The sequence below is a fragment of the Hyla sarda genome, chromosome 2 (genome assembly GCF_029499605.1).
Source record: "Hyla sarda isolate aHylSar1 chromosome 2, aHylSar1.hap1, whole genome shotgun sequence".
In the NCBI taxonomy this organism is placed as follows: Eukaryota; Metazoa; Chordata; class Amphibia; order Anura; family Hylidae; genus Hyla; species Hyla sarda.
Genome location: NC_079190.1, coordinates 1,472,605 through 1,544,693, shown reverse-complemented (window position 1 = coordinate 1,544,693; position 72,089 = coordinate 1,472,605). Strand labels below are relative to the sequence as shown.

General features: G+C 45.9%; 2 protein-coding genes across 6 annotated transcripts in view; one reads left to right on the top strand and one right to left on the bottom strand.

Annotated features, from left to right (window-relative positions):
• The window catches only part of LOC130358247 (oocyte zinc finger protein XlCOF7.1-like), a 44,627-nt gene extending 33,294 nt beyond the window's left edge, over positions 1-11,333 (top strand). The window contains exons 10-12 of the mRNA XM_056561197.1: positions 550-836; positions 966-1,074; positions 2,861-11,333. Coding sequence (XP_056417172.1) covers positions 550-836; positions 966-1,074; positions 2,861-4,626 — 2,162 coding nt within the window. The 3' untranslated portion in view covers positions 4,627-11,333. The remainder of the gene's footprint in view (positions 1-549; positions 837-965; positions 1,075-2,860) is intronic.
• Positions 11,334-37,893: 26,560 nt separating this feature from the next.
• LOC130358156 (zinc finger protein OZF-like) lies at positions 37,894-69,528 on the bottom strand. 5 transcript variants are annotated; one of them, XM_056561008.1, is made up of 7 exons: positions 69,480-69,528; positions 50,080-50,174; positions 49,803-49,973; positions 49,608-49,725; positions 49,364-49,455; positions 49,112-49,238; positions 37,894-39,147 (listed from the first exon to the last, which is right to left on the bottom strand). In XM_056561008.1, the coding sequence occupies exons 2-7, from the start codon at positions 50,155-50,157 to the stop codon at positions 38,069-38,071; spliced, it is 1,665 nt and encodes a 554-aa protein (XP_056416983.1). In that variant the 5' UTR covers positions 50,158-50,174; positions 69,480-69,528; the 3' UTR covers positions 37,894-38,068. The 5 variants fall into 5 exon arrangements, with proteins under 5 accessions (XP_056416983.1, XP_056416981.1, XP_056416980.1 ...); XM_056561006.1 differs by having other exon boundaries at positions 69,473-69,520; XM_056561005.1 differs by having other exon boundaries at positions 69,461-69,509.
• Positions 69,529-72,089: the final 2,561 nt, after the last annotated feature.

Below are 72,089 nucleotides of genomic sequence, written 5' to 3'. Positions count from 1 at the left end.
ATGTATTCATTCCCTGTGTGTTCCCTACATATGGATATACAGCAGGTGATGTATTCATTCCCTGTGTGTTCACTAGAGATGGATATACAGGAGGTGATGTATTCATTCCCTGTGTGTTCCCTAGAGATGGATATACAGGAGGTGATGTATCATTCCCTGTGTGTTCTCTAGAGATGGATATACAGCATGTGATGTATTCATTCTCTGTGTGTTCTCTAGAGATGGACATACAGGAGGTGATGCATTCAGTTCCTGTGTGTTCCCCCCTACAGATAGATATACAGGAGGTGATTTATTCATTCCCTGTGTGTTCCCTACAGATGTGTGATGCATTCATTCCATGTGTGTTGCCTACATATGGATATACAGGAGGTGATGTATTCATTCCCTGTGTGTTCTCTACAGATGGATATACAGCAGGTGATGTATTCATTCCCTGTGTGTTCCATACAGATGGATATATAGGAGGCGATGTATTCATTCTTTGTGTGTTCCCTACAGATGGATATACAGGAGGTGATGTATTTATTCCCTGTGTTTTCCCTACAGATGGATATACAGGAGGTGATGTATTCAGTCCCTGTGTGTTCCCCCCTACAAATGGATATACAGCAGGTGATGTATTCAGTTCCTGTGTGTTCCCTTCAGATGGATATACAGGAGGTGATGTATTCATTCCCTGTGTGTTCCCTACAGATGGATATACAGGAGGTGAAGTATTTATTCCCAGTGTGTTCCCTACGGATGGAGTCCTTGATAGAAAAACACCCGAAAGGTGTCCCCGCCCACTGTATTCCCAGGACTGTCCAGAGGGAAATGTCCCAGAGAAGCATCAGGTAGATGAGGCTGATCCTATATCTCTATAGGGGGGTCCTGCAGTCGTAGATGTGAAGGTAGATTTTGGGGGTCTCTGTTGCTCCTCCTGTCTGCTGTATTGTAGTGAATTGTTCTATATGTCACATCAGGGGGGAGATCTGACTAATAATAAAGTGGAGGATGAAGAAGAGAGGATGAGCGGCCATCACCCGTGTATGAGAGAAGTGAAGGAGGAAATTCCAGGAGGTGTTACCCCAGGTATGTAATAATTCCAGGAGGTGTTACCCCAGGTATGTAATAATTCCAGGAGGTGTTACCCCAGGTATGTAATAATCCCAGGAGGTGTTACCCCAGGTATGTAATAATGCCAGGAGGTGTTACCCCAGGTATGTAATAATGCCAGGAGGTGTTACCCCAGTTATGTAATAATGCCGGGAGGTGTTGTCCCAGGTATGTAATAATTCCGGGAGGTGTTGTCCCAGGTATGTAATAATGCCAGGAGGTGTTACCCCAGTTATGTAATAATGCCGGGAGGTGTTGTCCCAGTTATGTAATAATGCCGGGAGGTGTTGTCCCAGGTATGTAATAATTCCGGGAGGTGTTGTCCCAGGTATGTAATAATTCCGGGAGGTGTTGTCCCAGGTATGTAATAATGCCAGGAGGTGTTACCCCAGTTATGTAATAATGCCGGGAGGTGTTGTCCCAGTTATGTAATAATGCCGGGAGGTGTTGTCCCAGGTATGTAATAATTCCGGGAGGTGTTGTCCCAGGTATGTAATAATTCCAGGAGGTGTTGTCCCAGGTATGTAATAATTGATACCGTTATGGTTGTGGAGTGTAAGATCAGGAATAATAGAGGATTGTAAAGATGTTGTAGGTGAAGTTATAAGGAGGGATGGACCCTGGTGGGGTGGAGGTGATGTATTCGGGGCCGGTCCCTCCAGTTTGTGTTGACGGAGCCAAGTTTGATCAGGCTGGAATCACACACAATTGGGTTTTCTCTGGGGCTACACAGCGAATTGTGGACATGTGAAAATCACCGTGTGATGGTATATCTCAAAATATACAGAGAAAGTGGGGATGTAGGGACTCACTGTGGATGTAGGGACTCAGTGGTGATGTAGGGACTTAGTGGGGATGTAGGGACTTAGTGGGGATGTAGGGACTTAGTGGGGATGTAGGGACTTAGTGGGGATGTAGGGACTTAGTGGGGATGTAGGGACTTAGTGGGGATGTAGGGACTCAGTGGGGATGTAGGGACTCAGTGGGGATGTAGGGACTTAGTGGGGATGTAGGGACTTAGTGGGGATGTAGGGACTCAGGGACTCAGTGGGGATGTAGGGACTCAGTGGTGTTGTAGGGACTTAGTGGGGATGTAGGGACTTAGTGGGGATGTAGGGACTTAGTGGGGATGTAGGGACTCACTGTGGATGTAGGGACTCAGTGGTGATGTAGGGACTTAGTGGGGATGTAGGGACTTAGTGGGGATGTAGGGACTTAGTGGGGATGTAGGGACTCACTGTGGATGTAGGGACTCAGTGGTGATGTAGGGACTTAGTGGGGATGTAGGGACTCAGTGGGGATGTAGGGACTCAGTGGGGATGTAGGGACTTAGTGGGGATGTAGGGACTTAGTGGGGATGTAGGGACTCAGGGACTCAGTGGGGATGTAGGGACTCAGTGGTGTTGTAGGGACTCAGTGGTGTTGTAGGGACTCAGTGGGGATGTAGGGACTCAGTGGGGATGTAGGGACTCACAATGGCTGCCATTACCGCCCCACAGTTGCTAGAAATCCATGTACTATGTATCCTGCAACTTTATTTATTTTTTTGAGGCATATGCAGGAGTGGATTGAAAATTATTGGGACGTATAAAAGAGGCCCCCACCCCGCCCTCCTTCTCTGTCCTGCAGAATCTTTTTCTGACTTTGTCTCAAAAAACTGCATCAGAAACTGTGTGATTCCAGTGTATTAGGAATGTAACAAAATGTGTCTGCACTGTGGATAAAAAATGTAATTATGAAATAAATTTTTTTATCTAAACAGAAAATTCCAGTGATGGAAACTTCATGTCATCACTAGATCCTAAAGTAGAAGATGAAGACATCATGCAGCACTCCCCAGGAGAGGACCTTCTTTCCCTTACTGTACATCCAGGACCTCACAGTACAGATCTATCCTATAATGCCCCTAATCATGGGGAACCTTCTCCTGACCCATCACAGGTTGTTACCACAAGGACAGATCAGAGAGAAGGGAAAAGGTTTCATTGTGATGAATGTAAGAAAGAGTTTACAAAAAATTCAGATCTTATAACACACAGAAGAAGTCACACAGAGGAGAAGACATATTCATGTTCACTGTGTGGGAAATGTTTTACAGATACATCAGAACTTGTGTCACATGAGAGACTGCACACAGCAGAGAATCCATATTCATGCTCAAAATGTGGGAAACATTTTGCCCAGAAAACAGATCTTGTTATACATCAGGAAACGCACACAGATAAGGGGCTATATCCATGTTCAGAATGTGGGAAAAGTTTTACAAGAAAATATAATCTTATTGCACATATGAAAATTCACACAGGAGAAAAGCTGTATTCATGTTCAAAATGTGGGAAATATTTTATAGAAGAATCAAAGCTTGTTACACATGAGAAAAGTCACACAGGAGCGAAACCTTATTCATGTTCAGAATGTGGGAAATCTTTCGCAAAAAAATCAAGTCTTGTAATACATGAGAGAAATCACACAGGAGAGAAGCCGTATGCATGTTCAGAATGTGGGAAACGCTTTACAGATAAAAGATATTTTGTTAAACATCAAAGAATTCACACAGGAGAGAAGACACATTCATGTTCTGAATGTGGTAAATGTTTTGCAAATAAATCATGTCTTGTTATACACCAGAGAAATCACACAGGAAAGAAACCATATTCATGTTCCGAATGTGGGAAATGTTTTAGAGACAAAGAATATTTTGTAACACATACAAGAATTCACACAGGAGATGAACTTATTTCATGTTCAGAATGTGGGAAATGTTTTGCAGATAAAAGATATTTCACTGTCCATATGAGAATTCACACGGGGGAAAAGCCATTTTCATGTTCAGAATGTGGGAAAGGTTTTAGAACTCAATCAAATCTTCGTTTACATGAGAGACGGAAACACACAGGAGAGAAGCCACATTCATGTTCAGAATGTGGAAAATGTTTTACAAATAAATCATGCCTTGTTATTCATCAGAGAATTCATACAGGAGAGAAGCCATATTTCTGTTCAGAATGTGGGAAGTGTTTTGCAAATAAATCATATCTTGTTTTACATAAGAGAATTCACACAGGAGAGAAGCTATATACATGTTCAGAATGTGGGAAATGTTTTGCAGATAAAAATTATTTTGTTGTACATAAGAATAATCACACAGAGAAGCCCTTTTCATGCTCAGAATGTGGGAAATGTTTTGCAGATAAAAAATATTTAGCTGTTCATAAGAAAAATCACACACGAGAGAAGCCATTTTCATGCTCAGAATGTGAGAAAACTTTTACAAAAAAATCGAGCCTCATTATACACAAGAGAATTCACACAGGAGAGAAGCCATATTCATGTTCAGAATGTGGGAAATCTTTTGCAAAAAAATCTAATCTTGTCAAACATGAAAGAAGTCACTCAGAAGAGAAACCGTATTCATGTTTAGAATGTGGCAAAAGTTTTAAAAATAAATCAAGTTTGGTTACACATGAGAGAAGAAGCCACACAGGACAGAAGCCTATTGATGGTTTATATGTGGGAAATAATTTATAAGAATGTTTTGAATTTCAGAATTTCGTATAGAGAAAAAAATGATACTCCTGTTTGGATTTTCGTGTTTATGAAAAAAAAAAAAAGGCTATATATCAGTCGAGATCCGATGGTGTCCATTGTGCATGGGAGACCCCGGACTAAGCTTCAAAACTAGGGAAATAGTAGAGGCGGGGGCAAGGCACCGAAGCAGATGGCCACACGTTGAAGTGGGTCCCATTCCATGAGGCCGCTACATAAGCTTTCCACCGGGTGACCTTGCACCTCCCGCCGCCGTCCTAAGCATTCACCTACCCTGCACCCTAATCCGAACCCCCTTGGAGGCATCCCAAGGTTCCTGAGGCCGGCCCCGCCATCTCCAGCAGGCTGCAGCGCTGCCATTATGGGCCCCGCTCAAGGCCTCCGATCCCTGGGACCTGTCTGTATCGGTGATCCTGATCCTGCTCACACCGCTGCTTAAGCCGGAGGACCGGCGGACTGCCCTGTCACCTCTGCCGCTCACCTCCACGATCCCAGTGGCTCCTCGGTGTGTTCCGATGCTGCCATCTTCTGCTCCCTGTACTCCTGGAGACTGCTGCGTTGACCCCGGCTCCTGCTGACATCCGGACCTCCTCTCCAGCCGTGCTGAGTGTAGCGCTGGGAATAGCAGTGAGTGGATCCTCAGCCCTGCTGCTGGAGGGGCCCCCTCTTCGGCTGCCTACCAGCAACCCTCCTCTGGAAGCCCCTTAGTCTCCTCTTCTCTACTGGGAGGGGGGATGCCATCTTGGGCCTCAGTTATGAGTGGGTCCTCATCCCCCCCCCCTCCATTGCTCCTCCTGCGCCCTCTTCTGACTACACTGAACACAGCCCATCTCCACCTGCAACATCTAGTGTGGAGCCTGCTGCTTCTTCCATAGCTGAGACCTGGGCTGTATTGCCTATCCCTCCCTCTTCACTGATACCTGGACTCTCCTCAGCCAACTACACCTCGCTCTCCCAAGCCTCAGAGAGTCATGTCTGCCCAAAAGCTGTGTGCTGGGGCCCCCCACCCGGGTAGCTCCCTCCGCCACGCCAGTGCCTTCAGTACCATTCTTACTGGTGGCAGACAATACCTCTTGGGATGCCCTCTCTGAGTCGGACTTGGCATGCTCAGGTGTGCCTGCTCATTCCCCTGTCCCGCTGGACTGGAGCCAACTTCTTTCCCAGATCCTGACAAAGGAGGTTTTAGCTCGCTCATTGCTGAAGTCAAGGACACTTGCAGGGCAGAGATTTCAACCATACGTCACGATTTGCAGCAAGCTTCGGGCAGGGTTGAAAACTTGGAGGACGTCCGTGACTCTACCAGGGCCTATATTGCTCAACTCCATTCTACAATTGCCTCTCAAACAGACTTTCTAAGTGATCTCCACTCTCATGTTAAGGACTTGGACAATCGGGGGGCTGCCTGAGGCGACAAGAGAGGAAGATCTCCATGTGAACCTGGAGGCTCTTTTTAATCTCATTCTGGGCGAGCCTTCCTTCCATAAAATCAAACTGGATAGGGCCCACAGAGCCCTCCGCCCCAAATCCACTTCTGGCGCTCCTAGGGATGTTATCTGCTGTGTGCACGATTGAAGAGGCTACCATGGCTAAGGTCCGATCCCTGAGGAACTTTGATTTTGATGGGGCCCCTATCCAACTCTATCAAGACCTCTCCTGGCTTATGTTGAGGAAACGGCGGATACTCCAGCCTCTCCTAGCAGTCCTGCAATCTCATCAAGTGCCTTACCAGTGGAGTTTCCCGCTTGCCTAAACGCTCGTAGGGATGGACGCTCTGCGGTTTTGCGTTCCATTGCCGATCTCCCAGCCTTTTGCTCTACACTGGATTTACCTTACCTTCAGCTGGTGGACTGGGACTTGATGTCTCCTCCTCCTCTCCCTCCAGTTTGTCAGCCTTTCCGGCCCCATAGGTCTGGGAATCAGGAGTCTATGCCTCCTGCTCCTGGAGGCTCTCCTCGGGCCCCTCCTTGACCTGTGGTGCTATTTGTTTTTTGATATTTTCTTCTAAGTGGTGGTGTCGGGTCTGTTCTTGGACTCTTGTTCTCTCCTGACTTCAGCTACATGTTTATGTTTCATTGTATTTTTGAATGCTTTGTATGCTCACTATGTTTTTGCATATTTGGTCACCTGTGTTTTCTAAGCCTATGTCCGTTTGGCACGGCCTCGGGATGGGATGCTTACTCATTTGGTGGCTGTTTTCTGGTGATGTTCTCCCACTTCTCCCCCTGAGGCTGTGACAGTGGACTGGATCTTTTTGGGATCCGTATGTTTCCTGTTTTTTTCTCAGATCTTAGCCACTGCGTTGGCCCCTTGGCCAATGGTTTATTTTTTGTTTGTTGTTTTGTTTTCTGTCCTTTTGTCTTGTTTTCTGTTTGTTTCTATGTCTCCCTTTTTGTTTTCTTTCCTTCTGTTTCTCTTCCCCTTTTCTAGGTTTCTCTGTGTCCCCTTTCTCATGTTGGGGCCTGGATGGTGGTCCCCTGTTTGGTTGGTCCTGGTTTAAGCTTCTGGTCTCATGGGTCAGTCTTCATTTGCATTTTTCCTCTCCCCTCTTTCAGGATGGTTAAGTGTGTCTCACTGAAAGTTAAGGGCCTTAACTCCCCCCTAAAGGGCGTCTTTTCTAGCGTAAGTTGCTTACGCTGCATGCCGATATTGTTTTCCTTCAGGAAACACATTTTAGCCGCTCTGGCTCTTTTCAATTTCTCCATCACATCTACCCTCAGGTTTTTTCAGCTCCCTCTGATAGGAAAGTAGCCAGGTTGCTGTACTCATTTCTAGACCTTGCCCACTTCAAGTCTCTTCCTCCTATATTGATCCCCTGGGGCGCTATGTAATAGTGGAGGGAATGTTGGGTGGTGCCTCGATTTTGCTTTGTAATCCCTATGCCCCCAGATCTCATTTTTGTGTAGGGTCCTAGTTAAGCTCCATGAATATCCTCCTTCTGCAAGGTTTGTCGGCGGCGATTTCAATCATGTTTTTTTTCACCTTCTTTGGATCGCCATTCGCTTTCTGCTGCCCCTCCCCCACCTGCCCAATTGCGCTCTGCCTAGCTTTTTCGCCGCCTTATTCGAGCTTTGCCGTTGTACATCCTTTGGCGAATTAACCACCCGACGGATCGCTCTTTTAGTTTCTATTCCCATCCCCATAGGTTGCCCTCGTGTATAGACTATTTTTTCGGTAACCTCCCGATGGTTCGTATGCTCTCGACTGCCTCTTTGGAACCTATTTCCCGGTCTGATTACTGTCCTGTTCTTCTTTCTTTTTCTCCCTTCTCCTTGGCGCTGTCATTGGCATCTCAATGACTCTCTGCTTAAGTCTCTGCCCTCCTGTGAGTCAATACAGGCATGCCTGACTGAATATTTGCCACCAATAGGGGTTCAGTTTCCTCTCAGGCTGTCCTCTGGGAAGCCCATGAATCAGTTGTCCGGGGACATTGTATTGCCCTTTGTTCCCATTTGAAAAAGGATGCCCTGGCTTGCTCCCGAGAGCTTAGAGCTCGCATTGCAAAATTGGAGGCTCTTTTAATGTCTTCCTCTTCTCTCTCGATCCTTAGGCGATTGGTAGCTGCCCGGGCCCAATTGGCTGAAGGATTCTTCACGTGTTCCTCATTATCATCCTGCTGATATTTCCCATCTCTTTGTTCGCAATTATACTGACCTCTACTCCCTCCCATCTCAGCTTCCGTCTGACTCGGTGGAGCGTGCTGCGGAACTTGACTCCTATTTCTCTCGATGCGGCCTGCCGACTCTGTCGGAGGCGGATTGTGCTGTCTCGAACACTTCTATGACCCATGAAGAGCTTCAGGACGTCCTCAAGTCTCTTCCTGCGGGTCGCTTCCCCGGTCCGGACACTTTTCACTTATTTATACTATAAGACCTACTCTTCTGTCCTTCTGCCTAGGCTGGTTTCTCTTTTTAACTCTTTTATAGGGGGGGGGGGGGGGGATCCCGCAATCCATTCTGCTCTCTTTGATCACCTTGATACCTAAGCCCAGTAAGGACCCCCATGATTGCTCCAGTTATATTTGAAGCTATTCCCTTAAGTGCTAGCTATACGACTTTGCTCTTTTCTCCCCTACCTCGTTCACAAGGACCAGGTCGGCTTTATACTTTGCCGTCAGGGGGGTGATAATATTAGAAGGGTAGTGGATCTTGTTGACCTGATCAAAGTTCTGAACAGGCTTTGATTCTAAGCCTTGATGCGGAAAAGTCCTTTGATCGGCTGGGGTGGCCTTTTCTTTTCGCTACTTTGCAGAAGTTTGGTATCACTGTTAATGGTCTCTACCCATCCCCTTCTGCTTCTCTTAAACTTCCTCATTCTCCTTCCCTGACCTTTCCTTTGTTTAATGGTACTCGCCAGGGGTGTATGTTGTCCCCACTTATTTTTATGTTATGTATCGAACCCCTTGCTCCTATGATTCGGGGGGACCCAGACATCACTGGCATTGCCCTTCACGATAGGGAATTTAAGATTTGTTTGTTTGCTGATGATCTTTTGCACACTCTCTCCCGTCCTTTACTTTCTCTTCCTTGTTTATATCGGGTTCTGCATGCCTATGGGGTGGTTTTGGGCTACAAGGTCAATCTGTCTAAATCTGAAGCTCCACTCTTCCCCTTCCTTTCACCCTCTCTACTCTCCTATGTGCAAACTTTTCTTTCAAGTGGTCCCTGACTGCTATTAAGTACCTGGGTGTCTATCTTACCCCTTCCTATTCTTCCCTTTACTCTACTATTTTCCTCCCTCTTTTTTATGAGCTCAGAGCCCTCATGGAGAGCAATATATTTAGTTTTTTGGGTGTGTAGGAGCCGTTAAAATGACGATCCTCCCTAAATTGCTTTATTATTTTGAAACATTAGCCGGTACTTGTCCCACTCTATGCTCTTTGCAATTGGCTATTTTCCACTTTATATGGGATGGAAAGCGCCATCATCTTTCAATGTTGGTCATGATTGCCAGGCGGTCCATGGGGGGGGTCTTGCGGTCCCTGATGTAACTAAATATTACTTGGCAGCCCATTTACGAGACCTGGTGGCTTGGTCTACATATCATGCATATAGCTGATGGATGGAGCTAGAGAAGTTATGGTTGGCCCCTGTACATCCTAATACCCTTCTGTGGTGTGTTCCTCCTCCTGATCTACCCTTGCCTTCTTTGCTAGGTCCTATGTCCTTTTCCAAGTATGTGTGGGGCTATTGCTGTAGGATATTTAGATTGTTCTCCTCGTCACCTATGAGATCCTTTGTGTACCACCCTGATTTCCCCTCTGGTTTAACCTAGGGAATGGTAAGGGAGTGGGGTTCTCAGGGGCCGGTTTTGCTGGTTTGATGTGGTGGATCCTCTATCTCGATCTCTCCTGTCTTTTGATTTGTTGGATGCTTGCAGTGAGCTCCCCCTCTCTGAACAGTTCCATTATTTGCAACTACAGCACTATATGTCTTCTGAACTCTGTGGTTGTGTCCCAACCCACCGACTTTGAACGGTTATACCTTAATGGACCTCAGGCACAGGGACTTCTCTCCGATATCTACTTCCTTCTCCTTCATCCCATAGATAGGGACCCTCCCTCACATCGCTTCATGCACCAGTGGGAGGAGGCTTTGAATACTACCAGTGACGGATTATATGGAAATGGGCTTCCAAGGCTTCTATCTGTATGGCCTATAAGGAGAGTCAATAGAAAATGCTTATGGGGTGGTACCATACCCCGGAACTCCTGAATAAATTGAACCCTACTATACCCCCCTCAGTGCTGGTGCGGTGGGATTGAGGACGGTTTTGGTTTTTCATATCTTCTGGTCCTGCCCCCTTATAATGGACTATTGGCGTATGGTGCATTGCTTGATCACTGGTGTTTTCGGTGTCTTGGTCCCCCTTGATCCTCTTTATTATCTTTTACACCTGTCTTATAGGGCCATGTCTAAGAAGCCATTCAAGCTTTTCATGCAAATAGTGTTAGCTGCTAAGACCCTTATAGCCAAGTGCTGGAAGATGACCCTGCCTCCTTCGGAATTAGACTTAGTGGCCCGTATCCGTGTGATCCGCTCTTTAGAATCTCTTACAGCTTCTTTAAAAAAAACTCTACGCCTGTATTTCTCTCTGTGTGGGCCCCTTGGGATCGCTTTTCTGATCGTCAACCTCCGTGAGTGTAGCAGTATTATTCTTTGCTTTCACTCTTGTCTTCTTTTTCTCTTCTTCTATTCTCCCCCTCCAATTCCTCCTTTTGGGTCTTGTGTTTGGTCTTCTGTATTGTTCTTGTAGTTGTTTGTAGTTGTGTCTCCCTCTACCCATGTTTGTTTTGTTTGTGATTTGTCCTCCTAGTTCGTGTCACTTGAAGAGGTGACTTGGTTACTTATATCTACTTCATATATACTCTTGGGCTGTTCTAGCCGGCTAAGACCTACATGTGTTGATATGCTATTGCTTCATTTTGTGCCCATTCTCTATGTTTTGTGACCCGTTAATTTGGGTCTGACGACCTTCTGTGCTACTTCTTATGGAGTATTTTTTGTTTGATTTGTTTCTTATGTGAAAAATTTAATAAAAATTACAGTAAAAAAAAAAAAGAAATAGTAGAGGCAGGAGGAGGTAGGGTAGAACTGGATAAAAAAAACACTTCAAAAACATAAATAGTATTGTCTATAACAGATTACTCTAATGGTAGGCGTGTATATATATATATATATATATATATATATATATATATATATATATCTTTATTTATTCATTCACTTTATTGCATATGTTGTTACAATTGTAGTGATACCTTGTATGTGTATTTTTTAGCACTTCCAAAAAATAAAAACAATTGTTGTTGAAATAAATTATTTTTATTTCATTTTAATTTATTTAATTTTTATTTTATGACTATTTGAGCACTTACAGGGCCCTTTATACTGTGCTAAAATAAATAAAATCATGTTTCCTCCATCATTCTGCTCTCAGTAAAAACCCATAATGAGAATGTGAAAACAGAATTGTAGATATTTTTGCAAATATATAAAATTTACAAGGACATAAATATTCATACTCTTTTATTATGGCACTGGGGATTTAGCTCTGGGCTCTTCTATTTCTTTCAATCATCCTGGAGATGTTTCTACTGAATATTCCCAAGAGCTTAGTGGCCTCCATAATTCTTACATGGAAGAAGAAGGAACAACCAGGACTCTTCCTAGAGCTGCCGCCCACCAAATTAAGTAATTGGGGGAGAAGGGTCTAGGTAATAGAGGAGACCAAGAACCCAATGGGCACTGACCTCCAAAAGATCCTGTGTGCAGATGGAAGAAACTTCCAGGAGGTCCAGAACATCACTGCAGCCTCCACCACAATCTGGGCCAGAAAGAAGCCTCCTCAGGAATAACACATGGAAGATGCCTGGAGGAAACTGGGCATTGCCTATTACCTGCCAATACCATCTCTACAGTGATCATGGTGGGGGCAGCATCATGTCTGGGGGGAAACCAGGCACAGCCCATCACCTGCCCAATACCATCCCTACAGTGATCATGGTTAGGTCAGCATCATGTCTGGAGGAAACCAGGCCCTGCCCAATACCATCCCTACAGTGATCATGGTGGGGGCAGCATCATGTCTGGAGGAAACCAGGCACTGCCCATCACCTGTCCAATACCATCCCTACAGTGATCATGGTGGGGGCAGCATCATGTCTGGAGGAAACCAGGTACTGCCCCTCACCTGCCCAATACCATCCCTACAGTGATCATGGTGTGGGCAGCATCATGTCTGGAGGAAACCAGGCACTGCCCAATACCATCCCTACAGTGATCATGGGGGGGGGGGGGGGCAGCATCATGTCTGGAGGAAACCAGGTACTGCCCATGACCTGCCCAATACCATCGCTACAGTGATCATGGTGGGGGCAGCATCATGTCTGGGGGGAAACCAGGCACAGCCCATCACCTGCCCAATACCACCCCTACAGTGATCATGGTGGGGGCAGCATCATGTCTGAGGGAAACCAGGCACTGCCCAAAACCACCCCTACAGTGATCATGGTGGGGGCAGCATCATGTCTGGAGGAAAACAGGTACTGCCCATCCCCTGCCCAATACCATCCCTACAGTGAAGTATGGTGGGGGCAGCATCATGTCAGGAGGAAACCAGGCACTGCCCATAACCAGCCCAATACCATCCCTACAGTGATCATGGTGGGGTCAGCATCATTTCTGGAGGAAACCAGGCACTGCCCAATACCATCCCTACAGTGATCATGGTGGGAGCAGCATCATGTCTGGGGGAAACCAGGTACAGCCCATCACCTGCCCAATACCACCCCTACAGTGATCATGGTGGGGGCAGCATCATGTCTGGGGGAAACCAGGCACTGCCCAATACCATCCCTACAGTGATCATGGTGGAGGCAGCATCATGTCTAAAGGAAACCAGACACTGCCCAATACCATCCCTACAGTGATCATGGGGGGGGGGGGGCAGCATCATGTCTGGAGGAAACCAGGCACTGCCCATCAACTGCCCAATACCATCACTACAGTGATCATGGTGGGGGCAGCATCATGTCTGGAGGAAACCAGGTACTGCCCAATACCATCCCTACAGTGATCATGGTGTGGGCAGCATCATGTCTGGAGGAAACCAGGCACTGCCCATCACCTGCCCAATACCATCCCTACAGTGATCATGGTGGAGGCAGCATCATGTCTAAAGGAAACCAGACACTGCCCAATACCATCCCTACAGTGATCATGGGGGGGGGGGGGGGGCAGCATCATGTCTGGAGGAAACCAGGCACTGCCCATCAACTGCCCAATACCATCACTACAGTGATCATGGTGGGGGCAGCATCATGTCAGGAGGAAACCAGGCACTGCCCATAACCAGCCCAATACCATCCCTACAGTGATCATGGTGGAGGCAGCATCATGTCTGGAGGAAACCAGGCACTGCCCATCACCTGCCCAATACCATCCCTACAGTGGTCATGGTGGGGGCAGTATCATGTCTGGAGGAAACCAGGCACTGCCCATCACCTGTCCAATACCATCCCTACAGTGATCATGAAAAAGACAAAAAAGGAGCGCTCCATAGTGTAATAACGTCAGATCATACAAAACACTCAATGTAAAGTAGCGCTTACCAAAACAAGTTGTGCATAAGCCAGCACAACATGGAAAAGGGTGTATAAGGTGATCCTCTGCTGCCGCTCCACAATTTAAGCACAAGAAAAGAACGATCACCTCCAAGGAAGGGTGGAGCTCAGGCGCTGAAGGACCAGGCAAGTCTCAGGTTACAGGACAACAATAAGTTTATTCCCAGTATGCAACGCATTTTGCGCATATGCGCTTCATCAGGCATGCCTGATGAAGCGCATATGCGCGAAACGCGTTGCATACTGGGAATAAACGTATTGTTGTCCTGTGTCCTGAGACTTGCCTGATCCTTCAGTGCCTGAGCTCCACCCTTCCTTGAAGGTGATTGTTCTTTTCTTGTACAGTGATCATGGTGGGGGCAGCATCATGTCTGGAGGAAACCAGGTACTGCCCATCACCTGCCCAGTACCATCCCTAAAGTGATCATTGTGGGTGCAGCATCATGTCTAAAGGAAACCAGGCACTGCCCATCATCTGCCCAATACCATCCCTACAGTGATCATGGTGGGGGCAGCATCATGTCTGGAGGAAACCAGGTACTGCCCATCACCTGCCCAATACCATCCCTACAGTGATCATGGTGGGGGCAGCATCATGTCTGCTGGTTGGGTAAGAGGGTAAGCCAAGATGGGTAAGAGGGTAAGCCAAGATGGGTCTTCCTTGAGGAGTCCTTGGTCTCCCCATACTCTCTGTCAGCTTTCATGTGGTCCTCGACCCCTATCTCCGCCATCCTCCCCTCCTCTGCTAGGGTTGTTTTGTATTCTCTCTCTCTCTCTGGCGTCAGGTTCGCTTTAAGTTCGCTCTGCAGTCTGTTCCCCTTTCTACTTAACCCTTCTTTTTCTCCTGGGCTCACTCCTAGCACATTTCATTGGTGGCAGACACACAATCTTACATGCTTCCATGATATACTGATTGGATGCTCTCTCCCTACTCTCACTGCACTATGCACTACTCATGCAATCCCTGACCGAGAGCACTTCAGGGCGCGACAGATTTTATCCTTTTACAATACTCAGCTTTCCCAGAGGTTGATACTTTTATCTACTCCCTTTGAACGCCACATGCTATACATGCCAGGTATGTCCGGTTTACTTTCCCTGTTATATGCTCATTTTAATGCTCCTCCACTGGATGCCAAGCTTAAATTTATGTTGGACTGGGAGGCTGATCTGCATTCGACCCTCACGACTACACAGTGGAGAGATTACTTGTCATCAGGAAGGGTAGTTGGCAGGTATCCTTAATGGAAACTTCTTTACGTATCCTGCACCGTTCTTATAGAGAACCGACACTTCTCCATACAATATATCCCCAGGTTTCACCACTCTGCTTTCGCGGCTGTGGTCAGAGAGGCACTTTATACCACACCTGGTGGAGTTGTTCAATTGTGGCACGGTTGTGGACATGAATTTTAACTTTGTTATCCTCTATCCTTCCATGCAGTGTGCCACGAACCCCCTCTTTCTGTCTGTTAAGCCACAAACCATCTAGAATGCAATTCCGCCCGTTTAACCCCTTAAGGACCAGGCCATTTTATACCTTAAGGACCGGAGCGTTTTTTGCAATTCTGACCACTGTCACTTTAAACATTAATAACTCTGGAATGCTTTTAGTTATCATTCTGATTCCGAGATTGTTTTTTCGTGACATATTCTACTTTAACTTAGTGGTAAAATTTTATGGTAACTTGCATCCTTTCTTGGTGAAAAATCCCAAAATTTGATGGAAAAAATGAAAATTTTGCATTTTTCTAACTTTGAAGCTCTCTGCTTGTAAGGAAAATGGATATTCAAAATATATTTTTTTTGGGTTCACATATACAATATGTCTACTTTATATTTGCATCATAAAATTTATGAGTTTTTACTTTTGGAAGACACCAGAGGGCTTCAAAGTTCAGCAGCAATTTTGAAATTTTTCACAAAATTTTCAAACTCACTATTTTTCAGGGACCAGTTCAGTTTTGAAGTGGATTTGAAGGGTCTTCATATTAGAAATACCCCACAAATGACCCCATTATAAAAACTACACCCCCCAAAGTATTCAAAATGACATTCAGTAAGTGTATTAACCCTTCAAGTGTTTCACAGGAAAAGCAGCAAAGTGAAGGAGAAAATTCAAAATCTTCATTTTTTACACTCCCATGTTCTCGTAGACCCAATTTTTGAATTTTTGCAAGGGGTAAAAGGAGAAAATTTTTACTTGTATTTGAAACCCAATTTCTCTTGAGTAAGCACATACCTCATATGTCTATGTTAATTGTTCGGCGGGCGCAGTAGAGGGCTCAGAAGGGAAGGAGCGACAAATGGTTTTTGGGGGGCATGCCGCATTTAGGAAGCCCCTATGGTGCCAGGACAGCAAAAAAAACCATTTTGGAAACTAGACCCCTCAGGGAACGTAACAAGGGGTAAAGTGAACCTTAATACCCCACAGGTGATTCACGACTTTTGCATATGTAAAAAAAATATATATATTTTTTACCTAAAATGCTTGGTTTCCCAAAAATTTTACATTTTTAAAAAGGGTAATAGCAGAAAATACCCCCCAAAATTTGAAGCCCAATTTCTCCCGATACAGAAAACACCTCGCATGGGGGTGAAAAGTGCTTGCGCAGGCTGCATCTTCTGTGTTTCAGCACTGGAAGTGGCTACAAGCTCTGAAATACTTCTGAACCTCGCTGGCTGGCCACATAAAATGCTGTGGGGGGGGCGGATTGGGCAAGTGGGGCTGTGAGTTTGACACATATGATTTATAAGGTTACTAGGGGGCAGTTTAAAGGGGAAAATCTAGTTGACGGGTTCCCTTTAACTAAGCAGCAACATAAACATTGTATAAAGTTTCTTTAGCACCTTACACTACCAGCATGAGGCACCACGGAAATAACATACAGGAGCAAGGACTCCTGTTAAGGACAGGAGTCCCAACTTCTGTAGGTACTGAGCGATGAGGCGTGCACTGTATGCCTCTCTGCTCAGTTAATATTTGTTGGGTCTGGTGCTGGGAATGGTGGCCTAGAGCATGTGAACCGAGGTGTAAGGTATACTCCCGCCTTTGACAAAAATCTCTGCTCCTGGATCAATTTGCCCAAAATAAAGTACCAGGCTATGCTCCCATCAACTTTTGCCTTTATGTTCACGGCATACACTGGCAACCTGCCAAAATAGGTTAGTAATGTTTAAAGGGGTACTCCGCCCCTAGACATCTTTTCCCCTATCCAAAGCCGTCACGCCCTCTCCCATAGACTTGCATTGAGGGGTCTGGCCGTGACGTCATGAGCCTTCGGCGTTGCACACGACACTGTAAATGAATGCGGGGTACAGCAGCCAAGATCGCAGGGGTCCCCAGCGGTGGGACCCCTGCGATCAGACAGTACCCCTCCCAAAGGGCCCATTGAGTTTAATGGACCAAAGTAGTCAACTAGTGACTAAGTTCAGTCCATTTTCCAAACATATATGTTAATTTTACAAGACTCAATAGAGGGATCTGCTATTCCCACAAAAATAGGTAAATGTTCAGGAAATGAATGAAACGTGGTCACGAGTTGACTTTGTCGGTACAATAAACTTGTGATTTTCTTGAGTGATTACTGGAGGGTTGTCTGCTCGGGGCAACTGAGTACGGGCAGCCATTACTTACCTCCCAAGGTGGCTGCTTATAGAGAGTCAACCCAGTGGATTGTGGCCCTTGAAGCCTTCTCCACCCTCAAGAAAATGTTTTTGTCTGGTCATGCATTGCGACATCCACATGTGGAACTGCAGTTGACGTGGGCGCCTCTGAGGTGGGGACAGGGGCCGTTCTTTCTCTGGAGAATCATCAGGAACTTAGGTTACATTATTGGGCTTTATGTAGATGCTGAGTTTAAAGGGGTATTCCAGCTTTAAAGATCCAAATAATAAGGGATATGATGTCTGATCGCAGGGGGCCCGCCTCTGGGACCCTACGCGATCTCCGTGCAGCACCCGCATTCTGTGCAAGCTGCTGCTCCAGTCTCGAAAACCTCTGTGTTTCCGTGATTGGAGACATGACCTCATGCCACACCCCCTCGTGACTTCACACCGCACCCGCTCCATTCATGTCATCATGCCCCCTCCTATAGACATGAATGGAGGGGACGTGGCGTCATGTCTCCAGTCCTGGAGACTGGAGCAGCAGCCGGCACAGAATGTGTTTACTGCATGGATATCGCGGGGGTCCTGGCGGCGGGATGCTAAGATGTCTAAAGCTGGAATATCACTAGGAAGAGAAGGCAGCCTAGTGGAGGGCTAGTGGAGGAAGAGAAGGCAGCCTCTGACGGTGTGCTGACAGAGGATTCCTCCGTTGGCATCTCAGCCCACGAACCCCATGTCCGATGGTGAGGGGACAGTCTCACCGGTGAAGGAGCTCCAGGTGTCCCTGCGGTGTCTCCTGGAGGAGTTTCCAGCCAGCCGTCGTCATCATCGGGCAGTGGGGGAAGACAGCCGCAACTTTCCGTTGTTCCGTTGCCATCTGGGGGCACACGCCACGTGGAACGCTGCTCTCCGCCATGTCTGTACCTTCCGGCTCTCTTTTGTACAGACTGAAGAGGTCACTCTTCAGGGTTCCCTTTATACTGGTGACGTGGATTTTTTATCAGTGCTCTTGTAGCTATCATACTCCCGGCCAAATCCGTATACAGAATATATATAGCGAAGTAAATGAAACAGAGCCATTTATCGGTTTCAGATGCTTATGCATTCTCTGTGCTTTCCACACTCTGACCTTTATTTAAAATCGTTCAAGCTTATATAACCTCTGTCATTTACATAAGTTCCCACCCCCTGCTAGGGGGAAAGGCATGCCACTCCTGAGTCTTTCTCGGGCTCTCTTTGTTCAAAGTCTTCAGATGATGGGAGGGGGGATATGAGAGAGAGCAGATAGAGGAGGAGAGAACAAGTAACAGGAATGTGGTGTCTTCATCCTAAATGGGCATTTTACATCTACAGTATATAAAATTTTCATATACACACATAAAAATCTATCACAGTCCCCCCTAAAATTACCAATTTTCCAGCATCCTAACTCATCTGCCCCAATGTGTTTTCTCGAACGTTTCACTGTACTTGGCTTATCCATGGACCCCCTTAGCCTCAGACTTTACACATATGGAGTCAGATGCTGTCCCTATGGGTCACTGGTGTTATAGATGGCATTGAAGCTCTGTAATGGGGTATAGGCTTCATCTGTAATCTCAAAGTCCACATTTGTCATCACTGGCGTGGAATTCTTGTCGGTCGTCTCACACTTCTTCTTCTTTAGGCCAGGCAAAACACAACACAGCAAGATTATTAGAATTATGAGTATGGTTATTTTACCGGTCCTATACTGGCTGAGATATATGCGCAACAAATCTCCCAAACATCTTGTATACCCCCTTTTTCCTTTTACACCATACATCATATATAATGCCGTACCATTTTGGAATATTTTAGCGGATGTGGCTCTTAGTTGTTCGGCCTGACCTTAAAGAGCATTTACAAAGAAATGTATTAATCTTTGCACTCTTGGGAAACAGAATTAAAAATCCAACTCACAGATGAACAGAGGAGGTTTGTCCTTCGCAATTCTCATGGATTCTCTCGGTGTGTCAAACTACAAGAGAACCATTTTAAATTACTCTCTCGATGGTACAAAACACCCGAAGTGCTGTGCAGACTTGGTCTCCTGAACTCTAGCTCCTGTTGGAGGTGTGTGTGTGGGGGGGGGGGGGGGGGCGAGGGCAATCTAACACACATTTGGTGGAGTTGCCCGATAATCCAACCTTATTGGTAGGCGGTGGAGGATAAAATTTATACGGTGCGTAAAAGTTCGATCACGCTCTAAATGGCTGTCATAGCCCTGGCCCTACCCATGCCTTCCTTAAAACCCTCGAACAAGTCCCTGCCTACCCACATGATAGCAGCAGCTAAGGCTCTTATTCCCCAATTACGGCGACAAACCGTACCTCCCACAAAAACACAATGGATGGAGAAGTTGAATCAAATATGCAGAATGGAGGAACTATCCAGCTGGTCATCTCTCACCCATGGCAAGTTTGAAATGTTATGGGGACCCTGGCTCTCGTATAAGCGCCTTTGCATGACACAGTCCCTCTCTACACCATTGCCCTCCAATTAAACAGATTCAAAGTATCTGGACCTCACGAATAGACCACCGCAGTGTATAATCTCCAGGCGTGTTACACCACACAGGACTTCCTGGCATATCCCTTCCCGACCCCCCCCCCCCCCCTCCACACTGATATACTTATCTAACTTCCCTCCTCCTAGAGATCAGACTTTAACTAATGAACCCTTAGCTATCTTAGCTAGCTCACTACTCTCTTTCACTTATGGGTAACAAGTCCTTCACCAGCTCGATTCACGTGACTTGTTTTGTTTGTAGATATTTGTGTTTTTAATAATAGGATCTTTCCAGGATGACATATCTGTGCTTGTCTCTTTTCTTTGTAAACGGCTATGTATACTGCATATATGTACCATTCCGACTGCTTATTGCTTTATCCGGCAAAGAGAATACATTGTGAAGATCCTATTCATTGTTATCATTGTATTTTGATTACTGTTATGTAAAAAAATAAAAACAGACTTGTTAAAAAAGAAAGGTATTAATCTTTGTTGGTTATAATAGATATAATTAATTTTACTCATGGAAATTTGGGATATTATTGACTCAACTCCGGCTTTTTACTTGACCTATAGCTATAAAACTCATCTGGGGCCCCCCTAGGGACTCCTTTAACATCAATATACACAAAGGGATCAAAACTCCCAGCAGGGGCTGCACGTTTTCCTCTACAGTGTGGTTTAGATTTCTTTTTCGGTAATGGAAGTGTGTATAGGCAGACGTGTCTTGACTAATGTGTATTCCCCAGTTTAATTCCTTTCTAATTTAACTCTAAACTTTATATCCCCAAGTATCCCATACTTTACGATAGTTACCATTTACTCATCCCGCTAGCTAGGTCTATCCTTTCTATAATCTTACACCAAGTATTCCTTTCCTTTATAACATTATTACTCACTGAAGTACTTGTTGCACCCCGCTATTTGTACATGTTCACCTACTGATTCTCCTCATACAACGTCACATCCTAACAATCCATTGTGATTATCTTTCCCATGGTTATGCACATTCATAGATTTAACAGTTATCAGAGATACATCTATACGGGATCATCATATGCAATCTTCTCTTTCCTCACATTTAGGTTTTGAAGAAATGGGTGACAATTACAGAATCTGAACTAGGTACAGTTTCACAAAAGGTTCTTAATTGTATACTTTACTGTATATATGGTTAGGGATCAGTACAATTAGACAAGGAGATACTGATATTGACCTACCCCAGGCAGTTAGATGAAGTCTACTCATATTCTCTGAAACAGGTAAGATGTTTATGGAGCGTGTTGGTCAGGTACCTTTATTGTTTTACCTAGGTCATATGTCAGATGTAAATGATGACGTCTGTACAAACCTCCTTTCTGCATTGATGAATCCATGTACTGACATTACTATGGACATAGCTCCCCTCTGCTTAGTGTATGGGGTCATATATGTTACCATGGGGTACAAAACTGCTGGCACATACATTTTCTTACCAACTCTTTCCGGATGCCGTCTTTGCCCTGTACCACCTGTTTCTTCTTCCATTGGTCTCTCTCAGCATGCATAGCTGGTTCCTGCAAGAGACCTAACCAGAAAATTCCACATTGCCCATCCACCTGTACACTTTGTACCATCATTGTGGGGGAACAGGAGCGCTGTAGCCTTGGCAGCCTCCTTCACCATTCAGGCCCCTTGGCTTCTGGGGCTGTTTCCTTCATGTGGCTCTGATCTTCACGATGGCCACTTTCTCTGGCAGCTCTCGGACTTTGAACACTTGAATTACAAATTTACAGATTCAACAACACTCTTACATCAATAGGCCCATACTTGTGGGTGGTAATTAAAGTGTACCCGTACTCATTGTGTCATACCTTCAGATATCTTACACACAGTGAATACCTTCAACTCTACTTCTCTGAACCACCAGCTCAGATCGGGTGGTTTATTGCAGTAGAACTTCATTCTGCGTGTGGTCACCATATATCCTGTCTTATGTATTACATCTTTACATTACTTGGAACAGACTTACATTTATGACTCAGCATCAACCACGGATTCTCCGATATCCTATCATGGCTCTTGAGTTTTTTGTTTTTTTATATATAAGTTTAACCCGATAACGACCATGGACGAGTATAGACGTCCAGGTTGGCGGGCGTTCTGGCACCTGGACGTCTATACTCGTCCATTATTCTCGTGGGTGCTGCCCAGTGCACCCACGAGATCGCGGCAGGGACTCGGCTGTATCACACAGCCGGGACCCTGCGGCACTGCCAGGACCGAAGTAAACTTCGGTCCCGGCAGTTTTAACCCTTACAGCCGCGGTCGGAAGTGACCGCGGGCTGTAAGTGTTATGACAGAGGGAGGGGGCTCCCTCTGTCACTCCTGCAGCACCCCGCATCGCGATCGCGGGGAGCTGTGTGTGGCCGCGGCTGGCCGGGACCTGCCGCACTGCTGGGAGTGAAGTTCACTTCACTCCCGACAGTTTAACCCTTACAGCCGCGGTCAGAAGTGACCGCGCGCTGTAAGGCGTTCTGACAGAGGGAGGGGGCTCCCTCTGTCTCTCCTGCAGCACCCCGGAGCATCGCGGGGTGCTGCGGCATACCTGGGCAGCCGGGGGTCCTACAAAGACCCCCAGGTCTGCCCTGGGTATTGCCTGTAGGACGTGCCAGAGGCTGCCTGCTAGTGAAAACTGGCAGACAGCATATAACTGCAAAGCTTTGGAATATTAAGTATTCCAAAGCATTAAAAAGTGTAAAAATAAATAAATAAAATAAAAGTGTAAAAATAAATAAAAAGTAATAAAAGTGTAAAAATAAATAAATAAAAAATAAAAAATTTATATATATATATATATATATATATATATATATGTATATATATGTATGTATATATATATATATATATATATATAAAATACATTTATTAAATGAACCTAATTAAAAAAAATGCATAATGTGTAGGATCGCATTGGCGGACATGTAATATGCTGCGGATGTCCACCATGTGATCCTACATATTATGCAGCAGTCACGGGAATGAGCTCCCTGCTGCAGCTGGGTAGCTTTGTGTGTCCACTCATAGCGGCAGCAGTCATGAGCGGACACACTGAGCTACCCAGCCGCAGCAGTGATGGATATATTTGCCATGAGCGGGTGCTTATTCCCACAACATGGCGGATATATCCATCAGGAGCCTGAACTGTCACAGACAGACACGTTATACTGCCAGCCGACCAAGGACCAATCAGAGTGGTCCCTGGTGCAGCCAATAACTTGTAGGGGTGCGGTATATAAATGGGGTCACTTGTGGGGTTGGGGGTACTGTTCTGCCCTGAAAGCCAAATGGCGCTCCTCTCCTTCTGAGTCCTACCACGCGGCCAAGGAACCATATATGGCCAAAGCGGGGGTATTTCCGAACATGGGACAAGCAGTTAAATAAAATATAGGGGGCATTTCTTTCAATATCAGAAGTGATGTACAAAAAATATGCCCCCAAAATGATGCATTTGTGAAAAATTGCAAATTTCGAATTTTTAACACTGACTTTGTAATAATTCCTGCCAAAAAACTATGGTGTTAAAATACTCACTGTACCCCCTAGCGAATACCTTGAGGGGTCTAGTTTTTAAAATGGGGTCATTTGGGGGGGGGGGTGTTCCTATGTTCTACTACCTTTTAATTTCTGCAAACCTTGCATAGCACACAAAAAAAGATGTACTTTTCAAATTTTCAAAATTTCAAGTTAAATTGTTAGGCTTCTAACTAATTTAAAATGTTAATTAAAAACAAAAAAATGATGTCAAAATAAAGTAGACATCTGAAAGTATAAGTTTCATAAACTATTTGGTCAGTATGTATAAATATATGCAACCTATTAGTGTTAAAATAGCAAAAAATCGTAATTTTTGGTAAAAATGTCATGATTTTTTGCATTGTAAAAAAAAACTACAAATGATATCAGCTACTTTTACTATGTACATGAAGGACAACTTGTGACAAAAAAACAATGTCAGAATTATCGTGATTGGCAAAACGTTACCAGAGTTATTCTCTAATAAAGACAGACATCCCCGATTTGAAAAAACAGGCCTGGTCTTTCAGGGGCGTACAGGTTTATTTGTATTGGTCCTTAAGGGGTTAAGACAATCAGCATCTTCGTATTACACTAAATATCCTTATAAAGTTATCCACTTAAAATTGATGTTATTCAAATAAATATAATGTAGAATGTATAGGTATATCACATTGTGTATGCAGATACTATAACACATTCAAGTTTAAACAGTAGATTTGTAGTTCCCTCAATTTAATGTGGCTGTGTTTCATTAGACCAAGGCTGTTCTGTCAATCTTCCTATAAGTCCCGCCTTTCTCCTCCCACTCCTCTATGTCACTGGTCACCACCCCTTTGAGTCTGGCTTTTTGTCTTCCTTTCAGTTTGGTCATTTCTCAAAAATTCTTGAGCAATCAGTGCCTACATGGAGACATACCATACACATGTAACAATACCAACATTTACAAATACTCAACATACAACACACCACATTCTCACCAAAAACAAAATGTAAAAGAATCAAAATAGACAGAGCTCTTTCAAAAATTGGGAAAAATCATCTTCATCAATAAACAAATAGCTCATTTTAAATGCTTAAAGTAATATTCATTAATTAGACAGTGATCACTTTTTCATTTATTTTACGTTTTATTTTATTCTCCTTGGCCAAACTTCTCTCGTTACTCCTATAATATAATCAGACAGTTAATTGTATTTCCTTACTCAGGGCACACTTTTACATATTTGGTGGAGCTGCCGAGTGATACAGCCCTTATGGGAAGCAATAAAAATATAAATAAATATAAATAATATCTTAGGAAAACAAATAGAATGGGGTCCTGGGATGGCTCTCCTGAATATCGGCTTGGACAAACTTCTATTTAAAGACAGGGCTATAAGTTTCCACGTGTTATCTGTGGTCCGTACGGCAGTAGCAAAAAACTGTAAGTCCACTAAAGTCCCCAGCATAATAGAAATTTTAAACTCTCTGACCCACGTATGCACAGTGGAAAGACTTAGACTAGATAAAATAGACAGTTTGATCCATCTGGATGCAAAATGCAGCATGTGGGACAATTGGATAGAAAAAATAAAAGAGATAAGAGGGGTATAGTGCCGTATAGGCTATAGAGCATTATAGAGTGCTTTACATCACCATGTTATAAATATACCTGGAGAGGGAGAGAAGATTGGATTGAGGAAGGGTACAGGACTAGGTGTGAATGTAGGTATGTTTTTAGAGTCAGGGTGGGTGGGGCAAGTAAATGTGGGTTATTTCCCCTTACCCCCGCCCTTCCAAATGTGTTTGTCATGTTGTATATTGTTGTCCTTTTTTTTTTGTTCTTTGTATTGTATTATTGGAAAACAATAAAGTATTATGAAAAAAAAAAAAATTGCATTTCCTTATAAATTTCCTTTTTTTTTTTTATCCATCTTACACTCCTGTGAAAACAAACTTATTTAGAGATAATAAAATATCATCAAATAGGTTAATTATGACATAATCATGTACATACACAGTTTCACCTAAATCCATTCACTGGTCATACTCCGTGTATTCCTAATTTATCATATATGTTTCACTTGACTAGGTGTGTTAAAATGGCTGCAGGGGAGTGGAGGTGAGAACTAATTGCATGAGCTAAAATGGCTGCTGGGGGAGGAACTTCACTTTTGGGAGAGGTAACATGGCTGCCCCCCATACAGAATAAGCATGTGGCAGAGACTAGCAGCCTCATGGACAGTTCAATTTTCACACGCCCTCCCCCCTGCTTTATACACAGGCTCTCTTAATTGAAAATATGATAATTCTCACCATCCTATCACCAGTTTATAAACAAATGTATGTCTGTACATCGGTGTTAACTTCAATACCTAAATATTTGCATCATACTTTCAGCCAACACCTTATGCCTATCTATTCACCTCACATTCTTTTGCCTATCTATATCCATTCAGATGGTTACAGTATAAGTAAGTCAAATCACAATTGTTCTTAAGAATCACGCTTTTATATATAACTGTATATTACACTGCTATATATATATATATATATATATAAACCTTCTTATCTTATCAACCATCAATATATTTCAAACTTGCAACTGCCTTAATATCTATAATTTATCAATTCCATTTTGAACTCGCCACATGCTTTCCATCAAACTGCATTTTCTTTCTATACTACTTTTGTGCAATTCCCTTCCCCCACTTCCTCTCCATATGCAATTCTATCAGTGAGTATCAGGTGACTTCTGCACATTCCAAAGCCCTGCAGCTCTCTTCAGCTATAGCCCCCTCTGTCTCCTTCAAAGAGCCCACAAACCCTGGGGTGCCTCCAGCTGTTGCCAACTAGAGCCCTCTCAAAAAACCTTGTTGTACTTTTAGGAGATATCCTTAAAACACTAATACATTAGATCTAGTATTAGAAGGGAAGTTATTTCCCCCTCTTCGTCTGAATTAGCTAATTTAACAATAATCCATGGACACACAATACAAGACACATATCACATATTCTATCAGTTGCAATGGGACAAGTTCCAGGAATCTGCTATTGCCGGGAAAATCCCTTGTACCCCCAGTCCTAGATAAGCTCTAATTATGACTTTATACCAGGCAACCAGAACCCTATCCGTCCTAGATCACTTATCTATTTACGACTTTGTCCTAAACATTCTGATGATGCCTAAACATCCCAATGCTTATTTATGACAACGTACTCCGCAACTCAACTCCCCAATGAACAGTCCCAATTCCACTTATTCACACCTCATACACACTCGGGTAGCAGATAGTTACATTATGATAATAGATACATGGGTAATTGGCTCTGGACGAGAATTATTAAATGTCTCTTCTCTGATAGGTCACGTGTTAGTCGTCCAGACCAGTAAGACAAAACAAAGGGGAGACATGGGTACTTTTGACAAGGTACAAGTATGTCCTACCGTTCGCCTGGAGTTGATCAAATCCCATCTGCATCCGCCTGCAGTCGTCTGGTCTGGGTATTGCGACCTTCACATGAGGCCTATAGTCCAGGCCCCACGTTGGGCGACATCTGTGGTGGCTTTAACTCAGCTTTCTTGTAACTAACTTACTCCCGGCCAAATCCGTATACAGAGTGTATATACCGAAGCATAGAGAAATAAATTCAGACAGAGCCATTATGCTTCAGCGTTCTCTGTGTGCTGTCCACTGAGTTTTATTTCAAATCGTTCAAGCTTATATCACCTTTGTCATTAACATAAGTTCCCACCCTCACGAGGGGGATGTTCTAGCATATAGGGAGTGAGCAAATATCCTGAGGAATGTGCCTTGTCCTCGTGGCACTCCACTTCCTCTACACGATGGTGGGGGCCAGAGCAGATGCCGGAAGGAGCAGAGAGGGAAAACAGATGGTGAAGGGGGGCTCCTAAATGAAATTTTTTTTTCACATAGATAAATCTATTACAGTATAATTTCATCTTCGCTGTCTGTATCATTGAATATCATAGCGAAGGCCTCCTCTGCGCTGTAATAACGTTGTGCTAGTGCTGGGCAGTTTACCGGTATGAACCGGATACCGTTTTTTTTCTTCTCCCATGGTATGGATTTTTGCCCATACCGCTATACCGGTCGGGCCCCTCCCCCCACCCACCGTGTCGTCAGGTGCGTCGCTGCGCACGGACGTCACTGCGCAGCGGCGTCTATGCAGCGTTACTAGGCCGGAGCCTGCCCGGATTGGAGAAGAGGACCCCCGGAGAAGAAGGACAGCCCGGACCGGTTCACCCTCCACCCGGAATGCCGCCGGACACTACAGGAAGAATGGATGGCCCCGCTCACCCTCCCTCCAGCAACTGGGAAGGTGAGTCAGGGTTCCGGGATGGACAGGGGTCCGGGCATGCTGGGAGTAGTAGTTTTGCAACAGCTGGAACACTGACCTATACTATACACTACTATATAGTCCAACATTGTGGGAGTTGTAGTTTTGCAACAGCTGGAGGCTGTAGGGTTGTTTGTTACATCTATTTAAAAGGGTACTCCAGTGCCCCAGTGTTCAGATCATTCAGTTCCAAAAGCCCATTTAGTTACGCTATGCCACCTCAATGCAAGTCTCAATGTAAAAAAAAAAAAAATACCGTGAAATACCGTGATACCGAGATACTTTAGAAAAATACTGTGATACTCATTTTTGGTCATATCGCCCAGCACTACGTTGTGCCATGTTTTTTTTTTTACTACTACTACACAGATCTGAGAAAACGGATCAGATGACTGACAGATAACTCAACTAACAATTAAATTTTTTTGTAGTCACAAAAAGATAAGCGGAGCGACTCCCCCATTCGTAGAAAACTTGCAGCTGTATCACATTGCTGGCATGCGAAGACCGGGTCAAGACCGGAGCGGGGAGGCGGAAGATGTTACGGGGGAATCAGGCGTCGGGCCACAGCCGTATCGCACCAAACGGTGTGATACGGCCGTGGTCCGACGCCTGATTCCCCCGTAACATCTTCCGCCTCCCTGCTCCGGTCTTGACCCGGTCTTCGCATGCCAGCGATGTGTAACATCTTCCCCATAACATCTTCCACCTCCCTGCTACGGTCTTTGCATGCCAGCGATGTGAAACATCTTCCACCTCTCTGCTCTTGTCTTGACCCGGTCTTCGCATGCCAGCGATGTGTAACATCTTCCGCCTCCCTGCTCCGGTCTTGACCTGGTCTTCGCATACCAGCGATGTGTAACATCTTCCACCTCCCTGCTCCGGTCTTGACCCAGTCTTCGCATGCCAGCGATGTGTAACATCTTCCCCATAACATCTTCCGCCTCCCTGCTCCGGTCTTGACCTGGTCTTCGCATACCAGCGATGTGTAACATCTTCCACCTCCCTGCTCCGGTCTTGACCCAGTCTTCGCATGCCAGCGATGTGTAACATCTTCCCCGTAACATCTTCCGCCTCCCTGCTCAGGTCTTGACCCAGTCTTCGAATGCCAGTGATGTGTAACATCTTCCCCGTAACATCTTCCACCTCCTTGCTCTGGTCTTTACCCGGTCTTCGCATGCCAGCGATGTGATACAGCTGCAAGTTTTCTACGAATGGGTGAGTCGCTCCGTTTATCTTTTTGTGACTACATTTTACATGCATATCCTTGTAGCGTGTAGCACCACCCACAGAAGCCCAGACAGACTAAACACTAATTACAATCTCAAGCTATCACCATGGTTCAGAATTAAGTGAAAGTGCCGGATTTTTCTTCTTCTTTGTGGTAATTACATTTTTTTATTTTTAAGTTGGAAGGGTTAAAACAATTACTACACAGATCTGATGACTGACAACACGGACTAAATGACTGACAGTACGGGACTGAACAAACAACTAACAATTACATTTTTAGGGTGCATTCCTACCTGGCGTATTTTGCTGCTACAAATTTTCCTACCCATTGACTTCAATGGGAAAATAAAATATGCAGCAGCAAATACGCCAGGTGGGAACGTACCCTTAGGGGGGGGGGGTTCTTTTATTTAAAAAATTACTGCACGGACGTAATGACTGACAGCACAGATCTGATGACCGACAGCACAAAAATATTGACTGACAGCACAGATCTGATGACTGACAGCACAAAACTATTGACTGACAGCACAAAACTATTGACTGACAGCACAGATCTGATGACTGACAGCACAAAACTATTGACTGACAGCACAAAACTATTGACTGACAGCACAGATCTGATGACTGACAGCACAAAACTATTGACTGACAGCACAGATCTGATCACTGACAGCACAAAACTATTGACTGACAGCAAAGATCTGATGACTGACAGCACAAAAATATTGACTGACAGCACAGATCTGATGACTGACAGCACAAAACTATTGACTGACAGCACAAAACTATTGACTGACAGCACAGATCTGATGACTGACAGCACAAAACTATTGACTGACAGCACAGATCTGATGACTGACAGCACAAAACTATTGACTGACAGCACAGATCTGATGACTGACAGCACAGATCTGATGACTGACAGCACAAAACTATTGACTGACAGCACAGATTTGATCGCTGACAGCACAGATCTAGTGGCAGGGACTAGACGGGATTTTATTTTTTTGCACAGTAAGTGATTTTTCGCTGAGGCAGCACACTTTGGGGGGGGGATATGTATAGGAATAGAATAGAGAACAGATGAGATCCTCAGGGCTGGAGGCGGCAGATCTCTCAGGAGGTAATATATTGTACTTGGGTGGGGGGGGGGAGGGTATGTATATGATTTGGGGGCACACAGAGGAGAAATTATTTGAGAATGGAGCCTGAGATCAGGTAGCAGGCTCACAGTGATCAGCGATCTGTCACAGTGTAATAGATTTATCTAAGTTTTGTCTTCCATGTAAAAAAAAAAAATGTTCATTTAGGAGCCCCCCTTCCCCATCTGCTCTTCCCCCTCTGCTCCTTCCGGTATCTTGGCCCCCACCATCGTGTGAAGACTGAACAAAAGAGGCCTGCAAAACAGGTCAGGACGTTGAGCGACACGAGGACAAGGCACATCCCCCATATTATTTGCTCACTCCCTAAATGCTAGAACGTTCCCTAGCAGGGAGTGGGAACTTATGTTAATGACAAAGGTGATATAAACTTGAACAATTTGAAATAAAAGCTCAGTGGAAAGCACAGAGAATGCAGAAGCATCTGAAACCGACAATGGCTCTGTCTGAATTTATTTCTCTATGCTTCGATATACACATTCTGTATACGGATTTGGCCGGGAGTAAGATAGCTAAAAGAACACTGAGTTAAAGCCACCACAACAGGAGGCAGCAGATCACACAGGGGGCTATATTTTTTACTTGGGGGGGAATGTATGTGATTTGGCACACTGGTAGGGACTTATGTGAGATCGCTGACAATGATCTCACTGGCAGGAACGGGAGCGAGCTGCCGGCACAGGATCTGAAGGGTGATCGGGGGTTAATCTGGGGTTAAATTGCTTTCTTTTAGACTCTTTTGCTGGGTCTGCAGTTAGACTACCGAATCTGAGAAGATCAGGGAGAGAAATGGGTTTCTCAGATTCGGTAAACACCGCAAACCCAGCAAGTCGCTTGTCACTTACTGACTGGCCAATGACAATGATCAGCAGCAGCAGGGGACCATTATGATTGGTCCCCAGCCGCATAGTAACATCAGTCAGCTGCTCAGCTGAACAGCTGTAACGACGATTCTATCACCATGCCACGGGACATGGTGCTAGAAAATGTATTGGACGTTTATGAACGTCCATTTGCGGGAAGGGGTTAAATAGGGAAAAATAAATGTAAGTAAAGTTCTCACACTAGGTGCGGTTTTAGACACTAAGTGAGAAAAAAAATAATAATAAAAAGGAATAATAGAATAGAAATAAAAAAAAATTGAAAAAACTAATGAAAATTAAATATAAATAAATAAAAATAAAGATAAAAATAGTTAAAATTAAAAAAAAAGATATTTTTTACCAGTACAGAATAATAAACCTTTCTCTACCCTTAAAGAAAACCAAATAATTCCAGATTGTAATTAAGATTGCATAATGTGTTCTGCTAGCCTCACCTTGAATACATTTATAATACTAAAAGGGACAATATGAGACATCCATTGTCCGCACATTTTTATTTACACCACAGTAGGGATCAATCTACTCTAGTTTTTTCAGGGCTACAGGTAACCAAACCCAGTTTTATGATTCAGATATCCAAAGCAGAGAGCCAAAAAATTTTGAATTCGAAAGTCTGGAACCTAGAGGACTTAATTGCAATCTGGAATTATTTGGTTTTCTTTAGGGGAGAAAACGGTTTATTCTTCTATACTGGTAAAAAAAATATATATATATTAAATTTTTATTATTATTTTTTCAAATTTTATTTTATTTCTATTCTTCCTTTTTATTTTTCACACTTAGTGTCTAAAACCGCACCCAAACTGCACCGAGTGTGTGAATGGTTACTTATTCTAACCAACTTTACTTACATTTATTTTTCCCTATTTAAAGTACGTTCTGTTCATTATTTCTCCATTATATGATTCTATCCATGTTTCTCATCTCTGGATGGTCCAGGTCATGATTGATCTGATTAATCAGAGCTGCCTATATAAATGACCTGTCATCTGAGTAAGCCACTGAGGAAGGGGCTAGTACCCACTTGTCCATGCCCCGAAACGCGTTTGGCCTACCTACCCTGTCTGAACAAGGTGCTAAGGAAGGACTTTTTATTTAGGAACTTTACCTGGATTACTATGTGACTGCAATTAGATTGATCATTCTGCCGCCACACTGTTCCGACTACCCCCATCTGTGTACTCTGCCAGGTACTATTATATACCACCGCATACCACTGTGTGTGCCTCCATCTGTGTACCCTGCCCGGTACTATTATATACCACCGCATACCACTGTGTGTGCCTCCATCTGTGTACTCTGCCAGGTACTATTATATACCACCGCATACCACTGTGTGTGCCTCCATCTGTGTACCCTGCCAGGTACTATTATATACCACCGCATACCACTTGTTACGCCTAGCGCTCCGGGTCCCCGCTCCTCCCCGGAGCGCTTACGGCGTCTCTCTCTCCGCAGCGCCCCGGTCGGTCCCGCTGACCGGGAGCGCTGCACTGTCATGGCCGTCGGGGATGCGATTCGCACAGCGGGACGCGCCCGCTCGCGAATCGCATCCCAGGTCACTTACCCGTCCCGGTCCCCTTCTGTCATGTGCTGGCGTGCGCGGCTCCGCTCTCTAGGGCGCGCGCGCGCCAGCTCCCTGAGACTTAAAGGGCCAGTGCACCAATGATTGGTGCCTGGCCCAATTAGCTTAATTGGCTCCCACCTGCTCCCAGACTATATCTGATCTCTGCCCCTGCACTCCCCTGCCGGATCTTGTTGCCATTGTGCCAGTGAAAGCGTTCCCTTGTGTGTTCCTAGCCTGTGTTCCAGACCTCCTGCCGTTGCCCCCGACTACGATCCTTGCTGCCTGCCCCGACCTTCTGCTACGTCCGACCTTGCTTCTGTCTACTCCCTTGTACCGCGCCTATCTTCAGCAGTCAGAGAGGTTGAGCCGTTGCTAGTGGATACGACCTGGTCACTACCGCCGCAGCAAGACCATCCCGCTTTGCGGCGGGCTCTGGTGAAAACCAGTAGTGACTTAGAACCGATCCACTAGCACGGTCCACGCCAATCCCTCTCTGGCACAGAGGATCCACTACCTGCCAGCCAGCATCGTGACACCACTGTGTGTGCCTCCATCTGTATACCCTGCCAGGTACTATTATTTACCACCGCATACCACTGTGTGTGCCTCCATCTGTGTACTCTGCCAGGTACTATTATTTACCACCGCATACCACTGTGTGTGCCTCCATCTGTGTACTCTGCCAGGTACTATTATATACCACCGCATACCACTGTGTGTGCCTCCATCTGTGTACTCTGCCAGGTACTATTATATACCACCACATACCACTGTGTGTGCCTCCATCTGTATACCCTGCCAGGTACTATTATATACCACCACATACCACTGTGTGTGCCTCCATCTGTGTACCCTGCCAGGTACTATTATATACCACCGCATACCCCTGTGTGCCTCCATCTGTGTACCCTGCCAGGTACTATTATATACCACCGCATACCACTGTGTGTGCCTCCATCTGTATACCCTGCCAGGTACTATTATATACCACCGCATACCCCTGTGTGTGCCTCCATCTGTGTACCCTGCCAGGTACTATTATATACCACCGCATACCACTGTGTGTGCCTCCATCTGTATACCCTGCCAGGTACTATTATATACCACCGCATACCCCTGTGTGTGCCTCCATCTGTGTACCCTGCCAGGTACTATTATATACCACCGCATACCCCTGTGTGTGCCTCCATCTGTGTACCCTGCCAGGTAATACCAGCGTGTGTCTCTAGCGCTTTTAAATCACCGGACCTCTGCAGTTGCCGGCCGCAGCAGAAACAGCTGACTGAGTGACGTCAAACGCCGCTTTCACTCACCATCTACACGCGCCCGCTCTGGAGCACCTTGGCTGTATACTGTTCTGGCAGAGTCACAATATTATTTACTGTATACCGGCAATTCTAACATACATCGGCGGAGCCTTTACAGAGTGGTGGACGGCGATCATACAAGGAGCGGTGAGCGGTACATAGTACCGGTGGACGGCGATCATACAAGGAGCGGTGAGCGGTACATAGTACCGGTGGACGTCGATCATACAAGGAGCGGTGAGCGGTACATAGTACCGGTGGACGGCGATCATACAAGGAGCGGTGAGCGGTACATAGTACCGGTGGACGTCGATCATACAAGGAGCGGTGAGCGGTACATAGTACCGGTGGACGTCGATCATACAAGGAGCGGTGAGCGGTACATAGTACTGGTGGACGGCGATCATACAAGGAGCGGTGAGCGGTACATAGTACTGGTGGACGGCGATCATACAAGGAGCGGTGAGCGGTACATAGTACCGGAGGACGGCGATCATACAAGGAGCGGTGAGCGGTACATAGTACCCGTGGACGGCGATCACACAAGGAGCGGTGAGCGGTACATAGTACCGGTGGATGGCGATCACACAAGGAGCGGTGAGCGGTACATAGTACCGGTGGACGGCGATCATACAAGGAGCGGTGAGCAGTACATAGTACTGGTGGACGGCGATCACACAAGGAGCGGTGAGCGGTACATAGTACCGGTGGACGGCGATCATACAAGGAGCGGTGAGCAGTACATAGTACTGGTGGACGGCGATCACACAAGGAGCGATGAGCAGTACATAGTACCGGTGGACGGCGATCATACAAGGAGCGGTGAGCAGTACATAGTACCAGTGGACGGCGATCATACTAGGAGCGATGAGCAGTACATAGTACCGGTGGACGGCGATCATACAAGGAGCGGTGAGCAGTACACAGTACCAGTGGACAGCGATCATACAAGGAGCGGTGAGCAGTACACAGTACCAGTGGACGGCGATCATACAAGGAGCGGTGAGCGGTACATAGTACCAGTGGACGGCGATCATACAAGGAGCGGTGAGCAGTACATAGTACCGGTGGACGGCGATCATACAAGGAGCGGTGAGCGGTACATAGTACCAGTGGACGGCGATCATACAAGGAGCGGTGAGCGGTACATAGTACCGGTGGACGGCGATCATACAAGGAGCGGTGAGCGGTACATAGTACTGGTGGACGGCGATCATACAAGGAGCGGTGAGCGGTACATAGTACCAGTGGACGGCGATCATACAAGGAGCGGTACATAGTACCATCAGTTATTCAGATACCGCATCATTGCATACGAACGGTTATTGAATGTGAATTGCGGCCAATCACTATCGCAGATATATATATATTCAGAAGGGTCCTTCCATACACACTGGACATTTTTCTGGTATCTTACAGGTTTCCCTTATTATAGATTGTCCATTTATTATCAAGTATATTTTTATGTTATTTTATGTTATATCCCATGGGCCCGGTGAGAAATTTTATGTGTAATAGTTATTTATAATAAAATGTATGCATCTTTCCAAACATCCATTGCACAGTGATCCCTCAACTTACAATGGCCTCAACATACAAATAGTTTCAACATACAATGGTCTTTTCTGGACCATTGTAAGTTGAAACCAGACTCAACATACAATGCTATGGACAGTCCAGATCTGTGAAATGTGTCAATGGCCGGAAGAACTGACCAATCAGAATGGCCATTCACTGGTAAAACCCCTGTATTACTGAAGCGTATGCACTGACTGATAACTGGTAGCGCCCCCCTACAGTACAGGGAGGTATTACATGTTCTTACAGGTACACTTTACCTGTTCAAACAAAGAGAAGTGATCCAGCGTGGGTAAGTAGAAATCCAGACTTTATTCGAACTCACTGTAAAAGCAGTACAAGCAACCAACAGATCAGACGCGTTTCAAGCACATGCGCCCTTCGTCAGTGATCACCACGCTGGATCACTTCTCTTTGTTTGAATCTGTGTGCACCGGGCTGGGTGCGGATCCGTGCCGGGGGTGTATTGGTGGAGCGAGCTGGATTATCGTGAACTACACTTTACCTGTACCAGGGTTACCTGCTCCTTTGGACACCAGGTGGGGGCGACTCCATGTTACTTTTTTAACCCATTGCCTGTACTGTACAGCTTCTGTCCTCTCCGTAGACCAGTGTTTCCCAAGCAGGGTGCCCCCAGCTGTTGCAAAACTACAACTCCCATCATGCCCGGACAGCCTTTGGCTGTCCGGGCATGCTGGGAGGTGTAGTTTTGCAACAGCTGGAGGCTCCCTGCTTGGGAAACACTGACATAGACAATGATTTACAGCTCCCAGCAGATCTTTATTACTTTTATATTTAAGAACTTTCTTTATCTCTATTAGTTATCTACTTATTTTTCTTTAATTCTCACTTTTTCCTATTTTTGGATGACATTTTGGTGGCTTCAGAACCAATTACCAGGTCTCAACATACAATGGCCGTCCTGGAACCAATTAATATTGTAACTTGAGGGAGCACTGTACAACCTTTTTGGTTGAGGTATTTGAGGACTGGGAACTCTATTATTGTTTGGAGAGAGCTCAGCCCGTCCTTGTCTTCTCCCACATGTGACAGGAGATAATATAATAATACCAGAAGATATATATCCTGACCCACTGACGCCTCCTTCTCAAGGTCCGAAAAATGGCAGCACTCAGTTACCCCCAGGCCTTGATGGTAGAGTGGGATAAACAAGAAAATAGAAACTGGCACAAGTTATTGAAAACCATAGGCAACTACTCACCAGAAGGATGCAACAGAGTGGGAGTAGTAGTAGTACCAGAAGGAATAATGGAGAATGGAGCAGGAAGTCGCTGATTGAGATGAAAATTATTCCTTGGGATTATGGGGAATGACAGGAGGAGGAGGCGTTCTCACAGACATTTCCTTTACATCCGAAGAAGACAAATATTGGCCAACACAAACATACAAAAACACCCAGACAAAAAGACAAAGGGCAGAACAGGAGCCGATCCTGAGAAAAACAATACTGTCTACACCGTCTGAACAACCAGGATTCTCGGAGTGGTTCCTTAAAGGAGTAGTGAAGTGAAAAATAACTTACCCCCTATCCAAAGAATAGGAGATAAGCTATAGATGGTGGGGGGGGGATTGACCACTGGGACCCCCCACGATCTCCTGAATGGGGCCCCGGCCGTCTGCCAAAAACGGCTGTTCCGACCCCCGCAGGAAGCCACGGCCTCTCCATGTATCCCTATGTGATACATGGAGGGGGAATGTCAGCCGCCGCTCCATGCGGGGGTCAGCACGCCCCCTTCCAGCTGACTGTCGGGGCCCCGTTCAGGAGAGCGTGGGGGGGGGGGGTCCCAGCTATAACCTATCCCCTATCCTATCCATTTTCACTACAGAACTCCTTTAAGTAAGCTCAGGACTAGAGATGAGCGAACTTACAGTAAATTCGATTCGTCACGAACTTCTCGGCTCGGCAGTTGATGCCTTATCCTGCATAAATTAGTTCAGCTTGCAGGTGCTCCGGTGGGCTGGAAAAGGTGGATACAGTCCTAGGAGACTCTTTCCTAGGACTGTATCCACCTTTTCCAGCCCACCGGAAAGCTGAACTAATTTATGCAGGAAAAGTCCAACTGCTGAGCCGAGAAGTTCGTGACGAATCGAAATTACTGTAAGTTCGCTCATCTCTACTCAGGACACTCAAAACAGATCAACACTTAAAGGGGGGTCATCTGGCCAGAAATATTTTTTAATAATTAGGGTCAGAGAATGGTGATAAATTTAAAAAAAACAACAACATACATTTTGTTCGATGCCCGAGTTTCTATGCAATGTCTCGATATAGGTATTTATTTATTTTTTATATAACACAAAAATCCAAAACAATATAATTTCTTTTTTATGGAAATTTTTTTTTTTTTATGCGTTTTGGCATTTAATTTATTTGTAAATCTCCTGTGTGGATTCTCTGATGTTTAAGAAGACATGATCTATTTGTAAAACATTTCCTACATTATGAACATGAATACGGATTCTCACCTATGTGAATTCTCTCATGTGTAACAAGAACCTTTTCCACATTTTTAACATGAATAGGACTTCTCTCCTGAGTGACTTCTCAAATGTTTAAGGAGATAGGATTTTTCTATAAAACATTTCCCACATTCTGAACATGAATAAGGCTTCTCTCCTGAGTGACTTCTCAAATGTCTAACAATATAATTTTTATCTTTAAAACACTTTCCACATTCTGAACATGAATATGGCTTCTCTCCTGTGTGAATTCTCGTGTGTGTAACAAGATCGGATTTATTTGTAAAACATTTCCCACATTCGGAACATGAATGTGGCTTCTCCCCTGTGTGAATTCTCTTATGTTTAAGAAGATTCAATTTACTTGAAAAACATTTCTCACATTCTGAACATGAATACGGCTTCTCTCCTGTATGAATTCTCATATGTATAACAAAATATGATTTATCTACAAAACATTTCCCACATACTGAGCATGAATACGGCTTCTCTCCTGAGTGACTTCTTCTCTGGTGTTTAGCAAGATGGGATTTTTCTAGGAAACATTTTCCACATTCTGAACAAGAATGGTTCTCTCCAATGTGACTTATCTCATGTGTAACAAGCTGTGATTTTTCTATAAAACATTTCCCACATTCTGAACATGAATATGGCTTCTCGTTTCTGTGAATTCTTACATGCTTAATAAGATTTGATTTTCTTGTAAAAGATCTCTCACATTCGGAACATGCATACAGGTCTTCTCCTGTGTGACTTTTCTCATGTGTAACAAGACGTCGTTTTGATGTAAAATATTGCCCACATTCAAGGCACAAATATGGCCTTTCTGCTACATGAGTTTCCTGATGTTTAACAAGATCTAACTTCTGAGGAAAACCTTTTTCACATAGTGGACATGAATATCGATTCTCTGCTACGTGCTTTCTCTCGTGCGCTAAAAGTTCTGATGTATCTGTAAAGCATTTCCCACATAGTGAACATGAATATGTCTTCTCCCCGGAGTGAGATCCTGGATATACAGTAAGGGGAAGGAGGTCCTCTCCTAGGGTGAACTGCATGATATCGTCATCTTCTACTTTAATATTTAGTGAAGACATGAAGTTTTCATCTTCATCCTTTGTGGGGTTTTCTGTTTGGATTAAAAAAAAATATTCTAAGTATTTTTTATGAACTTCAGTAGACAAATTTAAAACATTCTGAATACACTGCACAAAGTTTACATTTTTTATAGCTTTAGTCAAAAGTGGATTGAGCAGGAAGGTGAAAAAAAATCTTTCCTTTTAAATAGACTCGTGGATTTGGCACAAAAATTGCCTCAAAAAACGTGTGCGATTTCAGGTTTATAAAACTTTGCACTGACCCCACCTACATCAGCTCCTCAGCACTGGCCCCACCTACATCAGCTCCTCAGCATTGGCCCCGCCTACATCAGCTCCTCAACACTGGCCCCGCCTACATCAGCTCCTCAACACTTGTCCTGCCTACATAAGCTCCTCAGCAATGGCCCCTCCTACATCAGGTCCTTATCACTAACCCCGTCTACATCAGCTCCTCAACACTTGTCCCGCCTACATCAGCTCCTCAGCACTGGCCCCACCTACATCAGCTCCTCAGCACTGGCCCCACCTACATCAGCTCCTCAGCACTGGCCCCACCTACATCAGCTCCTCAGCACTGGCCCCACCTACATCAGCTCCTATCACTTTTGTATATACAGAGCTAATGAACTCATGTAGTAGCTTTGTCTTCTCTAGTTATAACCCCCATCATCCTGCTTGTATCTGCCATTTTTAGCCTGACCCATACATGTACTCCAGTACTTCAAAACATATACACTATCCACAGGACAACCCTAACCGCAGACACTCTCCCCTCCAAATCTCCAAAATGGGGCCTCGGCCCTACCTGTGCATAGAACGATGTGTCAACAAGCACTCCATGCATTCCATATGGTAGTGCCAGAGATACAGTGGGAGAAAAAGTATTCAGTCAACCACCAATTGTGCAAGTTCTCCCACTTATGATGAGAGGCTGTAATTATCATTATAACCTCAACTATGAGAGACATAATGGGAAAAAAATCCATAAAATCACATTGTCTGATTTTTAAAGAATTTATTTGCAAAGTATGCTGGAAAATAAGTATTTGGTCAATAACAAAAGTTCATCTCAATACTTTGTTATCTCCCCTTTGTTGGCAATGACAGAGGTCAAACGTTTTCTGTAAGTCCTCACAAGGTTTTCACACTGTTGCTGGTATTTTGGCCCATTCCTCCATGCAGTGATGTTTTGGGGCTGTCGCTGGGCAACACGAACTTTTAACTCCCCCCAAAGTTTTTTTTTAATGGGGTCGAGATCGGAGACTGGCCTCCAGGACCTTGAAATGCTTCTTACAAAGCCACTCCTTAGTTGCCCGGGCAGTGTGTTTGGGATCATAGTCATGCTGAAAGACCCAGCCATGTTTCATCTTCACTGCCCTTGCTGATGGAAGGAGGATTTCACTCAAAATCTCACGATACATGGCCCCATTCATTCTTTCCTTTACATGGCTCAGTCCAAAAGCATGATGTTTCCACCCCCATGCTTCCCAGTAGGTATGGTGTTCTTTGGATGCAACTCAGCATTCTTTCTCCTCCAAACACGACAAGTTGAGTTTTTACCAAAAAGTTCTACTTTGGTTTCATCTGTCCATATGACATTCTCCCAATCCTCTTCTGGATCATCCAAATGCTCTCTAGAAAACTTCAGACAGACCCAGACATGTACTGGCTTAAGCAGGGGAACATGTCTGGCACTGCATGATTTGTGTCCCTGGCGGCTTAGTGTGTTACTGATGGTAGCATTTGTTACTTTGGTCCCAGCTCTCTGCAGGTCATTCACTAGGTCCCCCGTGTGGTTCTGGGATTTTTGCTCACCATTCTTGTGATCATTTTGATATCATGGGGCGAGATCGTGCACGGAGCCCCAGATGGAGGGAGATTATCATTGGTCTTGTAGGTCTTCCACTGTTCTAATAATTGCTCCCACAGCTGATTTCTTCACACCAAGCTGCTTGCCTATTGCAGATTCAGTCTTCCCAGCCTGGTGCAGGTCTACAATTTTGTTTCTGGTGTCCTTCGACACCTCTTTGGTCTTTGCCATAGAGGAGTTTGGAATGTGACTGAGGTTGTGGACAGGTGTCTTTTATACTGATAAGTTCAAACAGGAGCCATTAATACAGGTAACGAGTGGAGGAATCTTAAAGGATACAGGTATGTGAGAGCCAGAAAGCTTGTTTGTAGGTGACCAAATACTTATTTTACCAAGGAATTTATCAATTAATTAATTAGAAATCCTACAATGTGATATCCTGTATTCTTTCCCCCCCATTCTGCCCCTCATAGTTGAGGTATACCTATGATGAAAATTACAGCCTCATCTTTTTAAGTGGAAGAATTTGCACAATTGGTGTCTGTCTAAACACTTTTTTCCCCATTGTACACAAGTGCAGCATTCGCGTAGCTCCAGTTCTCCCAGCGACCATGTGTGCTGAAACATCAGGGCCCCATTTTGAAGATTTTTTTTTATTGAAGCAGCTGCAAAAGCCCCACAGTTTGCATACTATAGCATATGTTATTTACATAGAATAAAATATAAGAAATATTATACTTAATTATCTCTAAGTAGCACATATATCATTTTATTCCCCTCATCTTAATCATTTTTGTCTTCTTCCACTACATCTATTACCCCGATCTTACTGCCCTTCTTTTAGGTTTCAGTCAGCTTGGTCTATTTGCACAATTAGGTATAGATGTAATATACAGTAACCCCTCGAGATACGATGGCCTCGACATACGTTATTTTCAACATATGATGGCCTCTCAGAGCAGTATTGACATACAATACTTTTTGTTGGGCCATCGTGAAAATAAACGGTTCTCCGGCTGCGCTGGCTGCTGCGCCAGGCTGTTTCAACAGAGCACTGAAATCGGAGGAGGACAGGAACTTCAAATCTTGCGGGGAAGTCATGTGACGTAACATCATCATGCACATTAACCCCCGAACCCCTTAACCTGTTAACGACCATGGACGTGTATACACGTCCATGTGCCGTTAACGGGGTATGACGCGGGCTCCCGACTGGAGCCAACGCCATACCGGCCGCCATTAATAGCAGACATGCGGTGATCGCCGCGGCTGGCTATTAACCCTTTACATCGCTGCTGTCAAAGCTGACAGCGGCATCTAAAGGAAGCTTTGAACACTCCCTGGTGGTCCAGTGGGGTGTCCGATCAAAACAAAAATGGTACCGATAAAAACATCAGATCACGGTGCAAAAAACAAGCGCTCATTGAAAAATAGAAAAAAGTTATAGGGGTCGCACCAGCGATTTCACCGCGGCGGTCCCGAACAGCCCGACTGAGCAACCGGGATTGTTTCACTTTTGCTACAGGCACGGCGGTCAGCTTTGATCGCCACGTCTGAAGGGTTAATACAGGGCATCACTGTGATCGGTGATGTCCTGTATTAGCCGCGGGTCCCGGCCGTTGATGGCCGCCGGGACCGACCAGATATGGTCAGACAGCCCCTAGACCACAGGTTGGATACAGCCAGCTACCTGACTATTATATTTTCTAATTCATATAGCACAAGACCTAAAGGTGATCAGAACTATTATTGCTCTTACACCCCTGTATAAAGAAGTGTAACTGCACATGTGGTGCTTTGCTTGTACTCTCTCGTCTTTGCCATTGTGAACAAGGAACTGGGAATTAAACTGGACTTTTGTAGGTATAAAAGCTACAAATTATAGGCCGATGACCTCAATGTGAGCACAGACAAGGTGGGGCCCGGGGAGGCATGTTTCTCATTCGTCAAAGGTTAATATTCACAACACAGATCAGTCTGATCTTCTCCTTGGGTCACATCACAGGGCAGTCTGATCTTCTCCTTGGGTCACATCACAGGCCAGTCTGATCTTTCACAAGGAACATTGGGTCCATTAAATGTATTCTGGCATTAGTCTCTTTCTATCCATTTCTAATCAAACTTTTTTTTGTTTTGTGCTTTTCTGTATTTAATATATCAGCTTAAAAACATCCAAGCAATTACACATTTCAGGAGATATGTTACATAATTACATTCTTTGTATCTAAGATTAGTTATAATAAGTCTTCTCTTACCTTGTAATGTATAGAGCCCAGGTGTATATATCCTGTACATGGAGTATACAGACCTCACCACGACCCCAGTGCTCCCTGTACCCACAGTAATGGACAATAAGTCTTCTCTAACCTTGTGATTTTGGGGGCCGGTGATCCCCCATCATGACTATGTCCTGGTACAGATCCCTGTGTCCTTCTACATACTCCGGGACAACCGGAACCCAAAAAGCCTCACTTAAGGCCACCATCGCCACTTCTGTAAGCCAAATCAATTACCAGCTAACCACGCATGAAACCAGAATCAAAGAGCTGGAACACCACGCTAGCTTGCTGGCTTACGAGCTCTCAGCGACCAAGGCGGGCACCAGCCAAGTCTTTAAGGAGAAAGTAGTAGAAGATCTCGAAAACAGGTCATGGAGGAACAACCTCCGCATAGTGGGCATCCCGGAGTCGGTTAATTATAATTACTCTCAGCTGGCACCATTATGCAGTTCTGAGTTTCTTCTCTTTTACAATCTCTAGGCCGTATGCAGTGGAGAGTGCCCATCGTGTGGGACTCCCCTCAGAAAGCCACAAAAAGACAAGGAAATAAAACCCTGAAATGCTTCAACTACGCTGAAATGAACGACTCCTAAGCATTTAAGAAATTACTCACCCCAATGCTGTACCGGGGGCATCACATTCTATTGTTCAATAACTTCATAAAAGTAACGAAACCACACAAGGCATTTGCCCCATTATGCTGGTTAATATTCCAAAAGCAAATGAGGTTTACTTAGTAATACTGAAATACTGCACATTCCCCATGCAGTTGAAACCTCTGCCACTTTCTGTGGTAAGCCTCCTCCTCTCTTAACATGGAAGCCCCAATGGAAACTTCTGGCTGCAGAACTCAAACGCTGTAGAACGGAAAAAGCTCACTCCTCTGGCAGCTCTGAAGATTAAAGGGACATGATACCCGAGTTCTCCATTGTTTGTTCGCTGCATGTCAGTGTTCTGGTGCAGGACTTAATACCCCCCCAGTCTGCTGGTCTAGACCGGACTGTATGCTGGTCAGTACTTTCGGATATTGATGTGTTCTTCTGGTCTACTCTGCGACTCATCTCTCTGATGAACATGTACTCCCCCTTCCCTCCCGCCCTCTGTACGGATTTATCTCTGTTTGTTATCTATGATAAGTGAACGCGTGGTAGTTTTACTGAGCTGATAGGCCATCTTGTCTTTTCCCCTCCCTCTTCCCTTTCCAGCTCTATTATAAGTAGCTGTTCGTCTTTAGTTTAATGTTTACATACTGTATTATCCACTGCGCGGCAAGGGTTTCATTTTGGCCCTCTTGTCCTGGGATATCTCATGATGCACTTGTCTGGCCTATGAACTGGGGAGATGATAGGATTTGTCTGACTATTGTGAGATTAAGGCTCAGAGCACCTCACAAGTCCACAGGCGGAAAAAGAGAAGTCTATAACGCTAATTGCACTGTGGTTCTTGCCGTTATATTCTGTGTTCCTCGTTGTTGCGGTTTGCACCTTATCTTCCAATGCCATCTCTATCCATCCGGGAGCCATACTGATGTATGGACATGTCGAGTTACCTGCCAGACTGTCCACATGCCCGTTTCTTATTTCCCAAACTATGAAATTAATTACATGTAATACTGTCCCCTGCCAAACGTAGATTATGTCATCTCAACAAACATGGGAACATCGCACTACTGCACGAGATGCACCATGAAGAGGTAGACTTCTGGTTCATCGGCGGGCGGTAAAAAAGCCGGAGATTTGATCCTAGTCAGGAATATTTTTCCTTGTACTCGGATATCTTCTTCCTCTTATTCTGAAGCAGGTTAGTACATCTGCTCTTAGATACACTGGCTGTACATATTAGTCTGTATTACCTTAATGCCCCTAACAACAACAGGACCCCCTTTAACATCAAGGTGTCATCCTGGGTGCTCCAGGATAGGGAACCTAATATTGTTATAGGAGAGGACTGCAATGCGGTTTTCCACACATCTGAGGAAAGGAGGCGATCAACACCAGTCTTTGTAGAAGAGAGTGCGGGAGATAAAGCTCTCACTGGGTTCTTTGCTGGCAACCACCTCACTGACGCACCACCATCCGGAGGATAGCGAGTTCACTTTCTATTTCCACCCCCAGACAGCTTGGTAGATAATTGACCATTTCATGGTTTCCCCTTCAATCTTAAACAAGACTTAAGATGTCTCTATTCTAGACATCTTAATTTCTGATCATGCACCAGTGACATTGGGGATAGCGGACACACACCCAAAGGGGACAGACATACTGTAAAGGCGTGCGGCTCCGGCCGCTTCCTCTGGCCGCATGCGAGTCCCAGCCCGTCACTTATCCCGCTCTGTTGCTTCAGTAACTTCGCTCCACTGCGCGTCCCCGTCTCCTAGGGTGCGCGCGGTGGAGTTCTGAAATTTAAAAGGGCCAGTGCGCGCATAAGTAAGTGCACCTGAACACTACATTATAAATCCCTGCACCTCCCACACTTCCTTACCGGATCTTCAGTGCCTATTGCCTGATAGAAAGAATACCCTATTGCCTGTTTGCCATACCCGTGTACCCAGACCTTCCCGCTACGTTTCTTTACCACGAACCTTTGCCATCTGCCTTGACCTTCTGCTGCGTTGACTACGCTACAGCCTCATCCTTCTGTATCTCGCCTTGCCCAGTTACCTGTGTGGTCGAGCCTTGTCGGGGGTAGAGACCTGGGTGTCGCCTGCCGCAGAATGCCCATCCTGCCTTGCGGCGGGCTCTGGTGAAGACCAGCGGCACCTTAGACCCCTCTACCTGATACGAGTCATCAGCCACACAGGTAGAGGATCCACATCCTGTTCCAGACCGCCCGCATTCAGTGCGTGACACATACTATGGTGCTTTCCTCATGCACTTATCTCTGATGGAGATTTTAGGGCCCAACTGAAAGAGTGTTTTTTTGACTTCTTAGCAGACAACGCAACCCAATCTCTTTTGTTATGGGATAGTGCTAAGGTGGTCTGTAGGGGGTGCATCTCAGCAAAGAAAAAGGCATCCAAACATGCTTTTCAAAAGGCCACAGACACACTGAGGGAGGCCTACACCAACTCCTTCATACTTCAGGAGAGGATAGACATGCTCTTTAGGGGAAAAAGGGATGCAGTTTTTTTGCCAGTACGGGAATAAGTCTGGAAGGCTTCTGGCCAAAATGGCAAAGGAATGTAGGGGATTCCCCAATATTAAATTTATGAAAGACACAACGGTAAGGATCCATTCCCATCCGCAAAAAAATAATGACATCTTTAGGGAGTATTATGAACATTTCTATACTCGGACGCTGGAAGGGACTTCTTGAACCCAATTACCCAATGTTACGGCTGACAATCTTCTTTCTCTAAATGCCCCAATCACAGAAGCCACTGTCATAGCCTCGATCAAACACCTACACTCCAATAAAGCCCCAGGCCAGATGGCTTTATGAGTGAATTTTATAAATTATTAGCGGGTGAAGTAGCTCCATTACTAAACGCTGTATTTGCAAGAGTTTGACAAGGTGGTCAGATTCTCCCCACCAGTCTTTCAGCCAACAGAAAAGTTCTGCATAAAGAGGGTACCCCCCTCCCACATCTTATAGACCGATATCCTTGATAAACCAGGATATTAAAATACTTCCCAAAATCTTGGCTTCTAGACTGGATCTCATCCCTCCGAGAATAATATTGAAACATCAGGTCGGCTTTATGAAAGGAAGGTTGGGAATCTCAGGACTTTGTTGCCAGTCCTTGACAAAACGAGAACAGCGGGACCATCAAGCACTTTTTGGGCTTCCGTTTAGTATTTCTCCTTTTGGAATTCCTCATTTTCCACAGGGTAGAGAAAATAAACTATTTTAATCGAAGGCATTGGGTATGTGAATGACCTCTCACTTGACAAGACATTCTTCTTCTGGGAAGTAGATACGATATCCCTGACTCTCACTTTCTACCTTATTCGCCGCTATAAAACTTCTAGAGAACAGACTTTCGACAGACTACCAAGTGAATCAGGCTTTACAAAATTTGTGGGCTCCATAGACACGGCTGCGGTGTACCCCCTCGCATTATTGTACAAAATACTGATAGAGCGTATTTCCCAAACCAGCTCTCAGCACATCTCTGACCATTGGTCCTTGGTCATTCATACGGATGATCTATACAAAGCCTAACTGATAGGACTAACCATGTCAGAAACTCTTACTAATGAGAATTGGAGGGCATTTGGCATAAGATGATTCCAGAGTTACACTATATCTTCCATTATATACCGACATCTTCTGACCAGACTGATGCGTCCACAATGGAATCTAGGGTCATTCGTTTAATTCTCCTAGTTGCAGTCAAATGTATTCTATGACAATGACTACTGCAGAGTCCCCCTACACTAGCAGTCACTCATGACGCCCTTTTAGGAGAGGTGACCAAATTTTTCAAAACATGGCGTCATTGAACATGTGTTCTCGCCAGACAAAAGGGTACACATTATAGGCTAATTTAAAGGAGTACTCCGCTGCTCAGAGTTTGGAACAAACTGTTCCGAACGCTGGAACCGGGAGCACGTGACATCATAGCTCCGCCCCCTCATGACATCATGCCCCAACCCCTCAATGCAAGTCTATGGGAGGTTACCTGGTGTATTTCAAACTAATACAACTTATTTTTATTTTTGTTGCCGTATTTCGGATAATTTCCGTTTTCTGGTATCCAGTTGTTTGATGATCTTTTGTGATGGTGCAAAAATGCGATGTAAGAAAATAGCACTTATAGGTTCTCATTTGGAAACACGTGAAAAAAAAATAGCACCTACTAGAAAGCAGTAGATAAATATAAGGGAATTGACAGTCGAGAAGCAGGGACTCCTATTTAAGAGAAGAGTCCCTGCTTCAGCTCAGAAGTAAGTAGCGATGCTCTATACATCACCACCTCCTCTCCTCTCTACACTAGTTGGGCCGGTAACTCTGCATCTGGCCCTATTAGTTATGTTTTTGAGCTGATGTCCCCAGCCCCGTCCTCAAGGCCCACCAACAGTCCAGGATTTGAATTTTTCCTTGTTCTATTCCAATGGAGTAACTAAAAAACCCTAGAATGTTGGTGGGCCTTGGGACTGGGTTAGGGACTTCTGTTTTATAGTATAGGGGAGGGACTACCATTAACCTGTTAGTTATTTGCTGCTTTTAAGTAGGTTCTTATTTTCCATTTTGAATCCTAAAACTTTGAATGCTACCGAGGACAATAAGGAATTAAGAGATGATAACATATGAAGTGGAAAAAAATATGTTTTTTTTTTAAATAGGTGGTCACAGACTGGACGCAGTGGCACATGAAGGACTTGTATTCACATGGAACCATCCAAGAGATGACAACTCCTCCTGATGAGCACCTCATAAGACCTGACAACGGGGACGCGCCACACTAGCAACTGACTGTATGGATGCTGTAGATGCCCCATGCCGTGCCTCTAATCACTGTCTACAGCTGGATTTGGGAGAGGGTCTAAAAACTACCCACTAGGGTATTTAAGGACTTGGGCTAGGGACAGAAAGTCTTCACTGTGGAACTCATTGGGGCGAGGATCTGATGTTGTGGCCAGAACCGTCTTGAGATACTGGACACCTTATTGCTCAGGGGGTCAGTGCTACATCGAAGAACAGGAATTGCTGCTAAGGCCAACACCCCTAAAGGGGCATCCATCATACACGGGCCCGTAGCTTTGTTGTCCAGTAGGTGGAGTGTTTATGCAAAAAACATTATGTTTATTTAAATGAATTTGAAATTTCTATGGGCTAGAAACAGTACCAGCACCGATCACTACTGGGGTATAAAGTGTACTGAAAAAATTGGTTTTAAAGATGGAGCCTTACCCTACGAAACCTCTAAATTCCCTCTGTAAGTCCATTATTATTACGTACCTGGGGTGACATCTTCTCGAATTTCCTTCTTCACTTCCCTCATACACGAGTCATAGCCTCTCATCATTTCCTCTCCTACTTCTTCTTCAGATTCCTCCTCCACTTTAATAACAATCATACCTTCTTCCTGATGGGAAATATAGAACAATTCAGGAGGAAACATCTAACAGATCAATACGAGACCCCACAATCTACCCACACATCTATGACTGCAGGACCCCCCTATAGAGATATAGGATCAGCCTCATCTACCTGATGCTTCTCTGGGACATTTTCTTCTGGACCATCCTGGGAATACAGAGGACGGGGACACTTCTCGTGTGGATTTCTATCCATGACTTCATCTGTAGGGAACACACAGGGACTGAATACAAGATCTCATATATATCAAATATTTCTCTCTCCACAATTCATTCTAGGGTATTGATCAGGCCCCCACCATGACTCCAGTGCCCCTTGTGCCCACAGTAAAAAGATAAAATAAGTCTCCTCTTACCCGGTGTGAGGGGCCGGCGATCCTCTATCATGTCCTGGTACAGATCCTTGTGTCCTTTTATATACTCCCACTCCTCCATGGAGAAATAGACAGTGACGTCCTGACACCTTATAGGAACCTGACACACACAATGATACAGTCATCAGCAGAGCCCTCCCTTATTGTATAATGTCCCAGCATTCCCAGCAGTGTCACCTCTCCAGTCAGCAGCTCAGTTATCCTGGTGGTCAGTTCTAGGATCTTCTGCTCATGTATCAGTGAATGAGGTGGAGGATCCTCGGGGGTGGGGCTCTGGGTGGTGCCCGATCCTCCTGACACACGGGGGGTCACACACTCACCAGACCACTTCTTCACTACTGTGTAATCCTGTGTATGGTGAGACACTGATCACTACAGACATTCTAAGAATCCGCCACCTTTCCAGTCATTTCCGGGATTATTTCTAGGGATAAGACGTCATGTGACCTCTCACCTCTCCGGTTATCAGGTGGATTATCTCTAGGGAGAGGTGTAATATCCTGGCAGCCATGTGCTTTCTGGCCTTCTCCATCCTTGTTGGGCCTAAATCTATAGGAAATATACAGAGTGACTGAATACATTGTGTATATGTGATGATCACATGATGGGGGGTCTAGGGGACCCTCACCCCTGGTCTCCTCTACAATTAGGAAGGTCTCCTCTACCCAGTGGTGATGTTGGGGGCCGGTGATCCCCCATCATGACTATGTCCTGGTACAGATCCTTGTGTCCTTCTACATACTCCCACTCCTCCATGGAGAAATAGACAGTGACGTCCTGACACCTTATAGGAACCTGACACACACAATGATACAGTCATCAGCAGAGCCCTCCCTTATTGTATCATTTCCCAGCAGTGTAACCGCTCCAGTCATCAGCCTGCCCCTCCCTCCTGACACCTCCAGCAGTGCTCACCTCTCCAGTAATCAGCATGCTCCTCCCTCCTGACATCTCAGCAGTGCTAACCTCTCCAGTCATCAGCCTGCCCCTCCCTCCTGACACCCCCAGCAGTGCTCACCTCTCCAGTCATCAGCCTGCCCCTCCCTCCTGACACCCCCAGCAGTGCTCACCTCTCCAGTCATCAGCCTGCCCCTCCCTCTTGACACACCCAGCAGTGCTCACCTCTCCAGTCATCAGCCTGCCCCTCCCTCTTGACACACCCCTGTCATTTATAGAGCCTGGCTGGACCAGGCTCTATCAATGTATCACAGAGCACACAGATCAATGAGTTCAATAGAACTCTTATTCATCTGTATGAGGAATCTAATGATTCCTCCTAAGAGTCTAATAAAGTGTGTATATATAAAAAAAAAATGTTAATACAAGTTTAACCCCTTAAGGACCAAGCCCATTTTAACCTTAAGGACCAGATCAATTTTATTTTTGAGTTTTCGTTTTTTTCCTCCTCGCCTTCTAAAATCCATAACCCCTTTTATATTTCCATCTACAGACCCATATAAGGGCTTGTTTTTTGCGTGACCAATTGTACATTGTAATGAAACTAGGGATCGACCGATATCGTTTTTTTAGGGCCAATACCGATAATCGGTGGAGGTTAGGGCCGATATTCCGGTATAAGTTATCGGCTATTTATCCCCCCGAGACACCGCTGCAGATCATTGATTTAAAGCGGGCGCTTTAAATCAATGCACTGCAGTGGCTTTTGCGGGGCCATAGGCCGCCGCCGCCACCACCCGCTTCTCTCCCCCTACCTGTCAGGGTGGTCCGGGCCATCCATCCTTCCTGTAGTGTCCGGCGGCATTCCGGGTGGAGGGGGAACCGGTCCGGGCTGTCCTTCTCCGGGGGTCATCTTCTCCACTCCGGGCAGGCTCTGGCCTACTACGCTGCGCAGTGACGCCCGTGCGCAGCGACGCACCTGACATCACGGCGTAGCAGCGTCTATGCAGCGTACTAGGCCGGAGCCTGCCCGGAGTGGAGAAGATGACCCCCGGAGAAGAACAGCCCGGACCGGTTCACCCTCCACCCGGAATGCCGCCGGACACTACAGGAAGGATGGATGGCCCGGACCACCCCATTACGGGTAAGTTTAATTTTTTTTATTGACTCGGGTGGGGGAGGGGCCCGACCGGTATAGGCAAAAATCCATACCGGTATACCGCCCAGCACTATGGTGTGGGGTGCGTCGCGGTGCGGTGGGTCGGGGGAGGGGGGCGGTCGCGGTGCGCGGCATTATCGGCAAGGTAATTGCCGATAATGCCCAAAATCGTGATTATCGGCCATACCGATAATCGGTCGATCCCTAAATGAAACCTCTCATTTTACCATAAAATGTAAGGCGATACTTTAAGATTTTTGTACCGCTTAAAAAAAAAAACTAAAACTTTTTGTACAAAATCAGTAATCTAAAATCGCCCTATTTTGACCACCCATAACTTTTTCATTTTTCCGTATATGGGGCGATATGTTTTGGGCCATCATCTGTACTTTTTATCGATACCACATTTGCATATATAAAACTTTTAGATCATGTTTTAGGGAATAAAATGTGACAAAAAAAAAAAAAAAAGGAGATTTTTTTTTGTACTCACCGTAAAATCTCTCTCGTAGCTTTCATTGGGGGACACCTAACTGATGGGTATATGCTCTTGCCACTAAGAGGCGCTGACACTAGGAAAAAGAAAAGTCGGCGCCTCCCTCGCAGGATATACCCGCCCACCTGCAGTGAAGTAACCAGTTTTGTCACAAAGCAGTAGGAGGAGAAGCCAACGAGGAATTACCTACAAAGGACCCAAGAAAGGAATCCCGGAGAACCCCAGAAAAAAAAAAAAAAAAAAAAGAAATGGGTGGGTGCGGTGTCCCCCAATAAAGGCTACGAGAAAGATTTTCCGTGAGTACAAAAAAAAAAAAAAAAAAAATCTCCTTTTCTCGGTCGCTCTTCATTGGGGGACACCAAACTGATGGGACGTACTAAAGCAGTCCCCTAGGGTGGGAAAAGAACAATCACCAGCGAAAGGAGACCGTCTCAGACTGAACTCACATGTCCGTAGGGCCAGCGGACGAGCCCCCAGGTCGGAGACACACCAGGCCCAGAAAAAGAGCCCCTAAAGATCTCCCGTTCAGGGAGATGGACCAGTACCCAAAAGGAAAAGTCAGTCCTCTGTAGAGACCTAAGACACCCGGGTCATATGTCCACGAAAAAAAAAACTCTCCTGACGAAAAAAAACGCCAGAAGGAAGAAAGAGCGTAGAACCGAAAGACTACCCTGACAAACGGATCGCGGAGGGGTCGTGGCCCGGGCTGCTACAAATTACCAAGACCTGACCCATCACCAAGGCTCAAGGAATCAGAAAGCCGCCTGAAAGAAGGCACACCACAGCATCGTAGGACAGAGTCCCGAACAAGGGAACCAACAGCGATAGATGACAATTGACCGGGTAGACCAGAGCAGCCATAAGAACATTACGTCAGAACGGGAATGGAGGGAGAACCAAGGAGAACCCAGCTTGGACTCCCAGGGGCTGGTTATAGGAAGGAGTACTCCAGAAGACTGTGGTGTCAATGTAGTATGATCAACACCGACCAAAGTGTAAGAAGGACAAAATCTTCCAGGGAGAGCACTAGGCTGTGACAGTGGACCGAAGCACACAAGCCTAGGCAGGAAAACCACTGTGGAATGTACTACAACAAAAAACAAAATAGTTCCCCCAAAGAAGGGGAAAAAAAAGGGCGGTCAAGGTGACAACTGAAATACAGACCTACGACAAGTACGCTAATCCCTGCACCCCTTGTGAAAAGGGGGATTGGCAAGCGCGCTAGGCGCAGGAGGAGCTGGGAAAGGCAAAGACTGGGTGGACAAAGCCCCCAGGCTCCATCAGCAGCCCTCGCCGCATGGAGGAGCCACCTTGCATCCCAAGAGGGATCGGAACCCCGCACACTGAGGCTGGGCAACAAATACAAGACGTGTTGAGAGCCAGTAAAAACAGTGACCAGAAGGCACCAGAGTCACTCAGGACAGGGACCCCAGAGAGAAACCCCCGGAAGAACAGGGAGGGGCTGAGCAGATAGGCGCTGCAGCAGGCCCCATGGCAGAACAGGGGTGCTCAATCGCCTTGGAACCGCTGGACTGAATTCCCGGAAAAAATTTGGGCGCACCAACAGAGCCAAAGGAAGGAGGGCTCTACTCCCACAAAGCGGTCCCAGCATATGTAGGAACACAGACCTGGGGACCCCAAGAAAACAGTGGCACACCAAGACTGCAGACATTGTGAAAACGCAGACCTCCAAGGGAGCAGCAGAAAGGGAGAAATGCCCCAGCAGACCAACAGTGTAACCCAAGAAAGGGAAACAGAGCGATGCTACTGTAGTCACAAAAGGAAGAAAGGGACACCCGGACCCATATGCACACACCCTGCGGAACTGTACCTGGAAGAGAGACACCGGACTACAGCTGCAGTAGCAGATGAACGGGGAAGGTGGCTATGTGGATTAGAGCACCAAACAGATACAGTCTGACCATGTGGCAAGGAGGCCGTTGCCACGAAGGGTCCCGCACACGGAAACACACAGTGGAGAGAGATACCAGCCTGTGGACAGAGGAGCAGGCAAGCAGAGAGGGACCTGGCCAAGCAGGGAACCCCGTAAACTACAATGTAGTGCATTGAACAAGATGCATGAGGCAAATCGGAGAGACTCACATGTAAACTAGCCTGGCAGTGGTGAACTACCGTCCACGGGGTGACTGCCTGATAGAGAACCCAAAAGGTGGAAGGGCAGGGAGGCCAAACCCTGCTCCCAGAAGAGAAAGATGGAAGCAGAGGTACAGGGGAAAGCATCAGTGACATCCAGTAGAGCGTCCGTGAGACACCCTGGGTCAGGGCCAGTATACCACGCCCAACCGTGGGGTACTGGAACTCCAGCCGCAAAAACATCTGCCGTGTGACAGCCGGCAGAAGAAGATATGCAGAACAACTGTCTGGCCTACCGGCATGGGACCCTAGGGAGCAGCGAGTGATGCCATCAGAAACCCCGTACAGTAGGGAGGTACAGGAAGTCCAGTCGCAGGGACACCAGCCATGTGACGTGAAACAGGAGGTGCAGGAAACCCTGCAGACCGCTACCTGGCTTACAGGTATAGGACCATGGAAACGAGTCACTTCATGGGCACCACGCTCAGTAGTGAGGCAACGGAACCCCGGCCGCCGAAGCAGATACACCAGCTGTTTGATGTAGGACAGACGGTGTAGATAACCATGTCTACCAATGTCTGGCTCACCAGAACTCAAGCCGCACGTACAGCAGCCACTGGAAGTATGACAGACAGTGTAGTCCACCAAGCAGACACTGTCTGGTTTACTGGTATGGATCCACAGAAGACAACTATGCATACCATCGGCACCTCGCTCAGTAGTGAGGACCCGGAACCCCAGGTGCAGATACATCAGACATAAGATGTATAACAGGCGGAGTAGGCAACCATGTAGACCACTGTCTGGCTTACTGGCATGGACGAACAGAAGACAGCTATGTATCCCATCGGTACTTTGCCCAGTAGTGAGGAACTGGAATTCTAGACGTGGACATTGCAGCTGTTTGATGTATGACAGGCGGTAAAAACCATGCAGACCACTGACTGGCTTACTGGCACGGATCCACAGAAGACAAGTATTCATAACAACGGTAACACACTCAGCAGTGAGGAACCGGAACTCCAGTCACAGATACATCAGCCGTGAATTGCGTGACAGGCAATGAAGGAAACCATGCAGACTACTGTCGACTACTACTGAAGACACATCGGGTCAGTTCTCCATATACCGCACCCAGCAGTGGGGTATCGGAACTGCGGCCACAGACACAACCATCTTGAGTCGAAACTATGCAGACCACTGTCTGGCTTACTGGTATGGGTCCTGACGGCACATCTGGTCAGTTCCCCATATACTGCACTCAGCAGTGGGGTATCGGAACTGCAGCCACGAACACCACAGATGTGAGTCATGTAACAAAGGCAGAGGAAACCATGCAAAGCACTGTCTGGCTTACTGGTATAGATCCGGATCAGAAACGAGACAAGTCATCGGACGCCCCGCACAGCAGTGAGGTACTGGAGCTCTAAAAGCTAATACCTCGATCGATTGATGTGGGACAGGTGAATGCCAGGTGGCAGAGGAAAACATGCAGACCACTGTCTGGTATGGGTCTCTAGGAGAGAAAGGTTCTGCCTTCGGACACCTCGCACCAGCAGAGAGGTACCGGAGCGCCAGCCGATAAGGTGGCGGCATGCCACTATTTGGCACGGAGATAAGAGATTTAGACCCTGTCCACACAGGGATATTGCCCCGGAACCTAGCACTGGATGAGAGGCTCCGGAGCACTAGATGCATAGCCTGAGGCGAAGTATGAAAAACTAAAAACACCCCAGTGAGGGTGGCCGGCAGGTATGAAGGGTGAGGAGCCTCAAAGGTAAACTAAGTGTCCGTCAGGAACGCCAAGAGTTTGCACAGAGTTAGGAAAGCTCATGTATAGCGTACATCAGGACACCATCTAGGGACAAACAAATAATAGATATGTGCCGACAGCGACATGGCCGCCGGCATCAGAGAGGCTGCGAGAGAAGAGAAAGGATGTGGGCTTGATACAGCCTCTGATATCCCTGGTAAAACTAAAGATCCCTGCAGCGCACCAGACCGGAGCGGTCGCTGTTGGGAGGAGGGGGCGGAGCTAAGCTCCGAAGGAAATTCCCAGATTCTCCCATCTGCGCTATGAGGGCAGTGCCGCCGACCAGCAAGAAGGGGCGGAGCTAAACTCGGCTGAAGGGGGAGCCGGCCGGGGCGCTGCACCGGCCGCAATCCCCACCAGCTGAGAGACTACGGACCTGAACCAGGGAGTCAGAGGACATACCCCTCTGACATCCCTGGCAAAACTAAAACCCCTGCAGCGCGAGCTCGCTGTGGGGAGGAGAGGGGCAGAGCTAAGCTCTGTAAAGAGAGGCACAGAACCTCTCCCCCCTCCGGCGCTCTGAAGGCAGCGCCGGTGTGAGGAGGACTCCCGCGGCCCCAATTCCCGCGTCTGAACTCGGGAAGGAGGGGGGCGGAGCCACCACCGCCATTATGGCTCCCGCCGCCTGCCAGCACAGCGCCGGAGAAGCCGAAACCTGGCTGTAGTGCAGGACTAAGGGAGCTACCGCAAAAGCCGGCGGCTGCCCGGACATAACATACATAAGTGAGAGAGCCCAGACCCCATAATCATCGGACCCATGACCCCTTAACTGCCCCCACAAAAGTCAGTGCATAAGACACAAGGAAGATATTAACCCCTTAAGTCCTCTGCAGGGGGGGGGGGGGGGGGGTGGGAGAGACATACTTCCCGACCAGCTTTACATACTCCCCTATCTTCACATACTCACCTGTCTTCCTGAACACCTAAGATGTCTTCAGCCAGCATTTTAGTCACCTGCATCACGTCATGCTGCTACAGCCCAAGACTAGCAGGAAAAATAGGTGGACCTGGACCCACGGTGCAACCCGAGGCGCTGGCCGATGGCTGGAAGGGGTTAACGGTGCATTTGTATTTTAAGTCCCGTGCCCCTTAGCCGCATATGGGGAAACAGGTAGCGCCATGCTCCTGAACCCCCACCTGAAAAAGGGAAATAAAAAGGAGTAAAGAATCTAACTAAACAGCCCTAACTAGAAAACAAAACAAAAAAAGACCAGGTCTGGAGAGCTCCAGACCTGTGTGTCTACCTCCTAACTAAAACTGGTTACCTCACTGCAGGTGGGCGGGTATATCCTGCCGACTTTTCTTTTTCCTAGTGTTAGCGCCTCCTAGTGGCAAGAGCATATACCCATCAGTTAGGTGTCCCCCATTGAAGAGCGACCGAGAAAGCAGCATTTTTGGACTATAATTTTTTACGTTTACGCCATTCCCTGTACGGGATCATGAACATTATATTTTGATAGTTTGGACATTTACGCACGTGGCGATACCAAATATATTTTTTTTTTAAATTACGCTTTTTGGGGGTAAAATGTGAAAAACGGACAATTTTTATTTTTATTGGGGAAGGGGATCATCCGTCCGCCATGATGGATGATTGGATCATTGGATCTGTATTGATCACGGCATCTGAGGCGTTAATGGCGGACATCCGTGCCATCGCGGATGTTGGCCATTACTGGCGGGTCCCCGGCTGCTGCTAGCAGCCAGAACCTGCCGTGTATGACGCGAGCACTGTTCCGATGTTCATGGTCATGCACAGGACGTAAATGTACGTCTTGGTGCGCGAAGTCCCGCCAAACCTGGACGTACATTTACGTCCGTGGTAGTTAAGGGGTTAAAAAATACACATTAACCCCTAATTCCATGTTAAAAGTTCAAATCACCCCCTTTTCCTATATAAAAACATGCAAACATAATAAAAATTAACTTATCTGGTATCAATTCGTGCGTAATTGTACGACCTATTAAAATATAACTATGTATCCTGCACGGTAAATGTAAAAAAAATAAAAATAAAAAAATAAAAAATAAAACACAATTGCAATTTTTATAATATCTCCCCCCCCCCACACAAAAAAAATAGTAATAAGCGACTAAAAAAAAGTCATATCAATACCAAAATGGTACCGATACAAAAAACAGATTATGGCGCAAAAAATTAGCCCTTATAGAGCCTGGTATGCGGGAAAAATTTTTTGAAAAAGTTCTGAACTTTTTTTTAATGAGTAAAACATGGCGTAAATTATACAGATCTGGTATTGCTGTAATCAGGCGGCTTAAAGTATCAAAACAACATGTTATCTGAACCACAAGGTAAATGGCGCAGAAAAGAAAAACCACCAAATCTGCAAAACTATCTTTTACTATTTCAATTTTACGTCACCTAAATAAATATATATTTATATATTATTTTTTTTTGTGGTTTAGAGAATATTTTATTGAAAAATTAAAAGGTGTCATTATAGTAGGTAGTTATGGCTATTATAGGGCGAAGAGGGAAAATTGGCCCAGACAAGTGGATTGTCAGGAGGGACAAGTAGATTTTCCTCCATTTTAGTCCCGTGTACAAGAAGTTTTTTTTTATAAAAATTTCCACATCCCTGTATATACAGCCCCCCTCCCCCCCATACAGTGCACAAATAACCAAAGCCCCTACACCTCCGCCATACAGGAGCCAAAGACAAGGACCAGACATTACTAGAAGACTCATCCTGCTAGAACAACAACCGTCATATGGCGAGAAATCACCAAGTTATTGTGCAAAATACTAAAAGGTAAAAAGGCAAAAACATGTTTGATATGACAGGATTCATACCGAGCCCAGGATAGGGGGGAAATAGATTTACAGGTTATTACAGGAAAATGCAAGGAAAATAACGGCAGGAAGGGTGAGCTGGTCCGGGCCATCTATGCTGCAGGGACCGTCCGGTGGGGAGGGTTAGTCTTTGCGGGCTGTCCATTTAACCCGGGGGCCTCATTTCCACGCTTCAGGCCCGGTGTAGTGACGTTGCCTTGACGACGACGCACAGGGACGTTCATGCGCAACGTCACTAGTCCGGGCCCGAAGCGTGGAGAAGAGACCCCCCGGTGAAAATGACTAACCCTCCCCACCGGATGGTCCCTGCATCATAGATGGCCCGGACCAGCTCACCCTAACTTCCCGCCAAGGGGAGGAGAGTACAAAACAAAAGGCAGATGATGATGAAGGCCTCAGTGGTCTTCAACCTGCGGACCTCCAGAGGTTTCAAAACTTCAACTCCCGGGTATGCTGGTAGTTGTAGTTTTGCAACATCTGGAGGTCCGCAGGTGGAAGACCACTGATGAAGGGATAGAAATGCGGTGATGATAAGGGGGGGGGGGGGAAGAATGATAACTGGGGTCTGGATGATTACATTGGGGGGAGATGATGTATTTCCCACCCTAGGCTTATAGTGGAGTCAAAAACTTTTCCTGGGTTTTTGGGGTAAAATTATATTCGGGTCGGCTTATACTCGAGTATATACGGTATTATATTTTTCACATTTCTTTAAGAAAAGTGTATTTATACATACAAGGATAAAGAAATAACAACAGTATAAACAACTGTATTATATACACAAAAGATAAGTTAACAACAGTCTATCCAACTCTACAGTCTAACAACAACAACAACAGTCTATCCAACTCTACAGTCTAACAACAACAACAACAGTCTATCCAACTCTACAGTCTAACAACAACAACAACAGTCTATCCAACTCTACAGTCTAACAACAACAACAACAGTCTATCCAACTCTACAGTCTAACAACAACAACAACAGTCTATCCAACTCTACAGTCTAACAACAACAACAACAGTCTATCCAACTCTACAGTCTAACAACAACAACAACAGTCTATCCAACTCTACAGTCTAACAACAACAACAACAGTCTATCCAACTCTACAGTCTAACAACAACAACAACAGTCTATCCAACTCTACAGTCTAACAACAACAACAACAGTCTATCCAACTCTACAGTCTAACAACAACAACAGTCTATCCAACTCTACAGTCTAACAACAACAACAGTCTATCCAACTCTACAGTCTAACAACAACAACAGTCTATCCAACTCTACAGTCTAACAACAACAGTCTATCCAACTCTACAGTCTAACAACAGTATATCCAACTCTACAGTCTAACAACAGTATATACAACTCTACAGTCTAACTATATACAACTCTACAGTCTAACAACAGTATATACAACTCTACAGTCTAACTATATACAACTCTACAGTCTAACAACAGTATATACAACTCTACAGTATATACAGGGATAAAGAGAAAAAAAAACAGTGTATACAACTCTACAGTATATATATATATACACTGTTATCTTTTTATCATATATATATATATATATATATATATATATATATATATATATATATATATTTTTTTTTTTTTTTTTTTAATTAAGATGTGTATATACTGTTATCTCTTTATCCGTGTGTGTGTATATATACATACACACAGATAAAGAGATAACAGTATATATACACATCTTAATAAAATATATATACAGGATAAAAAGATAACAGTCTATCTACGGGCTGGGGATAAGGTGGGAGGATATACTGCACGGGCTGGAGATAAGGGGGGGGACATACTGCACTACACGGGCTGGAGATAAGGGGGGGGGGGGGGACATACTGCACTACACGGGCTGGGGATAAGGGGGGGGACATACTGCACTACACGGGCTGGGGATAAGGGGGGGGACATACTGCACTACACGGGCTGGGGATAAGGGGGGGACATACTGCACTACACGGGCTGGGGATAAGGGGGGGGGGACATACTGCACTACACGGGCTGGGGATAAGGGGGGACATACTGCACTACACAGGCTGGGGATAAGGGGGGACATACTGCACTACACGGGCTGGGGATAAGGGGGGACATACTGCACTACACGGGCTGGGGATAAGGGGGGGGGACATACTGCACTACACGGGCTGGGGATAAGGGGGGGGGGACATACTGCACTACACGGGGCTGGGGATAAGGGGGGGACATACTGCACTACACGGGCTGGGATAAGGGGGGGACATACTGCACTACACGGGCTGGGGATAAGGGGGGACATACTGCATTACACGGGGCTGGGATAAGGGGGGGGACATACTGCACTACACGGGCTGGGGATAAGGGGGGGACATACTGCACTACACGGGCTGGGGGATAAGGGGGGGGGGGACATACTGCACTACACGGGCTGGGGATAAGGGGGGGGGGACATACTGCACTACACGGCTGGGGATAAGGGGGGGGGGACATACTGCACTACACGGGCTGGGGATAAGGGGGGGACATACTGCACTACACGGGCTGGGGATAAGGGGGGGGACATACTGCACTACACGGGCTGGGGATAAGGGGGGGACATACTGCACTACACGGGCTGGGGATAAGGGGGGGACATACTGCACTACACGGGCTGGGGATAAGGGGGGGGGGGACATACTGCACTACACGGGCTGGGGATAAGGGGGGGGGGGACATACTGCACTAACACGGGCTGGGGATAAGGGGGGGGGGACATACTGCACTACACGGGCTGGGGATAAGGGGGGGACATACTGCACTACACGGGCTGGGGATAAGGGGGGACATACTTGCACTACACGGGCTGGGGATAAGGGGGGGGGGGACATACTGCACTACACGGGCTGGGGATAAGGGGGGGGGACATACTGCACTACACGGGCTGGGGATAAGGGGGGGGGGACATACTGCACTACACGGGCTGGGGATAAGGGGGGGGACATACTGCACTACACGGGCTGGGGATAAGGGGGGGACATACTGCACTACACGGGCTGGGGGATAAGGGGGGGGGACATACTGCACTACACGGGCTGGGGATAAAGGGGGGGACATACTGCACTACACGGGCTGGGGATAAGGGGGGACATACTGCACTACACAGGCTGGGGATAAGGGGGGACATACTGCACTACACGGGCTGGGGATGTATAGACTGCAGGGGAATAAATATACTGGGGATGATTTCTATGTGTGAGGGGGGCGACTACTGAATGACATGCTGGGAGTTGTAGTCCCTGCTATGTGTGTGTATGCCTGTGTTTCCCAACCAGGGAATGCAGGGAGTAGTAGTTTTGCAACATCTGTAGGCACCCTGTTTGGAAAACACTGGTGTACGAACTACAACTCCCAGGAGACTACAGAGATACAATAGAGGTCACCCCCACAGTACAAAATATATATAGATAGATAGAAGGCAAAAAGCGGCTGCAGCACACAAAATAAGTGCAAAAATGGTGGTAGCTTTAATCCATTATAAATACAGATGCAACGTTTCAGCTGCCGGTGCAGCCTTTATCAAGCATACAGAGTGACTGAACACAAGGTATATATATATGGTAGCCAATTACAATTAATACAAATCAGTGTTAAAAGTCAATATATATATATATATATATATATATATATATATATATATATATATATATATATATATATATATATACACACACACACACACACACATCAGGTCACCTCACAGTACAATGTCTATATATATACCGTATTTATCGGGGTATACCACGCACCGGCCTATAACACGCACCCTCATTTTACCAAGGATATTTGGGTAAAAAAAGTTTTTTTTACCCAAATATCCATGAAAAAATGAGGGTGCGTGTGTGTGCGTGTATACCCCGATACATCCCCAGGAAAGGCAGGGGAGAGAGGCCGTCGCTGCCCGCTTCTCTCCCCCTGCCTTTCCTGGGGTCTAGAGCCCTACTGTCGGCCCTTTTCACCCCCTGGATAGCCAGGGGAGAGAAGCGGCGCCGAAAGCCAGGGGGAGAGAAGGGGCAGCGGCACCCATTGCCGGCGCCGCTGCCCCCCCCCCATCCCCCGGTGGCATAATTACCTGAGTCTGGTCCGCGCTGCTCCAGGCCTCCGCCGTGCGTCGTTGCTATGCACGGCGCGGCGCTCTGACGTCATGCGCCGCGCCGTTCAGCGCATAGCAATGACGCCGGGGACGCACGACGGAGGCCTGGAGCAGCGCGGACCGGACTCAGGTAATTATGCCACCGGGGATGGGGGGAGGCAACGGGGCAGCGGCGCCGGCAATGGGTGCCGCTGCCCCTTCTCTCCCCCTGGCTGTCGGCGCCGCTTCTCTCCCCCTGGCTATCGGCGCCGCCACCGATAGTCAGGGGGACAGAACGGGCAGCGGCGCCAATAACCAGGGGGTGAGAAGGGCCGACAGCAGCGCTCTAGACCCCAGGAAAGGCAGGGGGAGAGAAGCGGGCAGCGACGGCCTCTCTCCCCCTGCCTTTCCTGGGGGTATATCGGGGTATAACACGCGCACAGACTTTAGGCTAAAAATTTTAGCCTAAAAAGTGCATGTTATACGCCGATAAATACGGTATATATACACATACAGGTCACCTCACAGTACAATGTCTATATATAAACACACACACACACATACATACAGGTCACCTCACAGTACAATGTCTATATATTAGGGATCGACCGATTATCGGTATGGCCGATAATCACGATTTTGGGCATTATCGGTATCGGCAATTACCTTGCCGATAAGCCGATAATGCCCCCCGCACCGCGTCGCACCCCCCACCGTGATGCTGGGCGGTATACTGGTATGGATTTTTGCCCATACCGCTATACCGGTCGGGCCCCTCCCCCACCCTCCAAGTCAATAAAAAAATTAAACTTACCCGTAATGGGGGTGGTCCGGGCCATCCATCCTTCCTGTAGTGTCCGGGGGCGTTCCGGGTGAAGAGCGAACCCGTCCGGGCTGTCCTTCTCCGGCGGTCATCTTCTCCACTCCGGGCTGGCTCCGGCCTAGTACACTGCATAGACGCCGCTGCGCCGTGACGTCAGGTGCGTCGCTGTGCACGGGTGTCACTGCGCAGCGGCGTCTATGCAGCGTACTAGGCCGGAGCCTGCCGGGAGTGGAGAAGAGGACCCCCGGAGAAGAAGGACAGCCCGGACCGGTTGACCCGGAACGCCCCCGGACACTACAGGAAGGAAGGATGGCCCGGACCACCCTGACAGGTAGGGGGAGAGAAGCGGGTGGCGGTATGGCCCCGCAAAAGCCACTGCAGATCATTGATTTAAAGCGCCCACTTTAAATCAATGATCTGAGGGTGTCTCAGGGGGTTAATTAGCCGATAACTTATACCGATAATCCGGTATAAGTTATCGGCCCTAACCTGCACAGATTATCGGTATCGGCCCTAAAAAACCAATATCGGTCGATCCCTAATTATATATATATATATACATACACACACACACAGGTCACCTCACAGTACAATGTCTGTCATTTATATATATATATATATATATATATATATATATATATATATATATATACACACACACACACCGTATTTATCGGCGTATAACACGCACTTTTTAGGCTAAAATTTTTAGCCTAAAGTCTATGTGCGTGTTATACGCCGTCGCTGCCCGCTTTTCTCCCCCTGCCTTTCCTGGGGTCTAGAGCGCTGCTGCCGGCCCTTCTCTCCCCCTAGCTATCGGCGCCGCTGCCCGTTCTGTCCCCCTGACTATCGGTACCGGCGCCCCCATTGCCGGCACCGATAGCCAGGGGGAGAGAAGCGGCGCCGACAGCCAGGGGGAGAGAAGGGGCAGCGGCACCCATTGCCGGCGCCGCTGCCCCGTTGCCTCCCCCCATCCCCGGTGGCATAATTACCTGGGTCGGATCCAAGCTACTGCAGGCCTCCGGCGTGCATCCCCTGCGTCGTTGCTATGCACGGCGCGGCACACTGACGTCATGCGCCGCGCCGTGCAGCGCATAGCAACGACACCGGGGACGCACGCCGGAGGCCTGCAGCAGCGCGGACCCGACCCAGGTAATTATGCCACCGGGGATGGAACAGGCAGCGGCGCCGATAGCTAGGGGGAGAGAAGGGCCGGCAGCAGGGCTCTAGACCCCAGGAAAGGCAGGGGGAGAGAAGCGGGCAGCGACGGCCTCTCTCCCCCTGCCTTTCCTGGGGGTATATCGGGGTATACACGCGCACACACGCACCCTCATTTTACCATGGATATTTGGGTAAAAAAACTTTTTTTTACCCAAATATCCTTGGTAAAATGAGGGTGCGTGTTATAGGCCGGTGCGTGGTATACCCCGATAAATACGGTATATATATATATATACACACATATACATATACACACACACACAGGTCACCTCACAGTATAATGTCTATATATTATATATACACATACATATGTATATATACTATGCTGTCAGATATATGTATGTAAACGTCAGGTTGAGGTCTCCCAAAATAAGTAGAAAAAAAATTTGAAAAATTCAAGGGAACCTTTAAAAAACTCAATTTTATTAGTTTCTGGATAAAAAGTCCTTCACCCTTTTAGTGATGTGAAAAGTCAATATTGTTGACACCAGCTTATTATTATTCTTATGCGATCAGTCCATCAATTTTTAGGAGCATCTAGGACCGTCGGGTCACACGGAGCCTCTTCTGTTGTGTTTTTGTTTGAGGTGAGTTCAGAGGTCACTGTCAGACTGATTAGTGTGTTAGTGTATGTATCACAGTGCGTAGTAATCACATGTATTAGGACGTTGTGCCGGTTACTGATAGTAGAGATACAGGGGTGTGTGATCCCAACATCCACCAATGTATATTCAAGACAGATCATATAGATTGCACAGTCCACTCTATTATTGCACATACAGTCCCATGGTGATTGCACAATATTGTATACACTGATCAGTATGTTCTAGCACACAATGGTTTGCACTTAGCTGTGATAGCGTAGCTATAAGGTGATAGTCCGTATTCGTGAGGACAGTTCACATAGTAGAGAATGCCGATCCTACGCGTTTCCTCTTATCCGATTCTTCAGGGATTATTTGGCAGATCTTTTGATGGTCTGTGCAGCTCTGATGCCGGCTGTACAATGATACTAGTACGCGGTGAGTTTTATATATAATTGACTCCTCCCCTTTGTCCTTCATGTGACCTGAGACACAGTTTGTCTCAGGTCACGAATATTGTCACCTCGTTTGTATGTAATTTGTGGTATGGATGGGACAATTTCCTGTAATGTGACATCCATGCGTAAAATACCCCAGTGTTTGTCAAGGATGTTGCGGACCTCCACTGATTTGCTATCAAAAGTGCCTACTATTCTGGATACACTTATTTTGGACTTCATTCTTTGTGGTGAGAAGATGTGACCTTGGTGTCATCAAGGCTCTATGATATGCTCGTTTAAGTACTTTGTTAGGATAGCCTCTGCTTCTCAACCTGGTCCTCAGTTCCCCTGCTTTGATTTGAAATTCCTCCATAGAGGAGCAATTTCTCCATATACGGAGGTATTGACCTGTGGGGACTCCCTGCTTCAGTGGGCGCGGATGACAGCTCTCCCACCGAAGCAGGGAGTTTGTAGCAGTGCCTTTTCTATGCACTGTGGTATGTACATTTCTTTCCTCACCTATCCAAATTTTGAGATCAAGAAATTCTAACATGCTGGGACTGATTGTGCTGGTAAATCTAAGTCCCAAATCATTATGATTTAATGTTGCCACAAACTTTTGGTCGATGTCCAAATGACCGTTTAAAAAGCGTTTACAAGAAGAGCATGTGGGGGACATCGTAAACAGGAGGGACACACCAGTGGCTATCCACTTTTCCAAATACCACAGTAGTGACGTGAAAGATCTCCAAGCACAGATCATGGATGTCATACCCCCACCTAAGAGAGGAGGAGATTGGGATAAGCGCCTCCTCCAGAGAGAAGCCTTCTGGACTTATACACTGGAATCTATGAAGCCCACAGGCATGAATGATTTTATTTCCTATGCGTGCTTCATAGATCAATAGGAATTATAGTTATGCAATGAAGATCCCTATATCTTAAAGACAAAACATAAAAAAAATGAAAAAAAATGAAAAAAAATAATCATGATATCAAGCTAATTACATGTAGCAAATTAAATCAACAAAACTGTTTGCAAACTTATGTTCACTCTCCATGTAATATAACGAGTGCATTATAACAACAAAAACATCAACCATTGGAGAAAGCAGATAAACTACCGGAATGATGAGAGTTAATAATGATGCACAATTCAACTTCTAGTTGGAACGCAAGCCCAAAAGAAATCAACATGGACACGGAGCTCAGAACGAGGCTTGGACAGCTTACCTGAGTAATGTAAGGAAGACATCCAACCTGGACCCACCTGAGAGTAATCGCCCAATCCAGATTAGAGCCTCGGAAACATCGTTGACGTTTTGGCCCTTGATTGGGTGTCTCAGGTCACATGAAGGACAAAGGGGAGGAGTCAATTATATATAAAACTCACCGCGTACTAGTATCATTGTACAGCCGGCATCAGAGCTGCACAGACCATCAAAAGATCTGCCAAATAATCCCTGAAGAATCGGATAAGAGGAAACGCGTAGGATCGGCATTCTCTACTATGTGAACTGTCCTCACGAATACGGACTATCACCTTATAGCTACGCTATCACAGCTAAGTGCAAACCATTGTGTGCTAGAACATACTGATCAGTGTATACAATATTGTGCAATCACCATGGGACTGTATGTGCAATAATAGAGTGGACTGTGCAATCTATATGATCTGTCTTGAATATACATTGGTGGATGTTGGGATCACACACCCCTGTATCTCTACTATCAGTAACCGGCACAACGTCCTAATACATGTGATTACTACGCACTGTGATACATACACTAACACACTAATCAGTCTGACAGTGACCTCTGAACTCACCTCAAACAAAAACACAACAGAAGAGGCTCCGTGTGACCCGACGGTCCTAGATGCTCCTAAAAACTGATGGACTGATCGCATAAGAATAATAATAAGCTGGTGTCAACAATATTGACTTTTCACATCACTAAAAGGGTGAAGGACTTTTTATCCAGAAACTATAATAAAATTGAGTTTTTTAAAACGGTTCCCTTGAATTTTTCACATTTTTATATATATATATATATACAGGTCACCTCACAGTACAATGTCTAATATATATATATATATATATATATATATATATATATATATATATACAGGTCACCTCACAGTACAATGTCTAATATATATATATATATATATATATATATATATATATATATATATATACAGGTCACCTCACAGTACAATGTCTAATATATATATATATATATATATATATATATACAGGTCACCTCACAGTACAATGTCTAATATATATATATATATATATATATATATATATATATATATATATACAGGTCACCTCACAGTACAATGTCTAATATATATATATATACAGGTCACCTCACAGTACAATGTCTAATATATATATATATATATATATATATACACAGGTCACCTCACAGTACAATGTCTAATATATATATATATATATATATATACAGGTCACCTCACAGTACAATGTCTAATATATATATATATACAGGTCACCTCACAGTACAATGTCTAATATATATATATATATATATATATATATATATATATACAGGTCACCTCACAGTACAATGTCTAATATATATATATTTATACACAGGTCACCTCACAGTACAATGTCTACATATATATATATTTATACACAGGTCACCTCACAGTACAATGTCTACATATATATATATTTATACACAGGTCACCTCACAGTACAATGTCTAATATATATATATACAGGTCACCTCACAGTACAATGTCTATATATACAGGTCCTCACAGTACAATGTCTACATATATATATATATACACAGGTCACCTCACAGTACAATGTCTAATATATATATATATATATATATATATATATATATATATATATATATATATATATATATACAGGTCACCTCACAGTACAATGTCTATATATACAGGTCACCTCACAGTACAATGTCTACATATATATATACACAGGTCACCTCACAGTACAATGTCTAATATATATATATATATATATATATATATATATATATATATATATATATATATATATATATACACAGGTCACCTCACAGTACAAGGTCTATATATACAGGTCACCTCACAGTACAATGTCTACATATATATATATATATATATATATATATATATATATATATATATATATATATATATACAGGTCACCTCACAGTACAAGGTCTATATATAGGGGTTTAGGGCGGGACAGGAGTACCGGGGGGGGGTACCGGCGCCTCTTTTGACCCACTTACAGCACTGTATACCGGTATATATATATATATACAGAAGAGATAATAACAGTATATACACATCATATATATCACGACATAATATAACAATGATATACTTCTCTCCTCACCACCGACCTCTCCGGATACGGAAGCGATAGACGCTATTTCCTCGCCAGCTAAAGGACCTCTGATGATGTCATGACCACGTGACCGGCCATGTGACTAGACTCGAGTAGGCGGGGCCAGTCTGGAGTCTGCAGGAAACAATAGGTTTGGCGGGAATATGAGGAGGAGGCAAAACCTTAAGTGTCGGGTGAGGTGTACCTGGTGTATGGACAAGTAATGCTCTGCAGGGGGCCCGAGTAATGCTCTGCAGGGGGCCCGAGTAATGCTCTGCAGGGGGCCCGAGTAATGCTCTGCAGGGGGCCCCGAGTAATGCTCTGCAGGGGGCCCGAGTAATGCTCTGCAGGGGGCCCCGAGTAATGCTCTGCAGGGGGCCGAGTAATAATGCTGTAATGATCTGGGGGGGGGGGGGGGGGGGGGGATGTAATGCTTCTTGCAGACACCAACCAGGAGAACCTCTGCAGAGCATTACAGCAAACCCCCCCCCCCCCCCCCCCCCCCTGCAGAGCATTACAACAAGCCACTCAGAGGCCTCTGGGATATGATCTGTGCTTCGTGCAGACTCCAGACCGCTCTATAGGCCCCTGCAGAGTATTACTTCACCGTACACCGCTCTATAGGCCCCTGCAGAGTATTACTTCACCGTACACCGCTCTATAGGCCCCTGCAGAGTATTACTTCACCGTACACCGCTCTATAGGCCCCTGCAGAGTATTACTTCACCGTACACCGCTCTATAGGCCCCTGCAGAGTATTACTTCACCGTACACCGCTCTATAGGCCCTGCAGAGTATTACTTCACCGTACACCGCTCTATAGGCCCTGCAGAGTATTACTTCACCATACACCGCTCTATAGGCCCCTGCAGAGTATTACTTCACCGTACACCGCTCTATAGGCCCCTGCAGAGTATTACTTCACCGTACACCGCTCTATAGGCCCCTGCAGAGTATTACTTCACCGTACACCGCTCTATAGGCCCCTGCAGAGTATTACTTCACCGTACACCGCTCTATAGGCCCCTGCAGAGTATTACTTCACCGTACACCGCTCTATAGGCCCCTGCAGAGTATTACTTCACCATACACCGCTCTATAGACCCCTGCAGAGTATTACTTCACCGTACACCGCTCTATAGACCCCTGCAGAGTATTACTTCACCGTACACCGCTCTATAGGCCCCTGCAGAGTATTACTTCACCGTACACCGCTCTATAGGCCCCTGCAGAGTATTACTTCACCATACACCGCTCTATAGACCCCTGCAGAGTATTACTTCACCGTACACCGCTCTATAGACCCCTGCAGAGTATTACTTCACCGTACACCGCTCTATAGGCCCTGCAGAGTATTACTTGACCGTACACCGCTCTATAGGCCCCTGCAGAGTATTACTTGACCGTACACTGCTCTATAGGCCCCTGCAGAGTATTACTTCACCGTACACCGCTCTATAGGCCCCTGCAGAGTATTACTTCACCGTACACCGCTCTATAGGCCCCTGCAGAGTATTACTTCACATACACCGCTCTATAGGCCCCTGCAGAGTATTACTTCACCGTACACCGCTCTATAGGCCCTGCAGAGTATTACTTCACCGTACACCGCTCCTATAGGCCCCTGCAGAGTATTACTTCACCGTACACCGCTCTATAGGCCCCTGCAGAGTATTACTTCACCGTACACCGCTCTATAGGCCCCTGCAGAGTATTACTTCACCGTACACCGCTCTATAGGCCCCTGCAGAGTATTACTTCACCGTACACCGCTCTATAGGCCCTGCAGAGTATTACTTCACCGTACACCGCTCTATAGGCCCCTGCAGAGTATTACTTCACCGTACACCGCTCTATAGGCCCCTGCAGAGTATTACTCCACCGTACACCGCTCTATAGGCCCCTGCAGAGTATTACTCCACCGTACACCGCTCTATAGGCCCCTGCAGAGTATTACTTCACCGTACACCGCTCTATAGGCCCCTGCAGAGTATTACTTCACCGTACACCGCTCTATAGGCCCCTGCAGAGTATTACTTCACCGTACACCGCTCTATAGACCCCTGCAGAGTATTACTTCACCGTACACCGCTCTATAGGCCCCTGCAGAGTATTACTTCACCGTACACCGCTCTATAGGCCCCTGCAGAGTATTACTTCACCGTACACCGCTCTATAGGCCCCTGCAGAGTATTACTTCACCGTACACCGCTCTATAGGCCCCTGCAGAGTATTACTTCACCGTACACCGCTCTATAGGCCCCTGCAGAGTATTACTTCACCGTACACCGCTCTATAGGCCCCTGCAGAGTATTACTTCACCGTACACCGCTCTATAGGCCCCTGCAGAGTATTACTTCACCGTACACCGCTCTATAGGCTCCTGCAGAGTATTACTTCACCGTACACCGCTCTATAGGCCCCTGCAGAGTATTACTTCACCGTACACCGCTCTATAGGCCCCTGCAGAGTATTACTTCACCGTACACCGCTCTATAGGCCCCTGCAGAGTATTACTTCACCGTACACCGCTCTATAGGCCCCTGCAGAGTATTACTTCACCGTACACCGCTCTATAGGCCCCTGCAGAGTATTACTTCACCGTACACCGCTCTATAGGCCCCTG

What these genes read in the sequence shown, in the direction of transcription:
- LOC130358156 (XM_056561004.1), bottom strand. Translation starts at nt 50,381, where the DNA reads ATGGAGGAGTGGGAGTATGTAGAAGGACACAAGGATCTGTACCAGGAC. An exon ending in ATGTCCCAGAGAAGCATCAG is followed by an intron (nt 49,239 to 49,363) that starts GTAGATGAGGCT and finishes ATTTCCCATCAG; the next exon opens with GAAGAAGGTATGATTGTTAT. An exon ending in TCGAGAAGATGTCACCCCAG is followed by an intron (nt 39,148 to 49,111) that starts GTACGTAATAAT and finishes TAATCCAAACAG; the next exon opens with AAAACCCCACAAAGGATGAA.